The sequence below is a fragment of the Canis lupus genome, chromosome 35 (genome assembly GCF_048164855.1).
Source record: "Canis lupus baileyi chromosome 35, mCanLup2.hap1, whole genome shotgun sequence".
NCBI lineage: Eukaryota > Metazoa > Chordata > Mammalia > Carnivora > Canidae > Canis > Canis lupus.
This window is the reverse complement of record NC_132872.1, coordinates 30,179,461-30,251,549: the sequence shown is the minus strand read 5'-3', so window position 1 is coordinate 30,251,549 and position 72,089 is coordinate 30,179,461. Positions and strand designations below refer to the sequence as shown.

Below are 72,089 nucleotides of genomic sequence, written 5' to 3'. Positions count from 1 at the left end.
GAGCTTTTATTTATTTGAAAAGTAAATTATTCCAAGGTAGAAGGACATTATGCTGCCCTTAAAAAAAAAAAAAAACTCAATGTTTCAAAACATGTGTCTGTGATATAGACTTGCTACCTCATGTACCATGTATTTTTCTTTTATTGTAAGAAAATAATATTTTTAAATGTTCAAAGTTTCAATATTTATAAACATATTCCTTTAAAATCATGAGAGTTATCGAGAGAAATAAGTATGTAAAGTGAGAAAAATTGTATAATAAACTCAATGTTGCAAATGGTAGTAAAATCTATTATTTTGTCCTTCATCATCTGGGGCAACTGTTTTCTCCTGCACCATCCTCATCACTGCTTCAACCTTGTGGTTTAAATAAGAGCTAACATTTTATAAGTCTCAACTCTGACCATCATTAATTAGAAAAAGTTGCATATGTACTCAAAGATGTACTATTTAGCTACCTTCTCCAGAAATTTTGAAATTTAGGAGAGGTAAAATTTTTGGAACTACATATGGTAACAGGTGTTAACTAGACTTACCTTGGTGATCATTTTACAGTGTATATAAATTTTAATTATTATGATATATACCTGAAACAAATACAATGTCACATGTCAATTGTATTTCAAGGAAGGAAGGAAAGAAGAACGAACGAACGAACTAGTTCTTATCAATAGGTGAGGGGTGGCAGATTATGGCTATGGAAGCAATTTGTGGACATGACATCCACAACTTAGAGGAAACACATCTGCACAAAGAGAGATTAAAGTTGACAATGTGAGATGGAGAACCTGAAAATATTCCTTTACTTGTTTACAATTGTCCCTAAAGCCAGCTGCTCATGTGACTCGTGGTGGTATGTTTCTGCGAAAAAATGTACTTCCCTTTTGGCCTAAGTTTGTTCAAGCTGGGTTTCCTTCAGTTCAAAACAAAAGTGTTCTGAGAAATGTTTATTGTCAAAAAATACTGTGTATAATTAACACATCTGAAGAGCAAAGCACAACATAACAAAACTAAATCATCTTTACATCATGTCATTTACATTTGAGAATTTCTGGGTGGAAAGACAACCTTTGGGAAATCGAGAATATTTTTAGAGGACAAAACATTGATCTTCAGAGATATTTGGATCTACCCTTCTTGAGTTGTTAATTTCTCCTTCTAGGAGAAAATATTAGTAAACCCCCCCCCCCCCAAAGAGTACAGTTTGGCTTGATTGAAATTCATCCTTTTAGCCCCAAAGTATTCTTTTTTAGCAGCTGCATAAACAAAGGATTTAGTGCTTTCTATTGAGGATGCAACTCTTACTGGTGTTTGCATTATCCCTGGGTTCATCTGTTGGGTCTTCAATTTGTTAGGAAATGTAAAAAGCCTGCAATATGATAGGATTCTTGGTTTTAACCTTTGGCAGATATTTTAATTTCCTAAGTTTTTTTTTTTTACACTCTTCCATTCCCACTTAAATATTTTAGTTGTTACATATAATCATCTATAGACATTTTCAAAAAATAATTTCCTAATAAATTCAACCCACAGTGTTATTATTTAGAAATTATTTGAACTGACTACCATAAAAAATAAAGCACTGTCACCAAATGAAATCAAAAGTGAATAAGAAAATAGTGCTATTCGAGACTTAAGCAGTATCATAGGATTATCCGCCCGCTATTCTGATACTAAAGAGAAATGAGAGTAGTGATTTCTAAAATAAACATCAGGAAAATTATTTAATTTTGTTATTTATTTGAATGTGGTATTAGCAGATTTACCCAGAGAAGATGTTGCAGTCGTTTCTCTTTTAGTAGGCTATAGAGAGAAAAACAAATCAAAACTTCCTCTTTTTCTTTTTTTTAGCACATGAGGGGCTATAAAAGCAGAGCTTGTTCTGCAAAAATATTGAGACACTTCTCCCAGCTATAAAAGCTGGACTGTATATATACACACTGAACATATTGAACAATGAACACATGCTCTTTGATGGCCCTGAGATCATCTTTTGAGCTGTTCCAGTTTACAATCCTTAATGCTCCAGCACCGATTGCCCTCCCTCCCACCTCCTCTGAACATGAAAACTCTTGTTTCTCCATTCAACCTTTAATTATGTCTCATGTTACTCTTCACCACATGCAGTTTCTGAAGAAATGTCTGTCTTGTATCTCCTGTACTGGCCAAGCAGGAGATAGTAACCCAGAGTTCTGACTGACTGAATGGAAAGAGAACTGAAGATGCCTTAATAAATAACATACTGAGAAAATATCTCCTTGATACAATCTAGTAAGCGGTGCTGTTTCTCTTGTTTTATCAATCAGTCACCAGAACACCTCTGTCGAATACGACTCACCTCGCTGGGATATCCAGCTATGACCACATCAGGAAAGATACTAAGCTGGGTGTTTATGAAGAAAAGAAAAACAAAAATGTAAGTTTACTTAAAATGACTAAATTCACACTCTGGGAATGAGAATAGTATATATTTTATTCTAAGTTTAACGTGTACCCTTTAGTAGATAACGAACACTAATGAGATAGTGGATTCTGACATAGTTTTATAGCCTATATAGAAAAAGCTTCTTGGGGATCCCTGGGTGGCGTAGTGGTTTGGCACCTGCCTTTGGCCCAGGGCGGGATCCTGGAGACCCAGGATCGAATCCCACATCGGGCTCCCGGTGCATGGAGCCTGCTTCTCCCTCTGCCTATGTCTCTGCCTCTCTCTCTCTCTCTCTCTCTCTCTCTCTGTGACTATCATAAAAAAAAAAAAAAAAAAGCTTCTTGGTATTGACATGGCCCGATTGTTCCATACACATTAATCTACACATAATTGTGTAAAGCTCTGAAAGAAGAATCTAGATGGAGAGAGAAAGAAATCGTCATTTGTGTACCGGCTGAGAGAATCGCCTTTGTATTTGTCCTTGCATTTTCTCAATTCTAGAGATACTGTTGCTCTTCTTCTAGGTTTATCTACCATGAGCAACCACTTCTATCTAATTAGCGTCCTACTACTCTTTGCAAGATATGACTTGATTTGTTAAGAAGACATCACTCCATGTGCTGAGTCTACTATCTGCATTTTCTTAAGTGTTCGTTCAAGAATGGTTTCTCTCCCTCTCCTTCATGATCTTGAGGTGCTCGGCCTCTTGTGCACTACCTATTGATATGAGGCATCCTCTACAAATTCATGGGATAAATGTTTAAAGCATTTTTTGTCATATAAATAGCAACTTTTAGATGAAGATCCTGTATGAACAGAACTAACTCCCTCCTCAGTCGGATGGTAATAGAGATTGTACGACTTCCTGCGTGCCTTCCATAAGAAAGCTTCAGAGGAGCATAGCTCAGTGGCCTAGACGTTAGACAATATTACCATAGCTACATCAGAAATAAAAGCATCTGCACTTTGAAATGCTTTTAAAAATTCACTTCCCATGATGGTTAAAAGTAAATTAGTATATATAAAATATTATGTAAACAGTAAATGACTAACAAATAGTAAGAGCATCATTATTCATCATTAGATGAAGTCCAGTCCCGTGTTATTCGGGGTTGGGAAGTGACTTCTAGCTCTGGTTGTTGAAGTCAAGTTTTGCAATCCACTGCTTTCCCTCCTCACTTCCAATGGATCTAAAACAAAATAACTAGTGAATGAGGGTATGCTCGTGATTATCTTGAGGATAAAAGCTGAACTCTTCAGGATATTTGCAGGCTGTTTAATGATACCTGCATTTTCCTTAAACTGATTTGTTGGCATGGTTTGCAACTAATTACTTTACATGATGTACAGTACAGTACTTTTTAATGCAATATTATACAAGGAGATTGATTTGGACAGTGACAGAGTCCCATCTGCAATCACTTATTTTCAGACTACACATTTTTCACTTTTTGCAGAGATATCCTCCAAATATTATATAATTTCATGATTGTTTTTTTTAAATAACTTCTCTCTAAAAAAACAAAGGAGGAAATGAGGTATGATTGACTTCTTTTTGATTCTCTATCCAAAACTTCATATGTTATTGGGGGAAAAAAAGGCTACTCATAACTTTTGCAATTGTTTTGCCATCCTCTGGGTTGAATATGGTTTATAATGACACAAACTGAATTCTGAGGCATGTTTTGAAATAATGATGTGGAGCAAAATATTCCTTTTACTTCTTAAAACTTCTAGGTTTGATTGTCTTTCTCTCTTCTTGCTTCTGTAACTAGGAAAGTTTGGTTAATTTAGTAATTATTGGAAATTGCATTTGGTGGACAGTGTGAGAGGAGAGGATTACAATCAGAAGAGCATTGTCCAATATTTCAAAAAATTGACCAGCTATTGGCTTCGGAAACATGAGTATGGAGACACTGTATGGTTACAGGAGTGAACCATCTGGTCCAGATGCAAGTGGATTCCTTGGCATTATAGACTCACCTGGGTAGGAAGCATGCAAATGAGCAGAGGCCTCATGAGAAGTCAGTTGGTGGGAAGAAACAGCAGAGTAAGGCCACTTAGAACAGACACAATAATATTAAAAGGCAAGTATTTTTAACTTTTGAACACACATTTGAGGTTTCATCGGCAAGAGGGTCGGTCACAGCAAGAGACAAAAAAATGATGAGAAACATATACGTTAACCTCTCTGAATAGTAATGCCATATGTAGGAGTTTCCCAGCCATCAGCTCTGTCCCTGAAGACCATTTATACTTCACGGCATTAATATTCATTAGGTGTAATGCCATATGTTGCACAGCAAGACACATTGCCAGCAGACTGTTTGTCATAAAGCCAGATTTAATAAAGCATTGTAAAACAAACATTATGATGATAAATACAAAATGACAGGCTAATTAAGAGAATCTTAATTGCCATTTTTCCATAATAACATTTGTTTAGTTATATCTGTCTCGGTGCTCGCATCCTTCTTGTTCAGTTTGCATTCCATGCATCTCCCTCACCACTCTGCCCAGGGGAAAATGATGCCACATATGATTTACAGCACTTAATGCCTCCTTTTCCCCTCCCCAAATCGATTATAAAGTAATGAATAGCTGCGTGCCATTGATGTTCACAAACATTGACCTTTAATCCTAAAGTCATGGAGAGCATCTCTAATGGAGGTGTGTGCTCACATAGCAGGTGAAATAATAAGTTGCACAAATCAATAAAAACTTGAAATCGTTCACGAAATGTTTGGAGTTCACTTTTTTCAGCCTGAAAAAAGCCATCCTAGATTTCAAAAGTCACTATTACCTTTTCAAAAGGAAATTGAAACCCATCAAATTTTGCTGAACAGCTCTTTGGCCAAGCAAGGAGAGGTGATTTACCTGCCTTCATCATGTTGGTGAATCGAGGGTCTCTAATTTTCACTCAAGACATCTGTGTCATATGTCACAAGCTCCCTAACTGGCATCGTCCATAGAAGATGAGATACCATATTTAGTCATTTGGATAATAAGTATCTTATATACTTCTCCCCTTCCTCTATAGAATATCATTTAAAATGTGTATATTCTTGTTGTCATTTAAAAATAGAGGCTTACCAAAAAAAAAAAATCAGAATATTACCTAGGGAAAGGATAAGAACCGACTCTCAAGTGTCTTTTCTGGAGGGGCACCTGGGGGGCTCAGTCAGTTAAGTATCTTACTCTTGATTTCAGCTCAGGTCACGATATCAGGGCTGGGAAACTGAACCCCATGTTGGGTTCCGCGTGGGGCATGGGGCCTGCTTAAGATTCTCTCTCCTTCCTCTCAAAAAAAAAAAAGTCTTTACTGTATTTCCTCGGTTATTTTACTAGACTGCAGGTTCTGGTCTTCTGCTTTGCTGTATTGTGGAATGATTGGACTGAAGGACATTCAAAGTCAGGTGTGTGCTGGTAAATATTTAATAACGGGTTCTTAGATGAAGAGACAAAAAAAAAGCCCCTCTGATTTGTAGGATTTGCAGATCTCAATCTACCAATGAGTGTCACTCAGCAGGAAGTTAAAAAAAATGCACATGATTGGCTATCATGAGTGCTGATGTAACATATAAATGTACAATGAACTAATTATCAGTAGAGAGCCATCGCATCTGAGTTATCCTTTTTGAAGGACAAAGGGAAAACATTCTGAATTTTTTTTTTTTGTATTCATGGTTTATTGAAAATCTCTGAGCTCAGGGACTAGAAACATCAGCTATGTATTTACATAATCTAAATAATAAATAACAAGAATTCTATTGACAAATCTTTGCCAAAGAATTATGATTTTAAAAGTAGTTAAATTGGTACAAATATCAACTCCAACCAGAATTCTAATAATGTTAAATGAGGCAGAAAAAAAAGTCACAACAGCTTCTGAAACACACTGTTAAGTTTTTCTCAAATATATCTAGAAAATGCGTGAATACAAATATTTTTTTAAAAGATTTTATGTATTTATTTGAGAGAGAAAGAGACAGCAAGAGAGAGCACAGGCAGGGAGAAGAGGGAGCAGCAGGCTTGCCGCTGAGCTGGGAGTGGAGATGGCTCCATCCCAGGACCCTGGGATCACGACCTTAGTCCAAGGCACACTGAGCCAACTGAGCCACCCAGGTGCCCCCGAACACAAGTATTTGAAATGGCTCTTCCAAAAATACTTTTTGAAAAAAGTTGATAACATCTTTTGGTATTATCTGTCTTATAAAAATTATTTTTCTTAAAAAATCAAATAACTATTAAATTAAATAATAATTCTTATTTATTTTCTTCTAATGGTTTGTACAGTTATAAAGTTCAATTCTGTGAGGAGAATTGAATTAAGAATTGAATTAAGAGTAAGGCTGAACACATCCTCTGTTAAGATGTATGAAAAATCAAATGAGAACCATTAGTTTTATTTTGTTTTTTGTGATTTTTTGAAGACCATTAATTTTAACAAAACAATCGATTTCTTAATGCTTCCACACCACCCACTAATTCTGCAGTTGTTATAGTGAATTCGAACATGAGTTTTTCTATTTCATCTAATCTTATTAGATGTTTCTCTGATCAATTATTTTGTGTCATTATAGTTAAATATGTTTGTAAAGTTCAAGCATGTAATGATTTACTTAATTTTTTCATAACCATCATAATTAAGCTTGGCTTTAAATCCATGGCTTTGAAACCATTTGCCAAGTCTTTGACTTTTGAAAAAACCTAACTTTTCTTCTCTCTTTTTTTTAAAGATTTATTTATTTATTTATGAGAGAGAGAAAGAGAGAAAGAGAGAGAGGCAGAGACAGGCAGAGGCAGAAGCAGGCTCAGTGTCAGGAGCCCAACACAGGACTTGATCCTGGGACTCCAGGATCGCGCCCTGGGCCAAAGGCAGGCGCCAAACTGCCAAGACACCCAGGGATCCCCAAAAACTTAACTTTTCTGAAGATAATTTCATTATTGATAAAATAAAATGGAACTATATATATTGAGTATGCAAAACATTTAGTGAAGTAGCTGATTTTAAAAAGCCCTTATTATTCTTATGTGCCCGGTGTAAATCTCCGCACGTCCTTTGGCCAGTGAAGAGTAGGAATAGAACATTTCACTTTGTTCCTAGACCTTATTTAATGGAATCATCTTTTAATTTGCACTAGCAAGTTTTCAGATTGAATTGCATCCATTATAATGTGTATTTACATCTTTACGGTTCTATTTATTGCTCTATGACTGGTTCAGCAAAGACTTGATATTATTTAGATCAGAACTTGTTCAGAGTACATTTCTAATAATGTTGTGGCTAATAGTATAATCTAATACCAAATTATTTGTTGTAGTCTATTGCTATAGACTGTATCCTGTATATAGGCCAACAAACATAAAAATGATAATTGGTGGACTAAAGAAGTGATTTGAATTTGTGTAATCCTACTATTCCTGCCGAAGAAACTACTTGATGAGTTTGTCCTTCTCACAAATCAAATCACATTTTGAAAAGGTAATATTATTTCTAGGTTTAACAACTTTGATCAAAATGGGGATGTAGTCATATTACAACAGAAATTCTAATGACTATAATTATTTACACATCCTATATAGTTTTGTTTAGTTTTGTTTTCCTAATTCCTGTTCACGTTTTACAAAGCTCACATGTTTGTCATATTCCTATTTTTCTTGAGAATAATGAAGATGTTTGAACAAACAATACTCACTTTCATTATTTCAATCTTTATTCTTAGAGGGATGAGTAAGCATCCAAAGTATATTTGAAAATGTGTATTGAAGTGGCAAAAAGTAAAGAGACATAAATTCTCAAAATTAGGGGCACCTGGGTGGCTCAGTTTGTTGTGTCTGCCTTTCGTTCATGTCATAATCTCAGGGTCCTAGGTTTAAGGCCTGCACTGGGCTCCCTCTCAATGGGAGTCTGCTTCTCCTTTGCCTTCTGCCCCTCCACCTGGGGCTCTCTTACTCATGCTCCCTTCTTTCAGATAAATAAATAAAATCTTGGGAAAAAGAATCTCAAAATCAATAAGTACTAAATCTTGTTATTTCTTTTTAAGTAGAGTAATGCTCATAATGTCAACAAAAGTTAAAAGAGCCTGTGAGAGCATTTTATAATGAAAGCAACAAATAAAATCTGAAGGGAGAATTCTACGTGGATTATATTTTTGTTGCTCTAATTTCAGGGTTTCTAAACACACCTCTGAAACTAAGAAAAGTGCACAAGCAATTTTGCAATGCAGTCAGCATGTTCATATGTCTTTTTCACTTTTCAAATCATGAAAACCACAAAGTAAAAATAAAAATATGAACTTTATTAGGATGAAAGGAGAACATCCCAAAACAAAGTTTTTAATTTCTATTGTTCTAACGATCAAAGTTATAACCTTCTTTTACTGAATAAATTTTATTAATGTTTGTCTCCTCTGACCTCTATACTTCTGTGATTTAAGTCAGAAATTTATTTTTATTTTTAACTTAAACTCAATATATATCACACATTCATGAAACTATAGGTTTAAATAATTTAAATGCAATAGTATCATTGTCATGAACATAATTACAGAAAACAGTTGTATAACTGGTTCACAGTTAAATAAAAGGCAAATATTTAAACTTCAGTATAAGGAGAAAAAGAATCATTAAGCAAAATGGTCCTGAAAATTAAGAAATAAACCTATTTGGCAGAGTATTCCTATCCTGGAATTTTATTGCCCTAATCTAATTATCATCTTTATGAAAACTCTAAACTTTACCCACAGGTAGTAGGGGGTACTATTAATTTGATTGTTTTAGCAGAATTTTTTAATTGGTTAAATTCACAGGGAAGCATCCAGTTACCTTGCCTTTATGCTAAAGATCAAGAATTGCTTTACGTTTTTTTAGGGTTTTCCAGATGTTTGGGTATAAAAATCAATTGCTTTTTGTGTAAAAAACTGTGAATCCATTATCTGGGCCTTAGGTTTAGTCAGAGAGTAAACATGGGATTTCTATTTTTTAAAAGCTTATATCATCAGTCTAATCCCAGGAACATCCACCTGAAATTGATTTCAATAAAATGGACCTTACATTTTGAGACAGAGGGGAGAAGTTTAGTTTGGTACAAAACAAGCCAGTCCCCTAATTTCTTGGCAGTTTTTACTGCTAGATGGGCCGTGAGCTCATCTTTAACAAGAAGGCAGGGCCGTCTCTGGGCTTGGCATTGACTCCGTGGAGTGTCAGGTTTCCAGGCTGCCTCATCTTCCATCTGGATACTTGTCCTACTGTTGAAATGGGCTAAACTCAGTAACTCAGTGAACCCAGAGCACTTAAGCAATTCCTTAGTAATACGTAAAATAGTAGTAAGTCTGTGGATTCTCTGAGATGCAGCTTGCCAGAATGATAGATTATTAAATGGCACTTGCTTGAAAAGAAACATGGGTATGAGTCTCTACATATTTCCTACATTTGGGCAAGAGATTTAGCACTTTTACATTATATTTTATATCCACTCTATTGTTTTTGTTATTGCAGCTCTTATAATGTGATTGCATGTATGTTTTAGATCATGAACAAAGAAGCCTAAATTAGGAAATACTATTTTATATTAATTATATGCAGATTCTGCATAGAATGGACACTTCTTTCTACATAGAAAGGACACTTAAAGTAGATATTTAGAAAACCTAAGCTAATATTTAAAAGTCACAAAAGAGGAGCAGATATTAAACAAATGTTAGAGCAGTAATAGTTTAAATAGCATGGGATTTCTGCAAATACAAAAAGATCGATGAAAGAGAATAGGTGTCTCTTAAATGAAATGTATATATACAAGTGTTCTATAAAAAAGAAGTGTCATAAGACAATGTAAAATGAATATATGTCCAATAAATTATGCTGACAAATTGGCCAAGGGAAAAGAAAAATCATGTAACTTCCTCACTTCCTATGTGTCATGACAAATCTGACTACCGTAGCCATTCCTCATGTTTGTTACGTCTCACAGACCTGAAGTAACATACATCACTGTCCTGCGATGCTTGTGACTCCCCAGTAGAGGATACATATGTATTAGCTACTCCTGAAAACCCAGAAGTACACTTCCGTGGGCAGGTCCCACGTGTTATGTAAAGTTGGTAATTCCAAGGAACTAAGATAGCCCTCAGCCCACAAATTATTGTCAACAAATATCTGCCTCACTGATTATTATGCATTGGGACTCTCTATCCAAACCATCTAATAGCCAACGCAAAACAAAAAGTTTCTCGCTACAGATACAAGAGTTGGGGATGATAAAACCTGTAGACTACCTGTGAAGACACATAAGGAACCTACTATTCCTCAGACGACCATCGAACAGTCTTTGCAAGAAGACAGTAAGAAAACAATAATCATCAGCCTCTTCTGCAGTTTTTTGATGATTCATTTTGTTTCAGATTCTGTTAATTTTTCTTTTTTTAAAAAATCTTTTTGTGGTTGTGTTCAGGATGCATCGATAATCTATGTAGCATGTGGCTTTTCATAAGACTTTTTTGTGTCAATCTCTGTAACGTAGTTCAAATGATATATCAAAAAGTTTTTGTTTTTGAATTTGCGCCTTGTAGGTCTTTATAGTTACGTTATACTGACTTTTCTATATCTCAATGCATGTGCCTTTTAAGTTATCATGAATGTACATATGAGTCCTTAGAATGAATACGTTAACCAGAGTAGTAATATATGTGGGAAGGGAAAGAGACAAGAAGCCCAGTTTATAAAGGCAACAAACAATAAAAACATCAGGTGTAACGCATTGCAATTCAGATTGTAGAACAATATGACTTTACTTTGCTAGAACTAGTTCTACTTACTTTGAGCACTAATCCTGCTGAACTTCTAAGAAACTTTTACCTTGTCTCCTCTGTAAAATTTTTGGTAGATATGTGTAAGATAAAGGAAGAGGAAAAGGCTTTCTGCAGCAGGAGGGCATCTTTCTCAGATGGTCCGACACCCAGCTCTCCCCCAAGATGTCTCTCTTTTCTGTTTCCCGCCCACTCTCTGCCCGTCTTGGGGGTCCGAGCGTCCCCTTGGTATTTCATAGTGTGACAGAGGGCCCGGAAGTCTGTGAGAAGTGAGATGCTGTCTGTCTGTCTGTCGTCAGAATCACAACAGAATCTGTTAGAAGAATCACAACGCCATTGCCTCTCTGAGATGTTTCCACCTTCTCAGTACACACAGTCCTGTTGGGGGGGACCTCTAGACTCTACTTTTCACTGTCTCCCGTCTGTCTCCACACAAATCTCAGACTCTTCTAAGCTGGATAAAGTAGGAAAAAAATTTCCCCTATAAAAATTTTCCAAGTTATTTCTCCACTCATGTCTGTTTCTCCAAAACCAAAACTAATGTGGCAATGGGGGGGGGATCAACCCCAAATATCTTCATTGTTTAACATATAAATTATTTTCTTACACAGCTTTATTAAAAGAGGAAAAACTTAAAATACTTTAAAATCTGGATTTCTAACATCTCTTACAAATTTTAAAAACTGAGGTTTATGAGGTCCTACTCTGCATCACAGAAAATAGTGGTGACCTAGTGCTGCTCACTAAAGAAGAAACTTGTGTTCTCTATTTCATGATCAGAACTACCCAAAACTGAGGATAGTTTTAGTTGCCACTTATCAGTGATATTTTACTGCTGTTTCTCTTACACCTGGTCATTTTTTCTCTCTCATAGGGCCTGCCTTGGCCCCTTTTTGCACAAGGGTCAAAGGGCTTAAGCTTTTGGAAACCAAATACAAAAATCCTGGAAGGCTTTTTATTTTCTATCTTGTCATACCCCCTCCTGGGAGCAAACAACACAGACCAATCAGTTGTTTCTGAAGGACAAAGGAGAAGAAAGCATACTGGAGAAATAAAGGACATAGTTTGGTATCTTAAAAGTATTGTTTCATTACTGACTTGTCAAATTACTTTATACATTATTCTAACCATAACATAAACCAATACCGTTACATCTGCATATAGCCCACCAAAATGTAACACTAGTTTATCAAACCCATACCCATAGTGCTTTAGATTTATGGATGATTTTAAAGAGGCATCCATGAAAATCAACACCTTTAGAAATGTAACTTTAATAAAAAGCCAAATATAATTAATTCAAAATAAAACCAAATGACTCAAAAACTGCATAAAAAATTTGAAATGGACAACCCACCAGAAAGGCTTTAGCAAGAGATGGCTAACATAGAGTTCCAGCTATTATGTCATGCTAGTTAAAGCTGTATTAAAACGGAACCAGAAGTGTTTGTCTTTCAAAGGACCAGATCTAGTCTGTAAAAAATCGATTTCCTTGCAGGTGGATACCATAAACATACTGAGGTTGTGCTAATGCCTCACAGAGTGTTACATGCATAGTAGGGCCTTGATATAATCGGGGGGAAAAATGACCACATGCTGAACGAAGGGGAAAAAAACAGGAACACATTAAAAGCGTTCCATTTTTTTACAGTAAGTAGAATATGTCACATGTATTAAATAAAAGAATGTGCTTTACAGATTAATTATCTGTGGGAGTAGATTCATATTATCCAGACGTAAAATAAAAATTCTTAGACTTATAAAAAGGTTTATATACTTTTAATAGGAAGAGATGAATTTCTAAACATGTTTCCAGACGGACTCATGGCTTCTAAGCTGTCTCTGCATGACATAGCCTACGTATTTCTTATTTCATTTCTTTCTTCTCGATGAGAATATTCCAGTTGTACACATGAGGAAATTAAGTCCGAGTGATTGACAACAGGACCCCGAACCAGGACTAAGTAACAGAGTTAAGAACTGAGCTAGTGTTTGTTCACAGGAGTGTACTGTGTGTTTGGAAAGTCATGCAATTTGAATTTACAGTACCGTATTTCTGACCTGTGCATGTTTTGTGTCTCACCTGCTCTTCATACACACATATCAGAAATGAAATGGTTTCTTCTTCAAATCCTTTTCCTTTATTTCCTCAATCTTAGAGAAAAAGCAGTCTCTTCTCAGATAATATAAAGACAGAGATTTTCAACACATGCACACACATGCACACACACACTCACAGGCACACACACTCATCATCTATCAAAATTATGCTAAGAAAGAGGTAAGCAGACTAGTCTCTGACCTAGCTTACCTCCCTCATTTAATAAATGAGGAAACTAAGTCCCAGAGAGAGTGTGTGTTAATTCAATTAACTTTATTATTGTTTGCTTATAGCTCTTTCAAAAATTCTTTTAGGCAGTTCATAGAAAGGGCAAATATGGCAATATACATAATATACAGAGAAAAATTAGAAACTGGTATTGGATAAATAAATAAATCAATAAAGCACATGGCTAAAGTGTTGTCTTTAGCATCCCACTGTATCCACGGAAATGCAGATACATGGTTGATTATAATGGTTATGATAAATGCAATAAAAATATCTACCAGTAAGGCGGTAGACATCAAGAAATGTTTAATTCTGTACAAAGAAGTCAGGAAGGCTCCACAAGGGAAGTTTACATGAAGGGGAATTAGAATGTCATACTGTGATTCTCCCATGAGGCTCATATGTAGAGAATAAACAGGTGTCAAAACTTTGTTCCAGTTATTAATTAATAAAAAAAGCCAGTAAAAAGGTCAAGCTTCCTCCAAAGAGACTTAAGAAATAGGATTTTATATAGGCAATCATGAATGACATTTTTATTTATTTTATTTTATTATTTATTTTAAATACTAGAATAAGCTTATGAGCATAGATACAAAGTTAGAGATCTACTTCAGGAATGTTGATGTGAGGATTTCTGAGGACCCATTCAAGACTCTAGCAAAACAACCACAGCTTGTGAAAATCTTTTTTTTAAGCAAATAGCCATTTGAAGTTTCTGAAGTTGTTCTAAGGGCATACAGGCACATAGCATATGAATAACCATTTGTTTAAGAAAATCTACTAAATTTCAGTAAGAACTGTGAGAATCTTAGGCCTTGAGTCATGACATACTTGTTTTCTACTCCCATACCCACAGCTCAATGGGATGGAAGCTCCATTCTGGGTAGGTAACCTTGAAACAATGGGGCTTCTTGTACCCCCATCTCCCAGTTAGAGGCTATAATATCTCCATAAAGGCGCAAGCTGCCAGGATTTCCATAAAGGCGCAAGCTGCCAGGATTTCTCATAACCCAACCCCCAGTTTGAGGTAGCAGAAGATAGATTCTGTATGAATATGATACAGGAGGGCTAGGGGCTTGTCTCACGGAGTCGAAGAATGAATCTCGGGGATACAGGAGAGTGAGTAAAGGCACAGAAGTTTATTAAGTAAAGATACAGAGAAAGCTCTCAGGAGTGAGAAGGGTCTGGAGAGGGTTGCTACTGAAGGCTTGTAGGGCTGGTCTTTTATTGAGAGCCTAATCAGGGAACCTAAATCCTTCTAAGGTTATCTATTGACCTTGCCTTTGAGTAAGTAGTAGTGATAACATCTTTAATGGCTTACTTCTTCTTTGGGCTCTGGTTATTCTTTGTTGGTCACTGATGACTGTCATAAAAAGACACCCTCTCTGCTCACCTGGGGCAGCATGGTCTGGCTTGTTCCTCTATCTCTGGTTTCCTTACACCTCAGCATTTTTGGGATTTTTGTGAGCCTGCTTCTGTAGCCTGCTAGCCTGGCCTAGCCCTGTTTGTCCCTGACTCAAATACAGCTGAGAGATTGGAGTCTCCTTTCATCCACTCAGCTCTCACTTGCATATGGATGCTTGAGGCCAGGAATAATAGAGAATACTGGATAATGAACTTCATTCCAGAAAATTCATGGTGCAGAGGTTCCATGCTGAAGAGGCAAGCCAAGAAGACCAGAGCCTACCATCTCTGTCCAGCAACTTGCTCTAAGTCAGGGGTGTCATTGCAATAGTAGATGGCCTCTGTTCTTGCTCCCAGCTTCAGAACCATGGCTCAGAGACCTTTCACAAGAGAAAAGGTAGGTCATAGGAACAGAGAGATTCAAGGTCTTCCCGAAGGAAACGATTTTATTTAGAAGAGTATTGGAAAAGTTTGCAACTAAAGGCCCCTGTGGAATCAATGGAAATTCTGGTGGTATGTTAATAAAGAGAAGCTGGTAGCTTCATGAAATCAATAAGCTAAATCCTAAATTTGGTAGCTTATGAAAGAACTGAGGAAACAGACAATTAAGAATATTGGGAGATCAAAACAACCTCAAAAACTGGCCTCAAAAATTTCCCTACAAAGGAACACCTATTTAATTGGACCTATTTTTGCTCTAGTTTATTGTCAAAGACAATAGAGCAATCAGCTGGCAATTAGTGGAGCCTAACATCTGTGATACCAATAGAGGCAGATAGCTGAACAAAGAAACCAGGAAAGAGACAGTAAAAAAAGTCCTGCTAACACCACTGACCTATCCGTATGCCCAAGGCAGTGCCCTCTTGAGAGAAACATCAGAGACTTGACACAGAGGGAGAAATAGACTTCACTAAATTAGTCTAGCCAAATCATTAAATAAACGAGCAAATAACACTCTTGGAGAGGAGAGGCAGTCTATTCAGAGTTGCTACAATATATGATCCAAAATACGGAGTGTTTGACAACAACAACAATACATGAGACATACAAAGAAACAAGAGCTTCGTGGACTTAAAAATAGGGAAAGGAAAAGCAGAGAGAAGGCTCAAATACTGAACTCAGTAAAAATCTTCAAAGCACTTGTTGCAAACAACATGTTTCAGGAACTAAAAGAAACCAGGTTTAAAAAAAAAGGCACAGAAAGATATAAAGAAAATGTCTTCTATAGAGAATATCAATAGATACCAAGTTAATGTTTCTCGTGACAATGAAGTATAGCCTTTGGGTTACATTTCTACCAGAAAAAGATTATTTGCATATTTACTAGGTGCAAATAAAGTGAAAAACTAACTTGCACATGCAAGTTAGCATGAAACTTTGCAAAGTCCAAGTCGTTGATTGTCAGGGAACAGCACAGTCCAACAATGGCAGGGCTTCTAGAAGAAAAAAATCTCAATACCTCTTAGGTGGTTCTAACAAACAATTCTTCAGTATGACAATGAAAGCAGCTACATGCCTTCCTTTAAAATTTTAGATAATTTACCTTAAGAAATATGTCCCCCCATGTGGACTAAGAAGAAAAAGATATTCCATGCAGAGGCAACAACATATACAGAGACAAAGTGAAAATAGCTGGTGCATGGAGAGCGACCAGTAATTCACTAATGACTGTATATACGTTATTAGATTCAGAAGAGGAGGCTGGAGAGCTACTATCAAAAGTCTACTCGTGTGTCTGGCTAGGTAAGAAGTTTGCACTTACGTAGCTATTAACTTGCACCCTTTACAGATTTTAAGTAACGATGGATACCATTTTAAAGATAATGGCGAGAAAGGCAGAATTGAAGGCCAATAGACTGCAAAGACTACTCTTGCACAGTCGTCTAGATCCCTGCTTTACGTATAATGTATGCACATATCACTGGGGAACCTGTCGAAATTCAGCTTCACATTTGGTGGTTCTGGGAAGCAGCCTGAGATTTCCATCTCTGAAGAGCTCCCAGGGAATGCTAATGCCCCTGGTCTATAGACAACGCACTGAGTAGCAGGAAACAAGATTAGCACTGCCTAATATAAAAGTAATGCAACCCATCTACGTAATTTTATTTTTTTTTTAGTAGCTGCATTCAAAAACAGTGACAAGAAACCATTGAAATTAATCTTAAAAATACATTTTATCTAACTTAATATATCCAAGATCTTGTCATTTCAACATGCTTGCCAAGAGAAAGAAGATGGCTAACCAGATATTGTTTGTTCTTTTGTTCATTCTGTGTCAGATATCCAGTTTGTCTTTTACACTTACCACACCCCTCAGTTCAGATTCTAAGTTTTCATTGGGAATACTTATGTTTAGATTTCATAAAACTTAACATTGAAAAGGATTTACTTACCAAGGTTGTTCCAAACATTCTCAAAATTTTTGCAATAACAGTGTCAAATTTCATTTTTACAATTCGAATTCAAATTAATTGAAATTGGAGTACCCGGGCGGCTCAGTGGTTGAGCGTCTGCCTTGGCTCAGGGCATGATCCCAGGGTCCCAGGATGGAGTCCCACATCGGACTCCCAGCAAGGAGCCTGCTTCTCCCTCTACCTGTGTTTCCGCCTTTCTGTGTCTCTCATGAATAAATAAATAAGATCTTTTTAAAAATTAATTTAATTAATTAAAATTAAACAAAATGAAGTATTCAGTTTCTCACCAGCCACATTTCAATGCTACCATATTGGAGAGCACAGGTCTCCATGCTATGTTGTGGCACATGAAGGATCCATGAAAGGAAAGAAGTATAAGAAGTAAAACAAACAAACAAAACCCCAAAGAGTTATTGAAAAAAACAGGAAACAGTATCGATTTATTCTTTTGGCTGAAGCTGATCGTATGCATCTCTTCCCAATTCTTCATATAGTGATGTCACATTGGTCCCTGTGAATTTGGCTATGCTGAGCATATCATCAGAGATGGAAACAGTTAATGCTTCCCTTCCTCCCCAAAAGCCAGTTGTTAAACATTTACCAGCACATCGCTAGTTAAAATATTTTAAGAATCAGATCAATTTATTCCCATTTTCCAATAGTTTTCCATCCAAATGAAATCTTAGATCATTAAATTCACTATGCATTCTGGCTTTAGTTAATTTCTCCAAAATCAGTTACATTTTGATATTAGATTACTCTGCTTTTCCTTCAACCTGCCAAACTTTTTTCAAGTTAGCATTTTCTTTGCTTGCTGAACATTTTCCCCACAGATCTGTGAATTTCATCCTTTTACATATTTGCTCAAAGGTTTATTTCTCAGAACAGCCTTCAGGAATCAGTTCCTCCTTAACTTTGGTGATGACCTATCTGCATCCTTACTTTGTTTTTCTTACTAGAATTAAATATAAGCTGAAATCATATCTTTTTAAATTTCTTTTTTATGTTTTTTTTTCTTCCTCTGGAAATAAAAAATAAGCTCCTTGAGGACATTGTTGGTTTTGCTCTAGTGCCTCAAGCTCCTAGAGCACTACATGGTGCATGGTGGCATGCAATAATAATTTGAGGCCTGTAAGAATAATCAGGTGAGTAAATGTAAATGGGCCTATGATACAAGGATTTGGTAAATGATTTGGTGTAGATGATAAAAAATAAAATAAAAAAGCCAAGAAGTCCTCCAGTGTCCAGGCTTAGATGATCAGGAAGGTATTCACGAGGTAGGTTAATAAACATAAAAGGAAGGACAAAGGTGGAGATGAGTATTACAAGTTCAACTGGTCAACTGTCTCCTCCCCACCATCAATTCCAGTGCTTCTCAGTCCCTTAAACCTGAGTTCTGAGTGCTGAGAAGGAGAAGCCAAAGTAGTGAAGTAAGAGGGTTGGGATCCCCAGTATCTGCTGCACGATCCTCCTCTACACTAGTGGAGTATCCAGGCTTTCAGAGGAGGACCCTACAAAACACCATTGTCAAAACAATGTAGGCCCTTGAGGAATAACCGTGACTGCAGGAGAAAGCAAGATGCAAGATGACTCCCCAAAGACACCAAAGTCCAAACATGGCCACACTAAGAGCTCTTAGATTAGGCACACCAAGGGTCACTGCAGCAGGGTATAAAGGGGGTTGAAGGCCTCAGGAGCCCAGTAGAAACACATCAGAGCCATGACAAGTAGGGTCCTATGACGTTGGATCCACAGAGCATTTCTCATCCTGGGAAACATTAAGGCCCTGCAAGTGGATTCTGAGCTCAAGTGGGTTCTGGGTTCAAGTCATCTATGTATCTCATAACCAGCTCAAGATGTTAAATGATTTTCCCAGATCTGTACATTTTATGGGAGTTCAAGTAGTTATTGCAGTTATATCACAATATTTTCAGTTCTGGAAATATTTTTAAAAATAAAAGTTTTCTCATATCTATCATAAATAATTACTCTAAGGATAGAATCTTATCTATTCACTAGCAGATACCCTTCTCTGCATGGTGTTATCTATTTGTTGGCTCCATAATAATGTCATGACTCTTCCATGCTATTCATATATGTTATTCTTATATATTTTGCCTTATTAATTTTCGTAAATTCAATATCTAAAAATAATGGGTGCTTACTATTCTGTCTCTGATTTATTTTAAAAAACAAAACAGGGATCCCTGGGTGGCGCAGCAGTTTGGCGCCTGCCTTTGGCCCAGGGCGCGATCCTGGAGACTCGGGATCGAATCCCACATCGGGCTCCCGGTGCATGGAGCCTGCTTCTCCCTCTGCCTGTGTCTCTGCCTCTCTCTCTGTGTGCCTATCATAAATTAAAATAAATAAATAAATAAATAAATAAATAAATAAATAAAAAACAAAACAACTTTTGCTCTCTTCTACTTGTGGGAAGTAGCCATAGTGGCATCCCATTGAGAGATTAACTGGGGCCATATGCAGAAGCACCCCACTAAACAGTGAGGAGAGAGATGATACAAATTCGAACCTGAAATTTTATTACTTGATTGAAAATTAGAGCAAATGAAATTATAAATAATTCAGAATAACTGAATTCTGACTTTAACTTGAATCGCTAAGCTGATTTTTACTTAGCGATTCCACATGTGTGCATTCACTAGGGGGTATCCTGGTTATTATTTAAAAAAAAAAACAAACAAAAAAAAACCTGTCAGCTAAAGTAGAGATCAAAATACAAATTGTAACACAGAGGAACATTATATGAATTTGTGTCACTCCCTGGAGAACTTTAGGTTTATAAAAAGCAATGAATGGATTATATGAAGACATAAATATGCTTCTGCATTTTAGTCTGTGACAGATATACTCATATTGTAATGTAGTCTTAGAGCTACCCCACCTCAGGCTATGAGCTCATCAGCGCTCTCAAGCTCAACAGGGTCAAATCTGGCTAACGTCTGAAAGGGTGACCTCCCAGGAAAATCCAGGTGCAGGACGATATAATGTTAACAATTCAATAGATGACATGGTTCTCTTTAACTCACTAATAAGCAACTTCCTTTCAAGATCACTATGCTACCGGATGTTTCTTTGTAAAGATTCAATACATAAGGACATTTAAGATCTCGTGAATTTTTTTTTTTACTAACTTCTTTATTATCATTTATAATCATTCTGTGTTGAAAAATATTGGGGAAACCTAGTATTTTTATTGCAGTAAAATATATATCACACGAAATTGACCATCTTAACCCTTTTTAAGTGTACAAGTCAGTGATGGTAAGTATATTTGTTTTGTGCAAAAAATCGCCAACACACATCTTTAGAAGTCTTTTCATCTCAAAAAACTAAAACTCTATGCCAGTTAAACAGTAACTCCCCCTTCTCCCTCTTATCTGTCCTTGGCATCCATCACTCCACTTTCTGTCTCAATGATTTTGACCTCTCTGGGTACCTCATGTAAGTGGAATCATATAGTATTCATTTTTTTGTGGTTGGCTGATTTCCTGTAGCATAATGTGCTCAGATATAGCATCTATAATATAATAATATCTTTTTTAAAGATTTTATTTATTTATTCATAAGATACACACACAGAGAGGCAGAGACACAGGCAGAGGGAGAAGCAGGCTCCATGCAGGGAGCCCAATGTGGGACTGGATCCTGGGACTCGGGGATCATGCCCTGAGCTGAAGGCAGATGCTCAACCACTGAGCCACTCAGGCATCCCTATAATTTAATAATATCTATATACTGCAGCATACGTCAGAATTCCTTTACTTTTTAAGAGTGAATAATAAATATTCCGTGGTAGGTATAGGCCACAGTTTACTCACCCATTCATCTGTTAGTGGACATGTGAGTTTCACTGTTAACATCTTAACAATATTAAGTCTTTCAACTGAGGAACGTTGGAGATCTTTCCATGTATTTCTTCTTTAATGTATTTCAACAATAGTTTGTATTTTTCACTATACAAGTCTTGCACCCCTTTGGTTAGGTTAATTCCTAAGCATTTTGTTTTTTTTGGTGCTATTTCAAATATAACAGTTTTCTTAATTTCCATTTTACCAATTCATTGTTAGTCTGTAGAAATACAATTGATTTTGTCTGTAAACTTTCTATCCTGCTACATTGTTGAATTTATTAGTTCTAACTTCTTTATTTTTGGTGGATTCTTTTAGAGTTTTCTAAATATAACATCATATGATCTGCAAATAGATATAATTTTACTTCTTTAATTCTTTTCTAATTTGGATGCCTGTTTTTTTTTTTTTTTTCTTGTCTAATTGCTCTGGTAAGACTTCCAGTACTATATTAAATAAAAATGATGAAAGCAGCATTGCTTTGTTGTTAATCTTAGAGAAAAAGTCTTAAGCTTTCACCATTGTGTACAAAGTTCACTATGGGATTTTCATATATGGTTTTTATTGTGTTAAGGTAGTTTCCTTTTATTCCTAGATTGCTGAGTGTTTTTACAATGAGAATTGAATTTTTTCAATATTTTTTCTTGCATCAATTGAGATAATTTTATATTGTTGTTTCCTTTCATTTTATTAAATTGGTGTATTGTATTGATAAATGTATAGATGTTGAACCATAATTCTATTTCAAAAATAAATCCCACTTGATTATTGTGTACAATCCTTTTGAATTTGGCTTGTTAGTATTTTATTGAGAATTCTTGCATTGATGTTCATAAGGAATATTAGCGTCTCATTTTCCTTTCTTTTACTGAAATGTAGTTGATATACCATGTTACATTAGTTTCAAGTGGTTTTCTCTTCTTGTAGTATCTTTCACTGGCTTTAGAATCATTGTAATGCTCACCTAATAGAATGAGTTAGGAAGTGTCTTCTATTTTTCAGTTTTTTGGGAGAAAAATTTAAAAAGAATTAGTATTGACTATTTTAAAAATATTTGGTACAATTCACCAGTGAAGACATCACGTCCAGGTCTTTTCTTTGTCAATTTGTTTTCCTTTTTTTTTTTTTTTTAATTACTAATTCAATCTTTCAGTTATTCTGTATTTTTTCATGGTTTAGTCCTGGTAGGTTTTATGTTTCTAAGAATTTTTCTAGGAATTTAGGATACTTCCACTGTATCTGAAGTATATAATTTGCATGCAATTCTCATAGTTCTCTTATTAAATTCTTTTTATTTCTGTAGAATTAGAGGTGATGTTCATTTTCATTTCTGATTTTAGTAATTTCAGTCTTCAATACTTTCTTCCTTAGTCCATCTAATTAAAGCTTTGTTAATTTTGTTGACCTTTCCAAAGCAACTGACTTAGTGGGACTGAATGAAGAAGACAGATTACTTGTCATGGCTAATTTTATATGCCAGTGTACTTGGACTAAGTGATATCTAGTTATTTGATTAAACAAATTCTAGGTGTATCCGTGAGGGTGTTTCTGGGTGAGATTAATATTTCAAACAGTGGACTGAGTAAAGCAGAAGGCCCGACTAGAACAAAAAAGATTGAGCAAGGGATATTTTGTTCTCCCTGCCTGCCTATCTCTCTGACTTTGGAGACATATATATTCTGTTTATGTGGGGGACCCTGGCTAATACACATACTATATCTAGTCTAGCATGCCCAGTTCTATGGGTTCTTTGATCCCTCTTTATACTCTCTGCCTCAGGAGTTTGACATTTCTACCTTATTTAATGTGAGCCATTAATTTCTCCAAGTTTCCAAAAGTCATCTTATTAGCACGTTGTCAGTCTACCACAGTCCTTGCCAGAGAGCCAAATACTATATTCCAGGATAATAATAAGATAAATGTTCCCTTATCAAATCTTATCCTCTACCCCATCAATCCTGCAACTTTAGAATCCAGTCTCATACTTACTTCTTGTTTTTGTCTATTCATCATAGCTAGGTCCAAAAGTCCTTTGGGGTATAATCCCTTTCTCTTTAAGTAGGTTCAGCACCTTCTTAGCCTATTTATACTATGACTTGATCTAGTTATTGATCTTGTGGCAGGAAAGTAATGTAAGTCTAAAAGTACCTTAAGAGGGTTACATGTTGCATATTTATTTCAAGTGAGCAGCACACTAGTTTTTAATAAAGAGGACAAGGTCATATCCATAGAGTGTAAGGGAATATGGATTCCCCTGCCCCCTTTTTTTTTGGAATATGGAATTTTTTAAAAAGGTTTTTTGTTTGTTTGTTGCTTTTGCCTGTTTGACTTGGATATTCCCTGGGTATTTGTTGGCTCTTAACTTTTTCAACCAAAGCCCTGACCTTGGCAAAGCAGACCTGAGAAACTGAGAATTCAAATCTCTCTGTATGTATCTCTATTATTTTTGTATTAATTTCTAAGCCTGGATCTTGATGTTTTTTTCTCTCTTCTAGGTTCATGTAAGAGACAAGACTTTTTAAACTGCTGCTAAAGAAGACCTCTGACAGTCACACTTCACTTTCATCCAGTGATCATGCACCCTCAGTTTCTCATTCATTGTATTTCTCCAATGGGACAATGGTATTCAGCAAAACTCACCAGATTCCATTGTTGTTATAATTAATAATTTCCCCCAAACCCTCACTTTCCTAAAATATTGCACCTGCCTTCAATCTTTTTATAGTGGCAGTTCGTTCTAATTGACCATCAGCAAAATATTAAAAATTACACTTTAGCCTACCAGGTCCATCCACTACCAGTGAAGAGGTCCTCATGACTAGTCTACAAGTGAGTGACCCAAATTCAAAGCCTTAGATTAGAATCTGCTTCCTTGGACCAGTCCAGCACAGATTGCCTTAGGTCAGGTTTCTTGGAAAATAACTTTTAAAACAGAGATTTGTATGCAAGAGCTTTACTGGGAGTTTCATTGGTACAACAATGCTAGCGAAGTAAAGGAAGAAACCAGCAAACAGTCACAAAAAAGGCCTCAACCAATCTTATGGATGTCCCCTCAGAGTTGTGTTCTTAGAGTCAAATAGGTCAGGCCCGCATATCCTTATATCAACCAGTCCCAGAACCAGCAAACTTTTTCTTTAAGGACCAAGTACTAAATATTTTAGGCTTTGTGGGTCAAATTAAATTTCTGTCACATATTCTTTTTCTCCCCCTTCTCCTTTATCTTCTTCTCTTTTCCCTGTTCTTCTTCTTTCTCTTTTTATTCATTTTCCTATGAACTTTATTTTCTGTGCCCTATAAAAACAGACTATAGGCCATATTTGGTTTTAGGCCATATGTTGCTGATCTCTGAAGTCAACACGTGTGTTTTTTTTTGTTGTTGTTTTTTGTTGTTTTTTTGGGGGCATGAAGGGGATGTGACCTTGGACTAAGTGGTTCTCTTGAACCTGGAGAAACTCTGAGAAAAAACATCTTGGTGTGGCCAACTTTCAACACTTGTAGAAACAGAGGATAGTGAGTGACTCAATCCTGAGTGGAGAATCTGGGTGGCACTACATATACTATTAGTGGAAATTGTATTCTAGCAGGTGACAGCAAAGCATAAACATAATAAGTAAATAAGTAAGTGAACAAATAAAGAGGATATTATAAAGTCATAAGTGTTCTGAAAAAAATTAAAAGTACAGTAAGAGAGGGGGATCAAAGGTGGAGATAGGTTTCACTTAAAATACTTGTATTAAACTCATTAGGATGTTTAAGTATGTCTTTTATGGATATAAAATAAAACTAACATTTCATATCCATAGTTTGATATGTTTTAGCAAATGCATACAGCTGTATAAATATCGTCACGATTAAGATATAGAGCATATCCATTACCCCCAAAATTCCTTTATGTCTCTTTGTAATCTTTCTTTCATCCTAAGCTCTTAGCAAATACTGTCCTGTTTTCTATCCCTACGGTTTTGTCTTTCTAGAATGTCATATAAATGGAATCATGTGGTATTTATGTTTTATCTTCTATTTAACATATGCTTTTGATATTCATCTATGCTGTTGCATGCATTAACAATCTATTTTTTAATAGCTGAATAATATCCTATTAAATGGATATACCAGAGTTTGTTTATTCATTCACCAGTTGATGGATATTTGGGTTTTATCTAGTTTTCTCTTTCTCTTTTTTTTTTTCTGCCATAAAGACTAAACTTATGAGTATTTGAATCCAAGTTTTTGTGTCAACAGATATCACCACTTGTCTTGGATAAAATATATAGGCATGAAATGGAAGGGTTATAAAATAAGTGTTTACCTTTAAAAGAAACTGCCACACTGTTTCCTAAAGTGACTCTATAATTTTGCATTCCCAGCAGCAGTGTATGTGATTTCTAGTTGCTCCACATTCTGAGCACCATAAGGTATTGTCAGTTTTATTATAGTCATTCTGGTAATTACATAGTGATATCTCAATTATGGCTTTTATTTGTATTTTTCTGATGACTAAAGGTGTTAAGCATATTTTTACATGCTCTTTCACTATTCAATTGTCTTTCTTGGTAAAGTATTTGTTCAAATATTTTGCCCAATTTGTACTGTTTTTTTGTGTTCTTATTGAGTTGTAATTATGAATTTCAGGTACAAATCTAGCATCATCTATATGTTTTGCAAAAAAAAAGATTTTTTAACATTGATGAAGACTAATTTATATATATTTCCTTTCACAGTTTATGATTTTTTTGTCCTATGTAAGAAATTGTTGCCTAACGCAAGATCACAAAGATTTTAATCCACTTTTTTTCCTTTAGAAATTTTATAGATATAGCTCTTCTTTTTTTTTTTAAGGATTTTATTTATCCATTCATAGTGACAGAGAGAGAGATAGAGAGAGGCAGAGACACAGGCAGAGGGAGAAGCAGGCTCCACAAAGGGAGCCCGACGGGGACTTGATCCCAGGATCACACCCTGGGCTGAAGGCAGTGCTAAACCTCTGAGCCACCAGGACTGCCCCAGATATAGCTCTTCTTATTTGGGTACCTAGTCAATATCAAGTTAGTTTTTGTATATGAACATCTAATTTTTCCGGTGTCATTTTTCAAAATGATCAGCTTTTCATCACTGAATTATTTTGGAGGCTTTATAATACATGTTTGGTTCTACCACTATTTTTCTACTTCATTTATATGTCTTTATGTCTTGATCACTATCTCTTTTAACCATGTGAGTTCAGAGCATTTGTATGTATGGGGTTGGGAGAATGGTGTGGATATGAATAAGAAGATATAATATTTTATATTAAATCAATGTGATAAGATTGATTTCTTGTGAGATAATCATCTACTGAAAATAAAATAATGAAATATATTCATAAAGATTCCAGGCACATCCATAATATGTCATATTTTGAAATAAAAATTAAGTAGGAAGATAGATGAAATATTCAAATGATTTCAAAACAAAAGATTTTAAAAAGTTACCCTTTTATTATCCACAAACTTGTTTTGCTTGAATCAGATGAAAACATTGCATATCAATGTATTCTTATGTTCATTCCTCAAGTATTTATTGAAATCCAGACAGTCACTGCATTGTCTTTGAAGATGGAACTCAGAAGATTGTCCTCAGGGTTTTCAAGGTGGTAAGAAAAATCTATGCACATAATTAAAAACTTCTGTAGTAAAAAAAAAAAAAAAATAAAAAAAAAAAAACAAAAACAAAAAACAAACTTCTGTAGTAAGTGCTATGAGCATGTAATCTTGTGGAATTCAAGAGAACTTCCCAGAAAAAGATAGTAGCCCTAACTTTTGGAGATAGAGTAGAATTTACCTGATAAATCACCAGTTAGAATTCTACTGGGTGAAAATGAAGGATTTGTATGAGTTTTGTTTTATTTTGTTTTATTTTTTCTGATGCCCTGAAAATTTATTTTTACTCCTGCCACTCTCAAAATACATATTGAGGACAATGATCAGTCAAATACTTTTCTTGATAATTTCCTAAAAAATACAGTGTTCTTTGCCTTTAAATGAATGAAGTGTGACTAAGCAATTATTTATCTTCATTTGACAGATGAGAACTAGAAGATTGATAGCTACTCAATAATATTGTGCCTAATAAATATTCAAACCAGGTTCTATCTGGTTAATTATTTTATCAGAGGGTATTTCAGAAGCTCAAAAATGTGAATGCATTTTCCAGTGTGGCTAACTGTCTCTTGAGCAGTAATTTATGCTTTGGTAGGTTCTGAATGCCTTTGGATGACAATGATGATGATATAGTGCAAGGAAGCTATGATTTATCACAAATGATACACACAATGAACTACTGGGGAAGTACAGAGTAAGATGTAAAGCATCTTGGGATCTCTCTCTCATTATACTGATTCTTAAATATTGTTTCTATTTCCCTCCCAGTCTATCACTGCCACTTGATAAATTATTTAAAATGGAAGGAATTTGACATAGTATTCAAAATCCATTCCATTAGATTATTGAATTAAATGAACTATAAATTCATTTTAACCATAAAAGCATTTTCACAAAATAACTATTGGCTTGACTGTGGGACTAAAGGCAATTAGGTTGAGATGCCTGGGTGGCTCAGTGGTTGAGCGTCTGTCTTTGGCTCAGGCCATGATCCCAGGATCCGGGATTGAGTCCCATATGGGTCTCCCTGTGAGGAGACTGATTTTCCCTCTGCCTATGTCTCTGCCTCTCTTCTCTGTGTGTCTCTCATCATAAATAAATAAATCTTAAAAAAAATAAAGGCAATTTGGTTATGTTTATTTTTTGCAAAAGTTTTTGTTAAATATAAAATTTAAAAAGTCATTTGTTATCACTATGTTAAAAAATCAATACAGAACTACTAAAAATAATTTTTTAAAGATTTTATTTATTTATTCATGAGAGACACAGAGAGAGAGAGAGAGAGAGGCAGAGACACAGGCAGAGGGAGAAGCAGGCTCCATGCAGGGAGCCCGACGTGGGACTCGATCCCAGGTCTCCAGGATCAGACCCTGGGCTGAAGGTGGCGCTAAACTCTGAGCCACCCGGGCTGCCCTAAGAATAATTTTTAATATTTAACAAACATTTTAAAAGCCAGCATTCATTCAACTTAAAGCTGCACATTTCTAAATCATCTTATTTCCATATATTTGACCAGAATTATTTATATTTAAATTAACAACTGATGTTCTTTATTAGAAATTTTGGTTTATGGGGCACCTCGTTGGCTCAGTCAGGTAAGTGTCTGCTTTGGGCTCAGGTCATGATCTCAGGGTCCTGGGATCCAGCCCCATATCAAGCTCCCTCCTCAGTGGGGAGCCTGCTTCTACCCCTCCCACCCCCAACCCCCGCCCCTGCTTGTGCTCTCTCACTCATTTTCTTTCAAAATTATTTTATTTAAAAATAAAATTTTTTAAAAAGTTTTAGTTTGCAATTATAATTACTTAAAATGGTAAAATGAGTAATTATTTGTTTAATAGATTCAAGACATTATTAGGGAGACAAACAACAAAGAAATTCCTTGGGGATTACAGTTTGGAAATCCCTGACATGAAGTATTATATTAACTGGAACAGAAATATGTGGATAACTAAAATATTGTATAATATCTAGTTCCTTATATTTTGAATTAAATCTTAAAAAATAATGTGTAATAATATTCATGTATTGTTGAAACTTTCATGTCTGCCTCCCAAAGAAAATTAAAATCTCCATGAGAATTAAAAGATTTAACAAACTTTATGATATAATTGTTTTTCAACTAAAAGATTTTTATTTTGAAGCTCAAGTGTATTCTCATGGTGCAGGATTCTAGAAGTGATATAAAAAGGAAAACCTAGAAGCCTTTGAAGATTTATCCATCTAGTAGCTAAATTACATCAAACTCTATACATCATACAGACCTCTCAATAACCTTAGGGCCAGACATCAAATCCCTCCCTAAAGAAGGTAAAGAACTTGGAGATTCAGTCACTTGTCTAGATTATTACTGGTATTAGCAGAGTCAAGATTCAGACCTACATACTTATAAACCAAAATCCTGTGTTCTTTCCCTATAATGTGAATACTCATGAGGATCTAAAAATATACCAACTCCATTTCTGTATAGCATATACAAGAGCATAGAAGCCCTAAAAGGTGAATCAACTTCCAAAAGTATATAAATAATGGAATTTTACTCCCTAAAAAACAACTATAGGAATAGTTTGCACTTCTTCCTATAGTCCCTCTAAGTACAGCTAAAATCCTGTACATTATATACTAAAAACACATAAGGAGGCTCTGAAAGAAAGAGGGAAGGAAGCAGACCATCTAGGGATTTTAGGACTCAAGGAAAGACATGCAAGTTAGTTCCCTAGGTTTTCATTTTCTTTTATCACAAACTGAGTGCTGAAGAAATTGGCATCTACGAGCACAACAAAGCTCCAACAACAAAGCCATATTGTTCTCTATAGCCCAACAGCAAGGAAAAGGGCAGCAACACAATATAGAAGATGTTTAGACAGGAATCATATGTAAGTGATGAATCCTTAATCCTAAACCTGAAACTAATATTACATTGCATGCTGACCGGAATTTAAATAAAAACTTGGGAGAAAAAGAAAAAAACAAAAAACAAGCAATTGCTCTACTCCTTGTAGATGGAAAAAACAGTGGCTCCACCTCTAGCCCAATGAGTAAATTTGAGTAGGAAGCCCAGACTCCCAACCTTACCTCACTGTGACAAAGTATTCTGTTCCTCCCACAGAGGGGTGATGTCACAGAAGGCTTATTGAGAATCCTGGATTTCCATGGTCACCCAGCTTTAATGAGCACCCCTGCCCCTCTCAGCTGGGTGATGTGAGAGGGTCAGTAGGAAGAAACTGAATTTCACTGTATTCTAGTAGTAACAAGGCATCTTTGTCGAATAAGAGGCAATAACAAGGTGCTCCTCACCCTTGTAGCCAGAGTGGATGCCTAGTGAGTATTCCGAACTCTCATCCACATCCAGTAGTTATGAGGCACGTTTCCCCCCCATCCCTGAGTAACAGCAGAACTTAAACGGGGAAACAACTTTCATGTCTACCTGGCAGTAAAAGAAGCTTTCTTGGGCCGCCTGGGTGGTTTGGTGGTTGAGCATCTGCCTTTGACTTAGGTCGTGATCTCAGGGTCCTGGGATCGAGTCCCACATCGGGCTCCCCACGGGGAGACTGCCTTTCCCTCTGCCTGTGTCTCTGCCTCTGTGTGTGTGTTTCTCATGAATAAATAAATCAAATCTTTAAAAAAAACAAAAAACAAAAAACCTCTCTTCTCTGAAACCTTCATGATTCCAGAGGAGACTTGATAAAATAGAAGATTTTTAAAAGATCCAGTGTGTTGTAAAATGAATATAAAATGTCATGGATAATAAAAAAATCAATAAAAAATCAATAAAAAAAAAGAAGTATAACTGGCATACAACATTGTTTCAGGTGAAACATACATCATGAAATGATCACCATAATGTCTAGTTACCATTTGTCACCATTTATAATATTATTGCATAAATTCCCTATACTCTACTTTATATCCATGTGACTTTATAACTAGAGGTTTGTACCTCTTAATCCTCTCCATCTAACATGTTCGCAATTTCTTGTTGATATGTTTTTATAACAGCTACTTTGAAAACATTGCTAAATAATTCCAACATCAGCATCAGATCAATGTTAATATCTACTACTTGTCTTTTGTGATTCAATCTGAGATTTTTCTGACTCCTGGTGTGATGGGTTTCTTTCATTTCCCAGGTCTCCAGGATCAGGCCCTGGACTGAAGGCAGCGCTAAACCGCTGAGGCACCCGGGCTGCCCCCAGTTATACTTCAATAAAAAAAAGAAATTACAAACAAATGAAAACAAAATAGAAAGTCTTAACCAAGAAACATAAAATATAAAAAGAACTGAATAAAAATTTTAGAAATAAACATAAAATAACTGAAATAAAAACTCAATGTACGTGCTCGACAATAGAAGAGAAAGAACAGAAGAAAGAATCAGTGAAGTTAAAGATTGAACAATAGAAATAACCCAGACTGAACAGCAGAAAGAAACAGAAAATAAACAGATCCTCAGAGACCCATGGGACGGTAACAAAAGATCTAAAGTACCTGCCATCAAAGTCTCAGAAGAAGAAAAAAAAAAAAAGTAAGTGGTGCTGGACAAGTTTTTAAATAAACAATAGCTAAAAGCCCCAAATTTGGGAAGCAAACAAAATACCCATAAGACTACAGATAAAAGAAGCAGAGGAACCCAAAACAGGATAAACCAAAGATATCCATGCTAAGACCATCTCAAAACTAAAGACAAGAAAACAGAGCCTTGAAGGGAGCGTGAGAAAAACTATACCTTACTATGAGGAACTATTAACGAAACAGTGGATTTCTAATCAGAAATCAAAGAGGTTTCATATTGTTTTTCAGGTAATTAAACAAACAAACAAAATTGCTATCCTAGAATCCTATCTCCTCCCAAAGTATAATTTAATAATGATAATTAAGGCATTATCAGACAATGAAAAACTAAAAATGGTTTGTCACAAGCAGAACTACCCTGAGAGTGGCTTAAGAAAACTCCCAAAACAAAGAAAATGATGAAAGAAGGAAACAGAATATTAGAAATGAAGAAAGAACAATAGAAAGAGTAAAAAAAAAAAAAAAAAGAGTAAACATAATGGACTTTTATATCTTGAGTTTTCTCAATTATCTTTGAGAATTAAAGAAGAAATTATAATATTATTCTGATGTGCTTCTCAAGGTATAGAAGTACTGAACATTACTGAACGTTTATATTATAAATGGGTGAAAAGATTTTAAATGAAGGTGAGTTTTCTATACTTCACTTCAACTGGTTAAGTGTCTATGTTAGCACATGATGATAAATTATGTACTTAAGTGTAATACCTAGAATAACTACTAAAAATCAATATGAAGAAATCCATTCAGAAACACTAAAGATTGATCAAAGGGAATTCTAATAAAGTATTTAAGTGACTCTTGATACATACAACAACTTGGGTAGATTTCATGAACAATCTGTAGAGAGAAAAAAAATCTCAGAATGTGGCAGATTTGATTTGATTTGATTTATGTAACCTTTCTGAAATGGCATAATTACACAGTTAGATAACAGATTAGTATTTGGGGGGGAATAGGAATTTTCGGGCATTAAAGGGTAGCAGAGTGATGTTTGTGGTGACGGAATAACTCCCTATTGATTGCAGTGGCAGTTACATGATTCTTTGTGATAACATGACAACAATAAACACACATGGTACCAATATCACTTTTGTTATTTTGATATTACACTATAGTCACACAAGATAAACGTTTTGAGGAGAATTGGTGAGGGGTCCCCAATATCTGTTTGTAACGTGATTGCAATTTCTTAGGAATCTATTTTTCAATAAACATTAACAAATACATACATAATAGCAGAATTTGAGCATAGGTTAAAACAATTCCCTGATAATAGCAATAAAATGCAGAAGCTGGGAGTCTGAGTATTGGGAAACAAGGTGAGCCATATTTTTTTTGAGATCCGTCCGCAATTCAATAAACATATCTCTGGTTGGAAACATAGATAACAACAATAACCATAAAACTTCATTATCAACCATCAAGGAAGGAACTCTATATAGGGATACAAGCCAGTCGATGCCTGAGAAAGCATCTATTGTATGGCACATATTTGTGAGAAAGTTGCAGACTCTTTTCTCATTCTTGAAAAATAAGCATCGGGCAGCCCCAGTGGCTCGGTGGTTGAGTGCCACCTTCCTCCCAGGGCATGATCCTGGAGACCCCGAATTGAGTCCCATGTCGGGCTCCTCTGCCTGTCTCTCTCTCTCTCTCTCTCTCTCTCTCTGTCTCTCGTGAATAAATAAATATTTTTTAAAAAGAAAGAAAAATAAGCATCAATTCTTATTTTATAGTCTTTTCAACAGAAATACTTGGTAAAATGACATTTAGAAAATCTGTGGCCTGGGCGCCTGGGTGGCTCAGTGGGTTAAGTATCTGGCTTCAGCTCAGGTCATGATTTCAGGACCCTCCGGCTCAGTGGGGAGTCCATTTCTCCGCATCCCTCTGCCCCTCTCCCAGCTTGTGCTCGCACTCTCAAATAAATAAAATCTTTAAAAAATTTCCGTGGCCTTTGATGCATCATCTCCTTCAGGGGGTATAACCCATCTCAAAAGGACTACATTGGACAATCTCCAGGCTCTTACTGTCATGCCATTACATCTAACAATTCACATGATTTCATCTTCAAAGGGGGTTGTTTGGGAGCTGAGTCTTTCACATATTCCCTTTTAAAAATATAAAGAATGCTGTTATTTTGGAATAAGGCTCTAGAATGTACTTTAAACTCTTTAAAAATAATTTTTGCTTTTCAAGTGTGACTAAGTCGGTGATTCTAATGGTCTCTGAAATGAAAAGAGGAAAGAAAAAAAAACATGAGTTAATACAACTATTATTTTTTAGTATCTATATGGCTACCTAATTGATTTTATATAACAATGTCAAAATCTTGCTAAGTTTTTAGAACCAACTGTTTTTTTACAAGCTATCCTTGACATTTTATAAATGCTAATATTTTTACATTTGTTTGATGCAGACTACAACTTTTTGTATCAAATGGACACATATTATTACTTTTGCATTTTGTTTTACTTTAGTGTGTACAAGAGCAGTGATTCTTTACTACTACATAAAAATAAAATAAATAAATTTAAAAAATGGAGATATACTCCAATTATTTTGATCAGTGATTATCTTTAGTTTTATATATTCTGATTGCCAATAAACATTATTACTTGAAAGTTTTATAGCTTACTTCTCCTTTTTCATAAAATTATTCTCTCAAGTTATTTTTATGTGATAGATCTTTATTTATATATTAATTTGGGAATTTTTTGAATGAATAATATAAACCCAACTTAATATATTGATCTGAATACTTACTAATACTTACTCATAAAATTTATTAATAGAAGGCTTTTAGTTTTATTGAGACCATATAATTCTATAAAATAAAAATATTGACCCAAGCTATATTAATCTTTGCAAAGCACATAGCTGGAATATAGCAGCTACCTAATATATATTCATGAATAAATATGTCTTCATGAGAAAAATAAACAAGAAGAGTAAAAAATAACTTCAAAAATGAAATAAAACAACTTGTAGCCGTGTAACCATGCTGTAATTTCTAAGCAAAATACACATTGTCTACATGTTTGTGTATGCATGCGTGTATCTGCAATATCTGACAAAGTATTACTGTTTAGTGAGCCATCATATTTTGGTAAAATCACCTTCCAGAAGAAACTGAGTACATCCATAAACTCCCCAAAGATCAAAGAAAAATAACCATAATGGGAAATATCCAGTAAGTTAAAAACAGACCTACTATATAATATTTCTTATTTTTGTGTGTAATTATCGAACAGATTTCACTTTTTCTTTATATTAGCAATATAAAAGATAAGTGTATCAACATATACAAGGAAATAATAAAATATTCTTACTAAAATTACTATTGTTTAAGAATAAAAAACTAGCACACTCATTGGCTATATATTAAAAAAAAAACTATATTCCAACTAATGCCAAATTCTAGAAATTCTGCACCATTCTCTCTGAGTCTATTATAGAGCCACTTCATGGAATGGCAAATACTTATTACATTCCTCAAAATTCCCAACACACCCAAACAAGACAAACATTTTGAACCACAAAACTTTCTTTGAAACTTAATCACGGCCTCAAAATTCTTGTTAATGCACTCTAGGAAACTATTGACATTGGAATACATAAGGATGATAGTCATAGTGGAGATCAACTTGTCCTTTTTTTTTGTTTGTTTGTTCATTTTTTAAGTCAGCATTCTAAACATATCCTCTAACATCTAATCCTTACTGGTTAGTGCATCTGAAATGGTTATAAGAATTTTACACTATTGTAACATACAGTGCAATTTATATCTAAATATGAAGGAACTTCTCTAGCTTTCTTATGACACTGAAATAGAAGGCATGCATCCCATATGACACAGCACTTCTATTCTAGTTGTTCCACTCTAGTGAACTTCACACAGGTGTCTACTAAACACATATGTAAGACAATTATGGGAATATTTATTAATGAAAATAGAACCAATTAACATGAGTGAATAAGAAAATGGATAAATTTTAGTATATTCATAAAATGGAATCCAAGCAGTTAAAATCAATGGCCTTGTACTTTCTATATTCATTCTTTATTCATTCAACTAATATTTTTTCACCTTTTGCCTCACTCGTTTCACCCTGAGTCAGATGCTTTCCATAGTCTCTTTCCATCAAGCTGGCATGTCAGTATTTTTTTCTTGCTGTTATGCCTGCAATTCAAATAGTTGTTACCAGTGAAAAGTTGTTACCTATTACTTCTCTTGCAAAATAAAGACATGGATAAGCATTTTATCTGTCAATATATTTTTCCTTCTGATTAAGAGGCCAGAACAACAAAGACAAATACAATTAATTTCCTTTACTTAGAATCAAATAAGGGAAGAGCTAACTCTTTATGCATACCTTGTCTACTATTTTTCTCAACATGAAAAACTCATTTGCCATTTTCTTTCTCTAGTGGGAATCAAAAATCACATCCCATACAATCTTCTCATGTGTAACAAGTTAAATTTTGTAAAATCTAAGCAAATATATTTTTAATATCTTAATATCCTAAATTATGCTTAGAAGAAACAAAATTTCCCTTTAGAAATATTAAGTGCTATTAGGTTATCTGTCAAAATAGTATAAGTGCAAGTGAAAGTGAAAGAGTTGTTATTTCTAGAGGCGATTTTCATTTTTTGCTTTATTCATTGAATACGGAAATGATACATTTAGTGTTGCCCTCTTTTTGCTTCTTCCCCTGTTTCTCATGATAATCTGTCATAGTCATCTGTGGAGGAAAGTCATAATATTGTCATCAATGCCAGCTTGAATGACAGCTTATCCTAATAGCTTGTCTTTACTGCTTCCTGATTTCCTGTTAGGCTTTCAGCTCTGAGTTTGCTCTTAAACTTGTGTTTGCATTCACTCTATCAACTGACATTGTTTGAAGTGTAATTTTCTTCAACTAATTTCTTTTATATACTCTTTACAGTTACTGGATAGAACATTCTTGAAAGTAGAGGCTTTGCTTTATTTAATTCTGTAAACTGCCAGGGAAATTGGCATGGAATCTGACATCCGGAAAGTAATTACTAATTATTTTTCAAAGAAATGAGTAAATAGATAATGTTCACACCTTCTGAGCTCATTTGGCTGTCTTTGCCTAACAATATTATATTTCTTTTGTAAATTTAGCAGATTTTATTATTGGACTATGAGAGATGTCTGTTCTGGTTGCATTCTTTTATTTTTCATTAATCATAACGTCCTTAAATTAATATTTTAATTTCTCTGAACTTTTTAAACCAACAGGATTTAAAACATGGGAATAGTTATTTTAAATAAAGAGCAGAATAGATTATATTTTGAGTTACTAAATAACATGGAACTGTGTCCCAATAATTTAAATATGACTTTCATCTATTTGTATATATTTCTTATTTATTTGCTGTTTTACTTAATATGTGTGATTTTTAGTGTGTGATTTATATACATGATAACATTTTACTTAGGGTAAGTTTCTTAGCAGTTCCATTCTTTAAGGCACATTTCCATGGGCTGCAACTAACAACATTTGCATGATGGATCACATAACCAACTTTCTAACTGTACCAGGTTAAAGAAACACAGTTGTAAAACTATTTTCAGAATTATTTAAACATTACTCCAGACAAAATAATATTTTATCTTTTATTCAGCTCTATAGAGATTTAATTGACACATAACATTGTGTAAGTTCATGTTGTACAATGTGAAGATTTGACACACCCACATATTGCAAAATGATTACCACAATAGGGTTAGTTAACACCTCCATCATCTCCCATAATTGCCCTACTCCTTTAGAAACTTTCAATAAAAATATATTTATGTTATAATGTAACATGTTATTTATTTAATAATGTTAAATATATACATATATTATTTAATAATGTTAAATATACATATACACATATAATAATATGCATGATACTGTATATAATATAGTATAATTAACTATAGTCACCATGCTGTACATTAGATCCCTAGAATTTATTCATCTTATAAATAGAAGTTTGTATTCTATGACCAACATCTCGGCATTTCCCCCACACTCAACCTCGGACAGTCATCATTCTACTCTGGGTTGTATGAGTTCATCATTTTATATTCCACTTATAAGGTATATCAAATAGTATTTGTCTCTCTGTCTAACTTCACTGTTTAGCATAATGCCCTCCAGGTCCATTCAGGTTGTCATGAATGGCCAGATTTCCTTCCTTCTCAGGGTTGAATAATAGTCCGTTGTACTAATATTTACATCTTTTTAATTGATTCATCTGTGGATGGACACTTAGGTTGTTTCCATGTTTTGGCCATTGCATATACTGTTGCAATGAATTTGGAAGTTAAGATACCTACTGGATCACCTGATTTCATTTCCTTTAGATATATACCCAGAAGTGAATGGCTGGATCACATGGTAGTCCTGTTTTTAATTTTTTTTTTGAAACTCCATTCTGTTTTCATAAAGCTGAACCAATTTATATTCCCGCCAAGAGTGCACAAGGGTTTTCTTTTCTCCACATTCTTGCCAACTGTTATTATCTTTTGTCTTTTGATAATGGCTGTTCTGACAAGTGTGAGATGATATGTTATGGTGGTTTTGATTTACATTTCCCTGATGACTGAGGAAGTTAACTTTTCCTGTACCTGTTGACCTTTTGGATGCCTTCTTTGAAGAAACATCTATTCGGTTCCTCTGCCATTGTTTAATCAGATTATTTGGGGATTTTGGCTATTGAATTGCATAAGTTCTTCATGTATATTGGATATTAACCTCTTGTCAGTTGGTTTGCAATTACTGTCTCCCATTCCATAGGATGCCTTCTTCATTTTGTTGCATTTTTGTTAGTTTGTTTGTTTGTGGCTCTGCAGAATCTTTTTAATTTAATGTAGTCCCACTTGTTGATTGTTACTTTTGCTACTTGTGTTTTTTATTTCCATACCCCAAAAATTGTTGCTAAAACTAATGTCAAGATGCTATTTCCCTTCTAGATGTTTTATGGTTTCAGATCTTCTGTTTGAGTCTTAATTTGTTTCTAACTAATTTTTGTGAGTGGTTAAGACGAAGGTCCAGTTTCATTTTTCTGCATGTCATTATCCAGTTTTCCCAACACCATTTACTAAAGAGACTATCCTCTCCCTATTGGATATTCTTGGCTCTATGGGGTTATTTTTACACCAGCACCATACTGTTTTTTTCACTATAGTTCTGCAACATACTTTGCAATTGGCTAGTGTACCGTGTCCAAATTGGCTAGTGTACTGTGTCCAACTCTGTTCTTCTTTATCAGGATTAGTTTGGATTCTGGGGGTGTGTGGTTCCATATAAATTTTAGGTTTGTTCTATTTCTATGAAAAAAATCATTGGAATTTTGATAAGGTTTGAATCTATAGATGGGTTTGGATGGTATAGACATTTTAACAATATCAGTTCTTCCAATCAATAAACATAGAATATCTTCCTTTATTTGTGTCTTCTTCAATTTCTTTCATCAGTCTTATACTTTTTAGTGTACAGATATTTCATCTCTTTAAATTTATTCCAGAATATTTCGTTGTTTTTCGCACTATTGTGAATAAGATTGTCTTCTTTTTCAGCTATTTCAATGTTAATCTATGAAAATGTAACTGATTTTTGCATGTTGATTTTATATCCTGCAACTTTACTTAATTGGCTCATTAGTTTTAATAGTTTTTTTGGCAATCCCTTTAGAATCTTCATTTATAAAATCATATCATCTGCAAACAGACTATGTTACTTCTTCCTTACTAATCTGTACGTTTTTTATTTCTTTTTCTTGCCTGCTTTCTCTAGTGAGGACTTCCAGGACTATGCTAAATAGAAGCAGTCAAAGAGGGAACCCTTGTCATGTTTCTGATTTTAGAGGGAAAGTTTTCAATTTCTCATATGATATCAGCTGGAAGCTCATCATGGATGACCTTTATTATGTTGAATACATTACTTCTATACCTAATTTCTTGAGAGTTTTTATCAAGAAAGGATGTTCTATTTTTTCAAATACTTTTCTCCAATCATTGATATTATCATGATTTTTATCTTTTACTTCACAATTGTACTATAACACATTTATTGATTTGTGTATGTCAAACCATCCATGAATCACAGAGGTTAAGTCCCACTTGATTATCCTGTATGTTCCTTGTAATATGATGTTGAATTTGTCTTCCTAATATTTTGTTGACAATTTTTCTGTGTATATATCTATATTCATCAAGGGTATTGGCCTATAGTTTTCTTTTCTTGTACAGTCCTTATTTGACTTTGGTATCATTGTAAAGCTGGCTTTGTAAGTGAGTTTGAGAGTGTCCTCTCCTCTTCAACCTTTTTTGTAAGACTTTGGGAAAGATTAGTATTCATTCTTTAAACGTTTGGTAGAATTGAATAGGAAAATCAATTTAATTACTGATCTAGTCTCCCTACTTTTTATTAATTCATGCAGATTTTCTATTTCTTCATGATTCAATCTTGGTACATTCTATGTTTCTAGGAATTTATCCATGTCTTCTAGGGGACCCTGGATTCCTGAGCTTCCCCAAGGCCTCTCTCTGGTCTCTAAGTGATTGTCCAAGACTGTATCCTCCTGGAGCTTTCAGCATGTGGCCAAGAGAAGCTGGAGCCGGTTCACAGGTCTCCAGAGGGTCCTCTGCTGGGATAAAGGTCTATATGTTTATTCTTTGATGTGCAGATGGGTGAGACTCCTCCCAGGCCACTTGGCATTTAGTGTTGAATCCCACCAGCTCCTACAAAGGCATTTTGTTTGTGGATGAACAACAAAATTGTTATTGAGAAGGAATGTCTTATTAGGCCATCTTGCTTATATCCTGCCAAATATTATTTTTAAATAATCTATTCATTAATTTACAAACTTAATAATTTCACTAAGCAAAGGTTGTTAACCCTTCAGGCTTCCTAAACCTAGGTTAAACCAAGTATTAAGTGATTTTCTATATATTGTTTAAGATGAGTTATGTAATAATTAGGTGAATTAGATGATAATATCCAATTTTACATAAGAGAAAACAGTGGCTTTCAGAGACGTTAACTAACTTGTTTCAAGAAGTGGAAATTCAAAAAATGAAAGCACAAGGACAAGAAAATAAAGACCTCGATACCTGTAACCAACGAAGAAAAATACATATATTATTTAAATATCCCAAATAATGTGTTCACGCCGTCTTCTATATCATATGGCCTTGATGATAATATACCAAAGATTTTAAACTTTTTTATTTTTTTCTGAGTAGGTAAAATATATTCAAGTGGTGAAATAAACTCTAGAAAGCATCTAAGCTCAATTTATTCAAAAAATAATTAAAAGATTATCAGAACATTTATTTCCCTCAGGTTGGCATGATTTCATCTATGCTTTTTATTTCTATTCTCATCCTGATTATCAATCATGTTCTGCACAGCAGCCTGTCAAAATGTGCTATATTAGCAAATCTGAAATGCTTTGCTCATCTTTTCCTCAAAGCCCACACATTTTAATAGGACAAGTGAACTCAAATTGATATTTGGAAAGAAATAAAAGCAGAGACTAAATTAAGATCATCTTGCTTTGATAGTCTTTATGATTTTTTCTATTGGTTAAGAAGTGTTTGGTAATCATGGTAAATGCTTTGTTCAATCAGAATTTTTTACCATTCTGTATGGAAACACATACTACTATTTTAACCAAAATGGGGGGAAATGTGCATTTTTTTATTTTTATTTTTTTAAAGATTTTATTTATTTATTCATGAGATTTCAGAGAGAGATTGAGAGAGAGAGAGAAAGAGAGAGAGAGAGGCACAGGCAAAGGGAGAAGCAGGCTCCATGCAGGGAGCCCAAGGTGGGACTCAATTGCGGGTCTCCAGGATCACGCCCTGGGTTAAAGGTGGTGCTAAACCGCTGAGCTACCCAGGGATCCCCTATTTTTTTTATTTTTTATTTTTTATCTACTCTCTTAGCAACCTTCAAATATGCAATATAGTACTATTAACTATAGTCACTATGCTATACATTACATTATCATGACTTACTTATTCTATAACTGGAAGTTTCTACCTTTTGACTCCCTTCACTCATTCCCTACCCTCTACCTCGAGAATCCACTAATCTGTTCTCTATAAGTTTGATTTTTATTGTTGTTGTTATTATAATTCCACATATAAGTGAGATAATATAATACTTGTATCTTAGGCTATTTATAGCAATTATGTTGCATTATGCTACAAGTAATAAGATACCTAACCAAATATAGCTCAAAAGTGAGATTTATTCTTTCATAGAATAAGATCTGTTAGTTCATATCACAGAATTTCTGGAGAAAGTGTGGCTTCAGAATGACTGATTTAGAAACTCAATGTACTAATTTAGAAATTCTATGTGTTTTCCTTCAAAGTCATAAGATGGCTGCAGAAATTCTAGGCATCATCATTTTACTTTACATACAAGGGCCCAAAATTTATTCCTTTTTTAAGATTGAGAAAACTTTCCAAGGAAATGCCTCAACAGATGTCTCTTAATTTGTATCCACCAGGTCTGCACCACATGCTCATACCTAAGTCAATCAATGTCAAGGGGAATGGATCTTTTATGAGTGGCTCACATTTTTTTGTTCACAATCAAATCAATGCCAAAATGTGAGTTAAATCTATTTTCTTTTATTGTAAAATAGGGAAAATGGATGCAGGATGGCTTTCAATAGACAATTAATGATTGTCAATACCTTGTGATGTTAAAATAGCTAACACATTTTCTTGTTTATAATATGTATATTATCAAAATACAAATGGGAATGTATTGGTTCTGCTAATTTTACAAAGGCAATTAATTTGTCCCTTTGGGTATTATTCTGTTATGTGATATCATATATAAATATATATGAACATGTATAGAAAAAAGCTTAAAATTTCAATGTATATATATATATATATATATATATATATATATATATATAGCAACTTGTTAAAATGTGGATTTTATTTTTTTTAGGTGAATAAAACAGTCTGTATAAAACAAAGAAAGACAATATAGTAATGGCACTATCACAAAAGAGAGATTAATAGGGGTTTGGACTATAGGGGAAGGCTTTGCAGATGTGGACATTGAACCCAGTAGTGAAGATTAGGTAGCAGAAAAACTAAAGAAGTAAAGTGTTAGGAACAATAGAAAGAGAAAGAACAGATACATGGAAACAGGGATGAACTAAATAGCTGGAATCTGGTTTGTCAATAGTGGAGAGTTGGGGGCTTATAGATCCTGTTTGATAAGCCTGAGTTCAAGACAAGTTTTTTAAAGCTCACCCTTTCATACTGCTGTTTCTGCAATTCAGACAAAAGGTACCTCTGGAAAGGGGACTGTGAGAGACAAAAAAGAGCTCTTAATTTTGTTCCAGTTACAGTCATTGCTTTATTTACTCATGTTGACTTTGAGTAAGCTACTTAACTCGTTTGTAAAATGGGGATAATTTTCAGTCCTATTGTTTAGAATTGTGATAATGCAATAAGCATAAGTATCTCAAAACATCTTGCATAAATCTCTAGCTATTAATAGGTGATTAATATATACTAGTGTATGTTAGTAATAATACTACCAGTTATTTCCTGTGATATTTATATAGATAGATCGATAGTTACAAAGATGTGATCTTACCAGTAGCTCTAGGTAAACACTTGAATATTTCTTAGCACATGGAGTCAATGTATTAACAATACTGAGACACAAAGGAGTTAACTATCTCAAACTGAAAATTAAATTACAAATTGAATGGAAATCTTTCCAATAAGAGATTTCTTTGTGTTATTGTGATTTGTAAGAGTGACCATTCTGGGATAACTTGAGCGTTTTCATCAAATCCTAATGTATCTGTTGTGAAAAGGTGTGGACTAACACCATGTTTTGATTTGTAGTATTAGTACAAAAATAATATTTTGTAAACTCACCATTGTGAGTGTTTGAAGTGGAAAAACTATTTATTATTGTAATGAATTTAATCCTCATGAGTTCTTTGGGAAGTATTCTCTGTTAAAATTTCATTTAAAGGATTAAGTCAAGAATGGTTGAAAATAAAGAACAGATGACTCATTTGCAAAGAATCCACCAAGAGATCAATGTGTGCCGTAACACTTTATGTCTGAACTTAATAGCACTGCACAGTCTTAAAAATAGCTGAATTGAGGGTGATCTTTACATGACTGCATGTTATTAACTTATACCTGATAATAAACAAGCAGCTCCATCTGTTGTGTGCTAGTGTGTTCTCTCCAGACCCCACAGACTCATGTTTTACATGTCAGTGTTCAAGTGTAAATCAGAGAAGGCCACCCAAATACTTTGGAAATGGAAGAGTTGTTTAAACTAAATAAAAGCGTGTCCAACATGACAATCTGTGTGAATTACTTTTAAGTTTATAGCGTTGTATGGCATTACCTCACAAGATAAAACTTTGCATTGTTCTAGTTTCAGGTTGCATATTTAAATTCAGGTGTTTTCTCCCCCTCCATACTTCACGTATTTCAATTTTATTGACACATGTGTTAAGCAACTTAAAAACTCTATTTTATGGACACCTCATTATTTAAATCTCTCTTCTCAACTAAAATGCGAATTGACTGTCAAATATCTATGGAGTTTGCCTGAGAACAACTACAAAAGCATTTTCTTTCTTAATTTTTCATTCTTTTATTTTTCTACAATGTAATCAAAATGATTTTCAAGGTGGAAACAGTGACTTTTTATTATTTATAATAAAAACAAAAGTTAACCCTTATTCTTACCAGAAAAATAGTCAAAAGCCCAAATCATCACATTGTTCATTTCCCTAAACAGATTTCTGTTAGTCTATAGAGCAGACCTTATTATTTATACTCAAGTACTTTTATGTGTCTATTGTGGCATGTTTAAAACAAAAATTGTTTTTAATTTTTTTCTTTAATAGTGAAGTATTTACTGGGAATTTACTAAGTATTAGGCAAGCTAAGGTGTAGACATACAATGAATCCCAAATAATAAACACTCCCTCTATTTATAGAGGGAATAGATTACTTAGTTGGGGAAACAAACAAATAACATTAGTTGGGCATCTATTGATTTGTGAAAAGAAAAAGTATATTCAGGGAAACTGTAATATATATGCATATTAAATCTTTATTTCTTTTTCTTTTTTTTTTAGCCCAGTATTTATCAGTGTTTGTCAAAAAGGGAACTACTGGGTGAAAGTCTTAAGACAACACGATAGTTCATGAAGGGCAAAGAGGAAAAAGTTGTAAGAAACAAATTTAATTGAAGGAAATGTCTCCTAAGACAGACTTCTTGGCAATAAAAAGTCTACATATTGGTCCTGATTCCAATATGAAATTGCTCCAAAATGTCTGGGTTTTTTCCCCTTATTGTGTTAGTCATGAGGTCCACTAAATATAGTAATTTGGATGAATAAATATCTTGTTTTAAATCAGAAATACTCCTGGGATAATTATTAATCCCATTAGGGGAAAAAATAACTACAGTACATTGCTTTCTTACTGCAACTTGACTTAAGCAGCATCAAAAAATGGAACATGGTGGTGGGAAAGGAGAGGCAGATAATTGAGGAATAGTGTAAATTTTGCCAAGAATGGGTCATACCAGAGTTGTAGTTCTTCAGGGTGGTTTAGAGCTTATGAGGTCTCATGAGAAAGCAGAGGAAAAGCAGAGCTGGAAAGGGGAAAAGGCTATCGCCAGTGGAATCAAAACAAACTGGCCTGAAAAGGAAGAGGCCATTTTCTCCTCAAATATTTTCTCCAGAGACTGAGGAGTAATAGGCACATACTGGGAGCCAAATAATGGGTTAAAGCAGCTATTTGTGGGCTTGCTTGGGAAACACTAACATTTAACCTAGTTTATACATAAAAATATGTCCTTAGTCCTAAACAACTGACTCATAACTGCACTTTTGGAATACAATCCATTCATAAATTGTGGTCTCCTCCTATAATTACATTCAGACAAAAATCCTGTGACTCATAAACAAATTAAACAAATAATTTCCTTCCCAAACATCTGTTAGTTTGAATTGCAATCTTGTACACCAGCCACAAGATGCCTTATAATAACATGTGTGGTACAACCTTAGCATATGAACAACATGAAGTCATGAGTTCTTATGGACCTGGTTAGTCATGATTAACCATTTATTCATACTCTTTTTCCCAAAAATTTTAGTCCTGACTTCTGAGGGCAGTAGATGGTAACTTCATTTTTTTCTTGGACAATCTGGAGGAAACATTATTTTGGAAGATAATAAACTCTGGGACTATTACTAATGACCTTGTCTTTCTTTTTATAATATTCCTCCAAATTCCATTTACTTTTTTATAGTTTAAATTAATTAAACCCATTTGACATCAGTGGAAGTAGTGACTAACTGCAGAGAATAAATCCAATAATTACTTATTGCCACAGACTTAGGATGTAGTAGGTTCCAGATAACATAAACAAAGGATGTCATTGGCCTGAATCCTTAACTAAATTAATTAACAAGGATCCAGCTTTCTAGAATTATTTGCCAAAGCTAACATTTTAATGTGATAATGAGAAAAAAAAGGGATATTATATCATATGATATCATATCATATGATAATAATGCTTGTTAATATTCAGTGCTTATAATATTCAAGATCTGTTCTATGGCTATATGGAAATATACCACTTAATTCTAAGAAAAATCTATAAGATAGTTACCTGATTTATGACACTCTTAAAGTGAAGGAAATGAAGGAGAAAAAGATTAAACATCTTATTCAAGGTTATATAGCTAAGTGGCTCAAGTTTATACAGCTAAGTGATAGAGTGAGTATATGTACACCAATAATGTCAGTAAAAGAAATATTTTGTGCAATTGTTAAAAACGTAGATGCTACATCAAAGCACACGTTAGTCAGCTTAGAAGCTTTTTGAATTTTGGATTTTATTTTGTTACTTTACATCCAGGATCCTAACTTCAAAGACTATATTATAGAGATTATTTTTCTACATTTTTATCTTTAAAAGACCCTTTGTTATGTCAAATAAAAACTTATTTGGGTCTCTTCAGTAAAATGCACTTTCACAGATTCTGTAGGAAGGAAGGAAGGAAGGGAGAACTGGTGAAAGAAAATTAATTTGAGTTATGTCATGATAGACATGTCTTCTCAATGCCACACCGACTCAGGAAATTAACAAATGTCTGTAATACAGGGTAATAGATAATAATTGTCACAAGAATATATGTAAAGTGAGCGACCAAAGGCAGTGAAAGTACATGCACAAATCAGTCCAAAGGAAAAAGGCCTTGAAAGATGTTTAGTAGTTACACAGATATGCTAACCTACAAATGGCATTTAGTGTGCAGAACTTTCCTTAGCTTATCCAGTGTAAATATTAAAACGTACAGAGGAAAAGTAAAGAGTAAGATTTTCAAAAAGGTATTTGGGGTCTCTACAGGTATCAATGACCTCAGAAAGTACTGACAATCAGCCACGAATTCTGTTTCATGAATCGTGGTTGGCAATCTGGGTTTGGCTGGGCAGCCCTGCTGCTCAAGGGAGGGTTGCTCGTCTACTGCAGTAGTTTGGAGATCTGACCAGAGTGGGTAGCCTCACGCAAACATCTGATGGTGGGTGGCAGCTATTGGCTGGGCTGCCCCTGCTCTCCTCTGTGTGCTGCTCTCCTCCACCACTAGCTAAATTGGACTTCTTTAAATGATGGAGAGGTTTCCAAGATGGTGAAAGCAGAAGCTGCAGCCCCCTTAAAGCTGAGGTATAAGGTATATGGTGCCAATTCTGTAGTATTCTATGGATCAAAGTAAGTCACGAGGTCAACTCAGATAAAACATTCAGGAATTTGATTCCACCTCTTTATAGGAGCAAAATCACATCACCAAGAGGCCTGGAAACAGAGATGGATAAACGCATGATCATGTCTACTACAGGGCCATTAAGTGTTTGGGATAATTACTGTATTTTTCCATCAGCATATAAACATGTTGCTAAATTCTTCTGTCTTTCAAAAGAAAAAAAAAAAACTTTTTCTTAACCCCACTTCTCACTGAGATAGCTCATCATCTCTATTGTTTTCCTTTGTAACAAATTTTCAAAGAGGAGTCTGTTTTCACAATCTAATTTCTTTCCTCCCATTCACTGTTAAACCCAATCCAGTCAGGCTTCACTCCACCACAACCATTGTGGTCAAATCCGCCAACAAACTCCAGGCCATCAAATCCAGTTGTTAGTTTTTAGCCTTTCTCTTCTTCAACCTCTCATCAGCATTTCACATAATTCAGCACTTTTTCCTTCCTGTTCTTCACTTGCTTCTTAGGGTACCGTACTGGTGCTCATGCTGACATCTGCTATGCGTAGCATAATTGAGGAACTCCCTGCCCTGGTACTCTTGGATCCACTCTTGTTTTTGTGTATTGAGTTCATGCTTCCAATTGGTTGCTCCCAGGCAATGGTTGAGCACAGAATCAGCACTACCATATCATCCAGGAGATACAAAACTTCTCCAATGGGGCTTCAGCTAGGAATTGCAGAAACATTCTCAGAACTGCACTACCATCTGAAACTCCTCTCCTTCTTCCTCCTTCCTCCTCCTCTTTTATCACAGTGCTAGACTTCCATCAGGATAAGAAAGTTCTCTTCACTTCCTGTGGCTGCCTGCCTCTATTTTTCCTTCATTTTTTTTTCCTACTAAAAGTCTCTTAGATATTTAATCTTAATTTGGTATCTGCTTCTCTGTGGACCCGAATTAACACACACTGTGTTGGTTTTGCACATACCTCACCGATTAATCCTCAGCATACTTTCATGATACGACTTCTTTTGTACTATATTCTATATGTTGAAATATCCAGGACTCAGTTTTTGGTCCTGTGCTCTTCATAATCTATACTCATCCTTAAGTTATATCATTTACACCCATGACTTTCAACAACATCTCTGCATCAATGACTATCAAATGTATATCCCCAGTCCAGAACTCACACAAAATCTATACATCTGCTACCTGCCTACTTGAGATTTCTTCTTGGGCTTATGATAAATATTTCATTCTCAACATATCCAAGGATGAAGTCCTGACCAACTTTATCATGAAACAAACAAAAAACAAAACTGACTTCCCTCATATCCTTTCTCATCAGTTCAATACTCAGACCCAAAAGCTTGAAGTTACTCTCTTCTGCTTTTTTTTTCTCTGTTTCATAGCCCATATCCAATCCATTACTAAGTTCTACTGCCTATATTTTCAAAACATTTTATTTTATTTATGATAGTCACAGAGAGAGAGAGAGAGAGAGAGAGAGAGAGAGAGAGAGGCAGAGACACAGGCAGAGGGAGAAGCAGGCTCCATGCACCGGGAGCCCGACGTGGGATTCAATCCTGGGTCTCCAGGATCGCGCCCTGGGCCAAAGGCAGGCGCTAAACCGCTGCGCCACCCAGGGATCCTCAAAACATTTTAAAAGCCTTTCATAGTTTCAGCTCTCCATGGGTGCCATCCTGGACAGAAGCAGACAGTCTTGGTTAGATGATGTCTTGGTTAGATTACTACCGTAGCCACCTAGCTTATCATCTTGACTCTAGAGTTGTTTAATGATAGTCTTTTCATTACAGTAGCATTTAAAAACTGAAGTCAGATGATGCCACTCCTCAAAAACCTGCATTGGCTTCCTGTTTCATTGTTACTCTGTTACTCAGAGTAACAGAGTCCTTAGAACTGTCTTCTAGTCCCACATATTCTAGGACTTTCTTACCTCTCTGAACTTGTTCCCTCCTCTCACTCGCAGTTTTAATAGTCCAGCTTTACTGACATTACTCTTTTTGGAACACACCAATCCTTCTCTACCTTAAATTCTTTGCATCGGCCATTATACCTGCCTGAAACGATCTCCAATGACCCAGGAGAATGGAATGCCCGATTATCTGGGTTGCTAACTCTCTTCAAGACTTTGCTCCAACTCCATCTTCTCACAAGTATTGACCTGACTACCATATTTAACATTGAAATTTACCTCTAATAACTGCTCAGCAACAGGTTGTCTCCTATTTCCTTTAACTTGCTGACTTTGAGTTTTTTCATAACCTTAATCATTTTCATACATATTGCATATAGAATAATTTATTAATTCTTATGTCTTTAGTTACCTGTCTCCTTCCTTCAAAAATACAGGTTCTCTGCATAGAATTTCATCTATTTTGTTTACTGATGTATACCAAGCATATGAGCATTGCCTAGCACATAGTAAGTAGTTTACTAAATATTGAACAATAAATTTTTATTTATTATATAAATAATACATAGTTATGTATGATGTATATGGTAGCTCATTACTGCTAAAACAAAACTTTCAAGAACACTTTGTCAAAGATGCTTTTCTCTGCTGAACACTGTATCTTTCTCAAATAATCACTTTAAATGCCAATACCGATATTATGCAGTGTTAACTAATTAGAGCCTAATACGAACTATTATGTTAGCAATTTCCTCAATAATGCTAGAACTTTAAAACTCTTCAACTTCTTCTTTATGTCCTTCCTGCTTCTTTTTAGTTTTTTTGTGATTAGATCAGCCATGTTCAGTTACTCTGCACTTAACTATTTACAAACATGTTTATCCCTTCTTTTCAATACCTTTATTCTTCCCTAATATAGTCATGTGATGGAATATAATGTAACAATGAGAATGAACAAACTATAGGTGCTTTTGTCAACGTGAATGAATCTCACAAACAAAATGTTGATCAAAAGAGAATCTACTGTATGCTTCCATTTACATAAAGTTAAAGGGCAAAGAGTGGTTACCCTGTGCATAGATGGGAGCAGTTTTTACTGAAACAGAATACAGGGAGCTTTTGAGTTTGTGTATAACTAGCTGAGTTCATTTTAAAACATTTATCAAACTCTATATTTGTGATTTTATAACCTTTCTCTAAGTAGACCTCAATAAAAAGTTCCTATTAAAAGAAATCAGATGAAATCATAAGTCCCAACATTCCTACCTATCAAGTCTTATTCCCATAGGGCACAGATGCTAATATGGCCTTACAAAATTATTGTGAAGAACTATTGAGGCAATGCATATAAAACACTTTAAAAATGATGAAGATTATTATTATAAAGTAGTTTTATATACAACAACAAGCTAATATATAACTAGGAAAAAATAAATTTTTAGTTTGCTTTAATATGCTGAATTCTCTAAGAAAGTTTCAAATATTAAAATGTATTATATTCTACATTTATGAATAGAATCATAAAATAAAACAAGGGGAAAAATTAAAGATAGTATAACCTTCAAATACATTAAAAATACTGCACAATACATAATGCTTACACAGTTAGGAATTGACTATATTCTCAAAGTTTCTACTTGCAAATGAGAGATAGAATGCTTACTCACAGGTAAAGAAATTAACTGACTATAAGTATAAAAAGTTTAAAAAGTAGATTAAGTGTATACTTGTTAAAATTTTCACATTGTGTGGTTCTTTTTAAAGACATGTTTATTTGAGAGAGAGAGAGAGAGTATGAGCAGGGGGAGGAGCAGAAGGAAAGAGAGAATTTCAAGCAGACTCTCCACTGAACAGGGAGCCTGGTGTGGGGCTCAGTATCATGATCCTGAGATCAAGACCTGAGTCAAAATCAAGAGACCGACACTTAACCACCTGAGCCACCCAAACACCCCTCACATTGTGTTTTTATGAAAATATTGGCTTGAAGTTGAGGATTTTGTGTCATTTGCTTAAAACCATCTTAAATGTCTCAATAGTTATTTAGTGGTTATTCACTTAGGTTTATGATAGAGACGACCAGATTTACTTTGAATTAAAAAAAATGAACCACTCAATCCATATTACCTGTGTTCCAATTATGTTACGCTATGATTAAGATTTTAGTAACATGTTACATGAGAAATTTAGACAGACCCTATGGTGGTAATGATAACATTGCAATTACTGACTTAACATGTCAAATTAGAAAAACTAAAAAAACTAAAATTAGAAAATTAGAAAAACTAAACATCCAAAACCAGTTTAGTAATATTTAATCCCCTTGCCCACAACTAGAATATCAGGGCTGGAGGTGCAAGGTAGGATTTAGGAGGGTGTCGTTTGTGTTCTGGAAGTATCACCTCTCCTTCCAGAGGTAAAGAATAAGGGGGCCTTTTCCTCCCCTCCTCCTAATGAGAGGAGTTTTAACAGGGTCTCCAGAGAGTGCAGTGTGTGCTGCAGTGGTGTGGAACTCCTGCTGGAAAAATCCAAAGCAGCTTCATGCTCGTATTTTACAAGTCCAGGAGAGAGGATTTTAACAATGTGTATGTGTGTGCGTGTTTGTATTTATACATTTTATTTATATGTGCAATCTTAAATAATGGATATGCTTTTTTTTTTCACTGAGATAGTTAAAAACTGGTATTTACAGGGGAGCAAATGGGAGAGGTGGATGAAAGATGGGAAGGGGGAGATTATAATTAGTGTTTTACTAATGAATAGTGAATGAAAAGAAAAGAGTGAATTAAGAAGATAAAGCAAACAAACCTTGAAATCCACAGAGAGAGACAAAAATCATACTGAGGATACACTTTAGCAAAAGAAATTATTTTCCCCAGAATCCTTCATTTGGAATTCTAATGCTGTGATTGAAAGAAGCAGAAAGTAGTGGGGTCTGTAAAAGCCAACAGTGCTATGGGAAATAATCCACTATGATCGACCTGTAGAAGACAGAAGGACAGGGGCTGGGGAAACCTTCCTTTTATTTAGTCCCATGCTTAGAAAAACCCACGGGAAGAACTTTTGGGTGCTTGATGTTGAATGTTAGCTAGAAAAAATATCCTAACACAACAGAAGGGGCTTGTGACAAGTGATGAGTTAACTTCAAATATTTAAAGATTTTTGTTTTCTCAAGAATAGTTTCATCTGAATTTCTCTATTGTAGAAATGTCATATTATTAGATACATTATTCTTTTTCTTTTCCATTACAGATACTTTTTAAAAAAAATTAGAGATACCTTCTCGAACAAATTCTGGCCTGCTGCTGGTAACATTGAGCACAATAGTTTTCTTAAAATGAATGAATACAGGAGACCTGGGTGGGGGAGCTCTGTTAAGCTTAGGACTCTTGATTTCAGCTCAGGTCATGACCTCAGCATCCTGAGATCCCAGCCCCCTGGTGAGCCTGCCAAAGGCTCTGTGTTCTAAGGGGATTTTGCTTGAGATCCCCTCCCCCAGCCTGTCCCTCTGCCTCTCCCTATGTGCATACACATGGGGGAGCTCTTCACTGTCTCTCTCAAAAAAGTAAATCTTGAAAAAAAAAAAAAGAATAAATACATACATGCTAATTATAAAAAAATAACACATATTAAGTAAGATTTTAAGATTTTTCAAAACAGAAGGGCTAAACAGCAACAACAATACTTAGGCTATTTTACACACACAATTATTTTAATCATATATTTTGCACAATTTTCCATGCTGAGATTGGACTTAAGACTCTCAGAATGTTTGATCAGGAGAGGATCAGACATTTCAGTTGGGAGAAGTAACTAGTTGCGGTTGATGTCTACTGTCAAACAGTAAATGGTAAGAAAAACTTATATTGTGTCTGAGATACTTCTGTCTCCTTTGAGTGCAGGGACTACAAAGAGAGAGAGAACACTGGTACCAACCTAGGAGAAAATGAGATTTCACTGGAATAGTTCTAAGGATATCTGCCTACCCTGGGAAGTTAAGCCCCTTGTGTGAGAAGGTTAGCTCAGGAGAAGAAGTGTGCTATGCATCTGCAAGAAGGTACAATGCTTCCCTAGGGGCAAAAATCAACCCAGTTAGGATTGACAGGTAAGACAAAAAACATAGCTACAATTTAATTTCAGATCAACAACATTTTCCTCTCTTAGTTGCACTATGTCTCATGAAATATTTGGAACGTACACTAAAAAGATTATTTGCTTTTTATCTGAAATCAAAATGTAACTGGGGTTTTTTTTTTTTTTTTTTTTTTTTATTTTCATTCAGTAAATCTAGCAACCATGTATTAAGGGCATTTCCCAGAGAGCAGGCATGTAGTTGAGTCCAAGCACAGAAGCAGACACCAGTGTCTCTAAAAGCTCCCTAGGAAAGGCGATGTCATCAACGATCGGGTGGATATGAAAGGATTTTTAAGACTATAGTGACTCAAAAATTATCTATGCCAATATCTACAAAATTTAAAAAATATTCTTAATTGAACTCTGGAGTAAGAATATATTTATGCTGTTTTCCAGATATTGCTCAAGAATTCTGGGGGAAAAAAGAATATGCCAATATAGCAATTCTATATTAAAATTATTATCTGCAGAATAATAATTATAAGACAATGATGTGGGCATTCCAAAAAAAATAAAAAAGTCGTGGTCTTTCAATTTAAGATTAAGTACTCTAGGGACGCCTGGGTGGCTCAGTGGTTGAGCATCTGCCTTCAGCTCAGGGTGTGACCCCGGGGTCTCTGGATTGAGTCCCACACTGGGCTCCCCACAAGGAGCCTGCTTTTCCCTCTGCCTCTGTCTCTGCCTCTGTCTCTGACTCTGTGTGTGTGTCTCATGAATAAATAAATAAAATCTTAAAAAAATAATAAGATTAAGTACTCTCACCACCATAATAAATGCCTGGTTAGATTAATGTAACAGATTTTAAATCAGTAATTTGTAGAGGAACTTCAATTCTTACATTTTTAAGCATGGAGATTATAATTTTTGTTTTGTTGACTTTGTTGGGTTCTTCATAGAGAACATGAAATAGATCATTACATTGAAGTAGTCTCAAAACAATGATTTCTACGATTGTTATGCAGATTTAAGCCTTTGCCTTCTCCAGTGATAAAAGTTTCTAGAGATTTCCTTGTCCTCTTCTTCCTGACACAGAGAGGAAGAAACTCTCATAAATGGAGATTTATCTTATAAATGTAAGGGTAACTTCTACTAGTTTTTTTTTTTTTAAGATAGATTTATTTATTTATTTATTTATTTATTTATTTATTTATTTATTATGATAGACACGGGGGGGCGGGGAGGGCAGAGACACAGGCAGAGGGAGAACAGGCTCCCTGCAGGGAGCCGATGTGGGACTCAATCTCAGGACCCCCAGGTCATACCCTGAGCTGAAGGCAGACGCTGAATGACTGAGCCACCCAGATGCGCCTCTCCTAGGTTTTCATAGCTTCTCCTGTGTCTGACATTTCTTAAAAATAACCAGCTCAAAAATAATCCTTATGCCAAAATGTCATATTCTAGGGTTGCAGTTTATGCTCCCTTTCAAGTCAAACTGGAATCTCTCTACATTTTGATTTTAACTGCAAAGGGATTATCAGCCCTGCACCTGTCCTTCAAAAATATTCAACATGACACATCTGATATGTGTTGAACTGTGTCCCACAAAATATGTTGATGTCCTAACTCCTTGTACCTCTGAACGAGATTTGGAAATAGAATTATTGTAGATGTAATCAAGGTAAGATACTCAGTAAGGGTGAGCCATCATCCACTGTGATTGGTATCCTTATCAGACGGAGCAAACACCTGAAGACAGAGAGGGAGACCACCATGTGACAACAGAGACCAACTTTGGAATGATCCATCTCAAGCCATGAAACTCTAGAGGTTGACGGTTACCACCCATCAAGTGAAGGAGAGGGTAGCGAAGTAGAGCTAGCAGAGCACCATGACCATGCTTACACCTTAATTTTGAACTTCTAGGCCCTAGAACTGAGTCCATAAATGTCCATTGGTGCAAACCACCTGGCTCATGGTAGTTAGTTGTGACAGCCCTAGGAAGCTAATATATACCAAGAGGTCCATAAATTTGCCCCCAAACTGTTTATAAAAAGAATATTAATTATAGAAAAAATTAAGAAGAAAAATAATATTTGATTCTTAAGATCTATAGTAAAGATCTATAGTAAAGCAAATCCTCTAAAATATGGTTGTTAAGAAAAAATTTCTAGGGGACCCCTGCGTGACTCAGCAGTTTAGTGCCTGCCTTTGGCCCAGGGCATGATCCTGGAGTCCTGGGATCGAGTCTCGCATCAGGCTCCCTGCATGGAGCCTGCTTCTCCCTCTGCCTGTGTCTCTGCCTCTCTCTGTCTCTGTCTCTGTCTCTCTCTCTCTCTGTCTCTCATGAATAAATAAATGAAATCTTTTAAAAAAAGAAAATATTTTGAGCATAATTAACACATGCCTTTTCCATGTAAGGAAAAAGGCAAAATAGAAGCTATAGCATTCATAATAGTCCATCTTCTATGACACTCTGTTCAGCTGGGTTCACATTTTGTCTAACAATAGAAATCACGGGACAAATAATTCCTTAAAAAAACTGAAATCATTTATTGTTTATGAGATGCTAGTTTTTTAATCAAGATCTTTAACTGAATATTTTCTCCTCCCACACACACACAAAATTATGCATCTGTAACAATAAAATCACAGCAGTTTGTTATATTATGAAAATGTGTTTGTTAATCAAAGAAAACATCAAGTTAATGCATTGTGTTGTGTTAATGTTTAGCTAATGGATACATTTTGTATTATGTGAGCATCTGCTCTGAGGTTTTTGTTAAGGAACTTTCTCAAAGAATTGCTGATTAAAATGAAAGCTACTGGATTTCAGTAGTTTCATGCAAATCTCTTAAAGGAAAAGGTATACTCGCTGAAATCTAAATCCTTTCTTTGGTTAGTCAGTAAAACGAATGACTTTCTGACAAAGCTTTGAGTCGTACACATTTTGACAGACGTGTTTAAGTGCACATAAAAACTGGTTTTTAAGACATGGTTACAATACATGACCTGATTCATTTCATAAATAATAATCAGAGTAAATGCTAGACTTTTGATGGTAGAAAATGCCCCCTGATAATCCCTTATATTTGCATGTGGCTTAACAGATCACCAAATGCTTTTGTGTAAATTACCTCAACTTTGTCGCTGATAAGCGAGTCCGTGGATGCCGGGTTTCTATGGCTGGTGAGACTGCAGTAGAAGAGTAATGCGACTTTTTCAAGATATTTAAACTCGTGAAAGGCAGAGACTTTCCATTCCGTTCCTAGTGCTCTTTTCATTTCTCCATAGATGGTGATCAACCTCAGATCATCTTACCCCGGGTCTTGATTTACACACAAATTGTTGTGCAGAGGAGGCCTCTGATTCAGGAATTGGAGTCTGACAATAGTCCGTGATCACGGCCACATAGCCAGTGGTAGTTCCGGGTGATCCCAGGAATATGGGAGTTCAAATTAGTGGCGAGGTCCAAGGGTACTAGTGCCCTGCTAGCTGGTCGTCCTGAACACAGCCCTGCCCTAACCCAGCCACGGAGGCAGCCAGGAGCTTATCATTCAGGACCACACTCCCATTTTCATGAAGGTACTAAAATGCTAATCATGATGCAAACAAAACACAGATTGTAAAAATTTTGTGGAAATGAGGTTACGGCCGTGGATCGGAATAAACCTATGAGCAGGCTCAACCCTGACATATAGGATGTTAAACTGACAGTATTGTGACAAATTTCAAGCATCATAGGGCAGAATATTTGAACCTACTCTAAACTGCCAATGTTGGTCAGGATTAGCTGAGGCTGCCAAAGCAGGGTCTGTAAAACAGAGGCCTACGATGGTCCTGGGCTCACTTAAAATCCCTCTTTCTTTGGGCAAGGTTTACATTTTGGGGGAGGGGACTGTAACTTATTATGCCTAATATGATGTGATGAGTACACAACAGGAAAAATAAAATACGTGAAGATTAAGGTAGACACAGCATATTTAATTCCCCTAGAATGTCTATTTTGATTATATTACTGCCTGGAACTTAGAATTCATACATAAATATGTGTTGAATTGAAGGTACTATATATCCACTTCAATACTTATCTGAAAACTATTTTGAGCATATATGCAAAGATATTAACCAAAACTGTAAAAAAAAAAAGATATTTGAGTAGTTACAAATGAAACTTCATCATATCAAACATAATCTCAAGTTACATTAAAAAACCAGTATTAACTGGAAAAGAATTTAATGCATATGGCAGACAAATAACACTATTAGTCTTTTATGAGAACACACGAATCTTTAAGATGAAAATATATGTCCCTACAGAAAAATGTGCAAAAGGCATTAAAAGAAAATTCACAAAAGAATAAATGCAAATGATCCGTGAACATATGAATGTTTTTAGCCTCATTAGCAATAAAAAAAATAGAATAATATGAAAAAAAATTTTTTGCATCTAAAACTAATGGTGTCCTAAGGTGGCTACAGTTAGGGTTATTTCACTCTCTGCCTCAGTGGTGTAAATTTATATAACTTTCTAGAATTTCTTTTGACAAAATGATCAAGAGGCTTAAATATGTTCATAATATTTGACTCAGCAATTGTGCTTATGATATTGTAACCTAGTTACGTATTTTTAGAAACAGCATTGTTATTTGCAATAAGGGAAATCTGTAATAGGGAAATCCAGGACTTTTGGAAATTTTTTAAATAGAGTAAAATTTTTCTAATTCTGGCATTCTGTATAGTCATTAAATAGCATGCCTTTAATAATAGCCAATAACAATGTGTAATACTAATAGCTAATAACAATTTTTAAATTGGACAGGATCTGTTATAGAAAAAGGCAAAGTTATAAAACCATATACAGTATAGTAACTTCTTTAAAAATAATTTACAAGCATACAAAAGAACACAAAGGTAAACTGTGAATGATAATTAAACATTTAGATGGTAAGAATATTGTGTTTTTTTCATGCAGTTTTCTACCTTCCATTATATAATGAATTTTTCTACTGCAGGAAAATAAAATATGTGATAAAGATTTTTTAAAAAATGGGCCTCAAAGAACGGAGAAAAGAAACAAACATCATGTTGTCCTATGACACTTCCATTGTCACCAATAGGAAAAAAAGAAAAAAATCCTATCAAGCTGCCACTACAGGCCATTATTGCTGACTCAGTACCTAATTTTTTTTTAACAAAAAGATTACTCTGAAAAATCTCAAGAAATTCAAAACACTACTCCTAAGTCATGCTGTCTTATTTTCTGTGTGGAAAACCTGAGGAATGATATAAGATTTCAGGAAAATCTCAGTAACAATTCTCTAGATTTTTAATTGTCAGTTCTGTTCTTCTCAAATATTCAGGATTCACAGATTGGGTAAAGGATATGAATTAGATTTTGGACAGTATATGAAGCATTTTTTTTTCTATAAAGTCATACTCTGAATTACTGCTAGTGGCCTTCTATCAACAACATACCCACTGAATGATGCAGCCAATACAGAATCAAAACACTTAGGACAAGTTTAGGGGATTCATATGCAAAATCACTTTCTAAACAGAACGGTAAGTTTGCATTACCCTCCCTGTGAGAACTGTCAAGGTCATTATTTTTCTTTTGAAAAAAAGACAGCTATTACTTTAGACACAGGCAGAGGGAGAAGCAGGCTCCATGCAGGGAGCCCAATGTCGGACTTGATCCTAGGACCCGGGGATCACGACCTGAGCTGAAGGCAGAGGCTCAACCACTGAGGCACCCTGGTGCACCCAAACACAGTGATTTTTAGATTTTATATTATCTGATATCATTAGTCCAACATTTAATCAATCTAAATATTTGGATAAATACACATATATATTTATCTGATATTTATTTATTTATTTATTTATTTATTTATTTATTTAAAACCTAAACAGTTTACCAAAGTAAACTCAACAACTCAAAATAATATCTCCATAATTTTTGTACTTTAAAATGTTGTGAAAAGGTTGTAAACATCTGTGAAATTGATTTTACTCCATTGTATATTTAATTTGGTTTAGATTAATGTATAAGAATCCATGCTATAAATTAGAGAACACAGTAATCTAAGCATATTTTCTCCACAAAAGACTTCTCAATAAAGCTGTTTAAGGAAATATCAATGACCTTAGCACTTTTACAAATATGAAACTTAAATATGATCCCATTTACAAAAATATATATATATTTGTGTGAATTTTCTCGGTTGTGTGTTAAATTGAGTATATACGTAGTACTACTCAAGCATCTCTGCTACAAATTTATCCTTTTTGAAATGTGACCAAATTAATCTTCCTAAAGCATAGCCCTAAATAATCACTTTATGCCTTAAATTCCTTTACTGGTTTTCCATTACTGCTACATTGTATACCAAGAATACCCTTGGGATATTCATCATGTTCAAACAGGCCTCCTTAACATTTCCAGTCTTCTTTCCCAAGGCTTCTTTATTTTCCTTTTTCCCCTCCCACTACAATAGGCTACTCATTTTACCCAGAACATATCCCAAATTCCCTTACCTTTTATTGCTATGCCTATGTTTTTCTTTCTATTTTTATATCATAATTTTCCCCCACTTTTGTCGCTGATGTATTTTTGATCCTTCAAAAGTTCAAAGGCTTTCCACATTCTTTAAACTTCATTTTATTTTTTTCTCTATGAATTGCCTTGCTTACTCTGTCATGTCACTGGCACATTCTACAGTTTGCTTTGGTTATATAGATATTTGTATTAGTCTAATTTTTCCATAACCTGCAGAACTAGCAGAGTACTTTGCTCAATAAATATTTGTTGAATTGAGGAGCAAGGATACATTAAATGAATAGTGTAAGGAAGGAATGACAGATATAAATAATACAGCATATATATCACTGAATGAAATGAGGAGAACATACAATTGGACTACAGAGGATGTGACCATTATGTAAGCCAGTAAAATCACATTCAGTTTTGAATACATTCGTAGTTTTTTTATTTCACAAGTATAAGTTCTATTGGGTAGGGAAGGATAATGTTTTACCCATCTTTGATACATTTTCTAGCAGTGTTACCAAATCACTACTCTTTATAGTCATGGTGTACTCACCTTGAGCTTCCCCAATATATTCAGGAATACACTAAGAATTCATTGGCTTTTAATGGAATTTAGAAGTCATGATTTTAATATTCAAGGCCATATAATCTATATTATTTTGAGAACTAAATTGTTTTTTGTTTTTTTTTTTTTAATTTAGAGCACTTTTAGGTTCACAACATCAGTGGAAGATACAAAGATTTCTCATATACCCCAGATCCCACATCTACACAGCCTCCCACATTATCAATATCCTCCACCAGAGCAGTACATTTGTCACAATCAACAAACCTACATTGACACACCATAATCGCCCCAAATCCAGAGTTTACATTACAGTTCATATTATGTTGCACATTTTATGAGTTTAGCTGAATGTATAATGACATGTATACACTATGTAGTATCATACAAAGTAGTTTCACTGCCTCAAACATCCTTAGGTTCCACCCATTTATCCCTCTCTCTCCTCTAACCCCTGGCAACCACTAATCTTTTTACTGTTTCCATAGTTTCACCTTTCCTAAAATGCTATATAGTTGAAATCATACATTATGTAGCCTTTGCAGATTGGCTTCTTACAATTAATAATTGTATTTAAGGCCCCTCCATGTTTTCTTCAAGCCTTGATGTTCTTTATGAAATATGTCTTTTGAGATTTTTTTTCCTAATCTGTGGTTTGTCTCTTTATCCTCTTGACATTATTTATTGCAGAACAGAAATTTTTAATTTTAATGAAGTATAGCTAGTCAATTCTTTGTTATGGATCATGGTATCTTAAAAGCCTAGTATCTAAACAGTCATTGCTATGTTGAAAGTCATCTAAATTTTCCCTTTTGGTTTCTTCTAGGAATTTTTTACTTTTATATCTTATATGTAGTTCTATGTCTACTTTGAGTTAATATTTGTGACAGATGTGAGGCTAGTGTCTAGGTTCATCTTTTTGCATGTGTGTGTCATTTTTCTAGTATCATTTGTTAAAAAAGACTGTCTTTGCTTCATTGTCTTGTCTTTGCCCCACTCACTGTCAAGATCGGTTGACTGTATTTATATGGGGCCTTACATCCTTAATTTTTTTTTTTTTGAGTATAGTTGACAAGCAATGTTACATTAGTTTCAGGTGTACAACATGGAGAGAAGATGAATTCTCTCTATGTTATGCTATGCTCACTCCAAGTGTAGCTGCTATCAGTCATAATACGATTCTATTAATATATCGTCAACTATATTTTCTATCCTGTGCCTTTTATTCATATGGGACCTTATATTAAACCAACAAACAAAAATAAAAACAAACAAAAAGAAACTTCCTGTAGTTGTCCTACCCAAAGCATGTAATCACAACATTGACTTATCACATTCAAAACTTTAATTTAAACTTTGAAATTTTAAATCTTTAAGAGATAATATTTTTGAGCTATTTTATATAAAATGACACATTTATTGAAGACATATTATAAAATGTAGATTGAAGATTAAGGAAAAATGTTATAATGCCATCACCCAGGGATAATTGTGGCATATGTTGGTACATATCTCTGACCATTTTTCATCTATTTGTATCATCTTTTTTAAAAAAATTAGGAGCTAACCTTATACCATATTTTTCACTAATATTCATATTAGAATATCTTTCCACACAAATAAATATACTTCTGCAAAATGTTATTTGATGCCAGAATGCATTTGGTTTATTTTGATATTTTACTTCTTTAAATAATTGTAGGGCTAAGTCTTTTTATCAGTGGTTGATTATTTGATTTGATTATTCTTAACATAAGATCTTCAAAATGAGCACTGAGGGGGGCACTTGGTGGGATGAGCACTGGGTATTATGCTAAATGTTGGCAAACTGAACTCCAATAAAATAAATAAATAAATAAATAAATAAATAAATAAATAAATATCTTCAAAATGAAATGCCAGCTCAAATGCCCCTCTCTTTCTATGCTTCTACACTTTAGAGTTTAGTTTTATCTATCTAGGTTTCTTTCCTGAATCTGCAGATCTAGATCATTACAGAACGGAAAGCCTTTGGTGCCGTGCTGGCAAATAAGAAAACCACAACGAGACCTCTGCAAATTACTGTATCAGGTCACTTCCCTATGATACTGAAACACACTTCTTAAATAATTACCAATGGTCTTTCCTTCTTTTCTACCGAATTTGGGCCAATATTAAAACTAAGCTTCTCAGGATTTAAAGAAAAACAAATGTACTCTGTTTGCCTGTTTGCTAGTACCAACAAAGTACCATAGACTGGGAATTCACTTCCTTGTGTTCTAAAGGCTAGAATTCCAAGATCAAAGTGCCAGCACGGTTGGTTTCTTCAGGGAGACTCTCTCCTCCTTGTGGATGGCTGTCTTCTTCCAGTGTCTTCACATGGTTTCCCTTCAGTGTCTATTTCCAGATTCCCTTTTCTTTTAAGGTCACCAGTCATACTGGATTAGAGTCCTCTCTAATGTTCTCATATAACTTCACCTCACTGGAGACTCAGGCTTCAAAAACAGTGACATTCTCAGGTAGTGAGGGTCAGAACTACAACACATGAATTGTGATGGAATACAATCCAGCCCATAATATTTATATATTTTTATATCTTTTCTTCTGGGAAGAAAATAGCAATCTTTTTTTTTTTTCTATTCTTCTCAAGTATAATGGCAAGGATTTAAGATAGGAACATTGTGTCCATCAGTAAACAAATCCTTCCTCATTTAATCATTAAGATTCATGAGAGGTGGTACTGGCTGTGTCTTGTTCATCTTTATCCTCATTGGCTAGTCCATTATCTAAAATGGAGCAGGTACATAGTAAAAATTTGTGGATTAGATGAATAAATGAGAGAAATATCCATTTACTTAAGAAACTGTGATAATTGGTGCTAGGGAAAATCAAAACAGTACTATGTGGCTTTCAAAGATGCGTTATATCAAGGGAAGGATTATAACATTTGAAGTCTGATAATAGAGCCATATTGTAAACTCCAATGCTCTCAAGTGTTAGGGAAGTAATTTAAATGTGTGAAGCAGCTACAAATAGGAAAATAGCAATGATAGGGCCTTTTAAAGATCAGAAAATCAATGCTAAACCTAATACAAGGATACTTTCTTAGAACAACCACAACTATACTGTGCTACCAAACAAAATATGCCTGAGGGTTTATTTAGGACCATGGATATCAGTTTTTGATTCTTGTTTAGGATATGCAGTTCCATTAGTTTTATAGACTTATGAAAAAGTAATTAAAATTAAACAGCCAATGAATAGCATAGATCCTTCAATATATATGGTAGGCACTCTCAAATTTAAGAAAGCACTTGTAGGTCTGATAATTCAATTTTATACATCAAACCACTGCCAGACAGTAATATGATCTAGGCAGTCTCTAAATGGCTCCTCTGGTTTAAAATATGTAATTCCATGTAGAAATTTCACCAATTCATAGTGTATATCAAGTAATAATAATAAACTTAATTTTATTTCCAATTATAATAATCGATGTGTCCTTGAATATATATGATTAGCTAATTGTATTTAGATTTTACTGAGACCCGTTTCTGTTTCTGTTGCTCTGCTGCAGCTTACAGATTATTTACAGAGATTCAAATCTCTTTGGATCCATTCCCATGAACTAATGTTATGTCTTTGTTTTTTTTCACAGCCACTATCAATTCCTTCTCTGTTGAGCTTTTCACATGTCTTAAATAAAGGAGTATATTTATCAGATGTTGAATGAATTCCTTTACCAAAACATATTCTCTCATAAAAGAGAAAGTCAATGATGAGTATTTTATATTCTACATTAAGCCCAGCACTTGATTTAACCTAGGGCTATATGTACATATAAATTTTCATAGACACAGTTAATATGTTTCCATTTTTATGGGCCTCTCAAACTTTTCAGAGAGAGGTGAAGGGCTGTTTAATCCCTTCTCTTTGATTTATGAATAGAATATATGCTTACAGAGCTTGACTTGCTGGACTGTTGGCTTTTTTAAAAAAAATCAGATATGAATTTGGGAAGACATTTTCAGATTTTCAATAAATATTACATGTTGCTGTTTAACACGGGAGGGATTTTCCCTCTCTCAATGAATTTAAAAGTCCTGAAAGCTTTCTGTGGAGCATTCTTTAGATGCAAGATTACAAGATGCAGCCAGAAGCAATGGAAACTTCTCTAAGAGGCCCAGCTGAGGACCCTGCTGAGCTAAAATGTCTCCACACGTTTTCCTGCTCATATTTAGAAGAACTGTAAATCGCTGGAAACAGCTACTTCATTTCTGTTCTTGGGCCAGGGCTTGAATCCTGCAGACATTCCAGGGGATATGGGTTTGAGAGGCGCAGCACATCCTGGGGGGAACTCCCTCCACAAACCCCAGCTGAGGGGGCCGCCCTTGGAAAGGACAGGTTTCCCCCGCCAGGAAGACTGCATTATCTCTTCTCCCCAGGGAGAAAAATCTCTTTTGATCAAGTTTCCAGTTGCTTCAAGGTCAGAAAGGAGCACCTTGCACTAGTCTTGCTGGCTTTTTCCCAGCCTCCGAGTGGAGCCCACCTGCCTCCCTGCCAGCACGTGTTTAAACCCCAGCAGCAGCATCAACAAGAGAGGGCTCAGGAGAGAGATGAGACCTAAAGAAGTCCGGGTAGGAACTGGTGCCCAGATGTTTCGGTCAGAGGAGCAAGCCCACAGTCCAGCTTGTGTTGCAGAACTGCACCGACTCGCGGCACCCCGATTCTGGGTGCTCTCTCGGATTTAGGGTTCATTAGCACCCCACCCCTCCTCCCCCTTTAGACGTGCATCTGCAGGACCAGAGGTGAAGGAAGAAGGTTTCTGGTCTGATCAGGGTACTTTTCTTCCAGAAAAACTCCACCCAGGTATTAAAGCAAATTTTAAACTGACCCTTGTATTCAATTATCTTTAAAAGGAAAGAAAATGGGATCCCTGGGTGGCTCAGCAGTTTGGCGCTTGCCCTCGGCCTGATCCTGGAGTCCCGAGATGGAGTCCCGTGTGGGGCTCCCAGCATGAGCCTGCTTCTCCCTCTGCCTGTGTCTCTGCCTCTCTATCTCTCTATGTCTATCATGAATAAATAAATTAATTAATTAATTAATTAATTAATCTTTAAAAAAATAAAAAAATAAAAATAAATAAAAGGAAAGAAAAAAGCTATTTTATTGCATAAATATTTTTCTAATAGTATGAAATCATAATCTATGAAGCACTTACTTTACCTATAGAAATGTGTTACATGTACCTGTCTGAAGGTTTAATAAATCACCTCCTACACAGTATCACAGCTGATTAGCCAAAGAGTAGGTGATTAACTTTTAATGAGCAACAGAACTCCAAAGCATTTGCAAATACGGAGCTCATCACCTTTTTTTTTGAGATTTTTTTTCTGTTGGTGAGTACCGGAGAGTTTCTCTAGATTTCAAAACGAGATGTAGACATTACCGATGTTTGAAGGTCTCCTGGGGGGAATCATTGCTGATGGTGGCACCGAGGTTGGTGGAGTGAGATTTAGGGAAGGTGATTCTTGTAATCTGTCCCTAACGGAAGGGTAAGCACCCAGGGCCGCGTGGCCTGGCGCTAAATCACTGAGGTGACCTCTTGCCTTCATCTGTGCTCAGAGGGAACCTCGCTTCTCCCAGCTCGGCCTACGGACCCGTAACCTCCAAACCACCACAGAGCTTTTAGAAATGCAAGCTCAGAGTCCTGGTAAGAGCAGCCCGGGTTCAGAATCTGCATGTTAACAGGCCTCCCTGTGACTCATACACACATTAGAGCTGAAGGAGGCACCGCGTAAATTAACTTCAGTGATCCCCTCGCCCATAATCCACAATTACACAGAATAAAAATCCCAAATGGTGTTGATACTTCAGCAAGTGTTCCCAGCTTAGCTCAAAGGAAGATTCATGTCCTTGCTCTTTGCAGAGCTGGAAAACAGTTGATCGCTGTGGACACTTGTTCCCTCTTGTGAGCGTATGTGCATGCTGTTTTTGTGTGTTAGGCCGGGTTGAAGGAAAGCCAAAGTGACCAGGGGAAAGCAAAGACAATCGAGGGGCTGAAATGATATTTGTCCTCCATCTGTCCTCATGAGCTAGTTTTGAGATTCTAATGAAGAAGGCATATGGTCAGAAGTTGAGTAACATCATCATAACTCACGGTGCTTTGACCTTTACAAGTCAGAGCAGCACTGAGGGGGGCACTTGACAGGATGAGCCCTGGGTGTTATGCTAGATGTTGGCAAATTGAACTCCAATTAAAAAAAAAAACAACCACAAAACAAGTCAGAGCAGAAGCACCCTTCCCAGCTACCCAGGAAGAGCCAGGGCAGCATCCCTGGGTGCTGGAGAACAGAAGTGACTGAGGTCCCCAGGAGACTATTCAGGAGTCAACATGATTAGGGAGAGCATAGCACTGGCCGTGAGCCTTCCTTCGATTGCCTTTAATTATCTTACGGACGTTACAGAACAGAGAAAGATGCAGAGACGGCTTTGGAATCCTATGGACACACTAGGGATGCCTAGAAATAACCGCCCTGTAGTCAAGATCTAAGAGTGAATCCATCTTTCCCTTTACGCCCGCACATGTTTTCATGGATTATCCTCTCATCCAACCAATGGCTTGAGCCAGGAACTGGGAATAATCTTTGACTTTCCTTCTCCATTATTCCCACCTCAGTTGATGAGCGAGGCTGATCAATTAAAAGTCTTACAGATTCCTTATCTCACTCGCTTCCCTCTAGTTCTCACTGCCATCCTTCCCCATGCAGGGTAACGTCGCATCCCGGGAACAGCCTTGCAACTAGCCACCTTGAAACTGGCTTGCTTCTCTCCTGATCCATTTGTCGTGGTCTGGAAGTCCATTTCTGATCTCGTCTCTGCAGAGCTAACGAGTTCCATCTCCTTTCAGTCCCCTACCTCTTATATGTTATTCATGTACATGAGTTTTAGTTTTCGGATCTAGTGTACTTTGCCTTCCACCCTTAGTCTTTCCATATGTGTTTCCCCCAGTTTGGTGAGCTTTCCTTTTTCAGTTTAGCTAAAGTATTACTCACCCTGCAAATCCTAACTTAGATTAAATTGAAACTAGGTGGTTAATCTGCATTCCCTAAAACAGAGAGCTTCTCATGGGAGCACGTGACTAGTGGAGGTTGGCTCCTCTCAGAGATCACGGGGAGGTGCCCAGAGTTTTACTGGGTCCTCGTTTTTTAGTAATAAACTAGCTAATGGATTTTAAAATTGACACTGCCCTATCAGGACTTTACTGGGTGGATGATACATTTCTTTCACAGAATGATTCCTCAACAGCATTATCTCAAACCACTTTTGTTCTTTCAGGCAAATAGAACATAAGCTGGGACTAATTATAAGAAAATCTGAGTGACTAAACAGATGGACTGTAATGCTATTTCTGGTTAATCATGTTCCCTGTGTTAATTGTTTATACATGGCTTTGATCGCATCATATCACAAAACAATAATCCAGAATTACAGCAGCCTCGTTCTCCACACTGATCCTCTTTACCACCAGTCACGTAAACAAGTCTAGCGAGTGGATGTGCGGCCTTCTCTCCCCCTGGCATCCTGCACTTCGTTCTCAAAGGGAAGCTTTTAACCCCCAGAATGGAGCTCTGCACAGACCCACAGTTATACCTCATGTGAGCTGCACTTTCCTCTGATGTTTATCACCTTTTGTGCCTGGACTTGTCTCAAGATCCAACAATACTACCAAAATCAAGTAAGTTAATCTGAGATAGCTGGAATTCTGATCTTCCCATTCAATGAAAATTTTTATTTTTTTGTCCTTTTCAGGAACAAAATTATACCATGGAGTACACGGTTAATTTAAAAGAAGAAGAAAAAGACCCGCAGTCCTTCTGCAAACATTGTCTCCCTCAGTGAACTCACAATTTAAATTATTTTAAGAGAGGGAAAAAAATGAAAAAGGCAACACAGAAATTCAGAGTCCTTCATCTGCGTCTTTTGGGGTGGGGATAGGGAGGATGGTCCGTAGTGGCTCCCAGGTGTGTTTTTACCATAAATGGATATCAGTTCCAACTCCTCTAACATGCACACAGTTTTCAATATACGGGGAAATCTGAAGCCAAGTGAGCTTTTCCGCTTTCTTCTGGTGAACATTTCACATGGCTATTGTGAGATGGTGTCTTCAGGAATTCCTCTCTTCGAGATTCCTTTTACTGGACATAATATCCCTCCCAACTTGGAAATGTGAGCAGGCCTATATATTTCCCATTTCTTGACTGTTCTGGCAATTTTCCCTGAAAGGGAGGAAAAGCCCTATAAAATTTCTTTGGGCCCCCAAAGCAGAAACATCTGCTGGACTCATGAGTAGCTTGTTGGCGCTGCTGCTCGGTCCCGGCCTGGAGTTGATTATCTCCCCGTTTCACCAGTGTCCGTGCACTCGGTGAGGAACGCAGAGAAAGGTTTCTGGGAAGACTCATTATAAATAATGAGAACACGGAAGAGAAGAAAGAGGGAAAAGGTTCAAGCTACTCTGGCCTGTGCATTTTGTAAGTCTCCCAAACTAAAATCATTAGACCAGCACACTGCTCAATTAGGACTCGAGACTGAGGAGATCAGGCCATTGCTTTCTGTAAATACAGCTGCTTGGCAAACACAAGTAAAAAGAATGACAGATTCTTTGGTTGATCTCTTTTCCTGCCAAGGGGGGAAAAATAGTTATTTTAAATGACACTCGAGGGAAAGGATTGGTTGCTGACCTGTCTGTAAGTTGCCAACCGCATGCTACCTGACGGTCAAGGGGGGCAGAGAGGGGCATTTTCTGGCTTGAGCGGGCAGGCATTTTTATTCTTTGAAATTGTCTAGCAGGTGCAAGGCACGTCCTGCTAGGAATGCTTACGTATGACAGAGTCCCGAGCTCCTTCCCAAATTAATTCCCTCCTCCCAGTGTACAGTACCACTTGTTGCAAGATTTCAGGTGTGCTGTCAATTCAATCAGATGAAAATAACCCTAGTCCTTTGCATCCTCCAGCAACTGACAATTTTATTATTTTTCTGCCATCAGTTTTGCTAATGTTAACAACTGACGGGGTCAAAATACTCTCTCTCGCCCTGATAGGATTTGAAGGAGGAAAACATATGAATCGATTAGATTTCAAAAGATTCACATTTTCAGGTAGACCTAATGGGTGTACGAGGAAAGCTAAAAATTAGTGAGCCATGCAACAATGTTTGTGGAATCAAGTTCGGTGGTTGTAAGTGCAGGTGACTTTTTCTCTGAGACAGAAGTTCGCTCATTTAACTGCCTCAGAAACCCCTGAAAGGCTTGTTAAAGCACATTTGAGGGGCATCTGGGTGGCTCAGTCTGTGAAGCATTTGCCTTCGGCTCCAGTCATGGTCCTGGGGCCCTGAGATCGAGGCTGCATCAGGCTCCCCACTCAGCAGAGAGCCTGCTTCTCCCTCTGCCTCTGCTGCCCCTCTGCTTGTGCTCTCTCTCTGTCTCTCTCTCTGTCTCTCTCTCTCTGTCAAATCAATACATAAACTCTTAAAAAGAAAATAATAATAAAGCACATATTGCCGAGTCCACTCCATAGTTTCTCACACAATAGGCCTTGGACGGCACCTTTCTTCCAGGTTCCCGGGTGCAGGCCGTGGGCAGGCCCAGGACCTCCCTCTGTAACTAAGGCTCTAAGAGATGTGAGAGGAGCCGAGTCAAAATCCCAGCGCTCATGTCTCCAAGGGTTAGGCTTCCCTGACTTGTGGGGCAATCAACTACTAGTCAGTCTGCAGTTAGATCACAGGCCCCCTTTCCTCTAAGCTTGGGTGCCAAGAGCATCTTCCCCTATAGTCTACCAAGCAAGGGCTCTATTTTCATGCTAGGATCATCGAAGTTATCATTCAACCCAGGCATTGTCCCTGGCACATCTATAGGTCTATATATCTATATTATATATAGAAATATACATATATAATTGTTATATATAATTTTCTTCAATTGTAGCTTTTTGACAATTAATTGTGATGACTCAGTAACTTTTAATTCTTTTCATATTAAAGTCAATTCTACCCCAATATCCACCCCCTCATCCCCCTGTAAATACTTAGGGTCATAAACACCATAGGCAAGTCTCTCCTTCCCAATGAATTTGATTTCCCATCTCACGCCACCATCAACCTCTCACCTGTACCCACCTGGAGGGAAAGGTCGGCCTCCCTTTACGGTTTTGGCTGAGACTCTCATCCTAGAGGAGTGTCTTCTGTCCTCTCTCAACCAGTACCCACCTGCCTCTGAACCTTCCCTCACTGACTCCTCATGTTTCCACTTCTTTAATAACCCCCCACCAACAGCTCTGCTCAGTGGGCACGCACACATGCCTCATTTGCCTACAGGCTTTGCTCATGTAGTTGTGTTCATTTTTCACTGAAGACTACCTTTTAAAACAATTTTCATGTCTAGGCTGTTCTAATAGAAAGGAGGAGGGGAGAGGCTTCAAACATGCCTGAAATACTAATTCTCACACTTTAGACTGTGGAAATTATCTTTATATTAATTGAGAACAATCAGTGTGGAGTGGATTTTATTCCTGGAGCTTTGAATTCAGTTTTACCCAGTCACTTTTGACACAACAAAAGATATCGGTGTTCAGTATAAAAGCTCTATATTGATCTTGCTTTGTTTTGAAGTTATAGATAATTACTATATCTAATGATTTGGCTATGTAAGATACTAACATGAGGGGAAGTGGTAGACACAAGGAGAATTTATACTATTGTGCGACTTTCTTGCAGGTCTAAAATTAGTTCAAAATAAAATGTTAAAAATTAAAAGATGCAAGTATTCAAAAATCACTCTCAGCCTAGAGCCATTTGGTTCATATCATCTTAAAAATCTTGAGGTCCTTATGGTCTTTATAATAAGCCATAGGAATACAGTAAGTTGCCGAAACATAGGTGTATCAAGATGAAACAGAGCTATCAAATATGCTTTCAGTTAAACTTCTATATTAGCAGAAACATTATCATATAAATAAACATTTGTGGTAGGGAATGCCTGGGTGGCTCAGCAGTTGAGCCTTTGGCTCAGGGCATGATCCCAGGTCCTGGGATCGAGTCCCATATCAGGCTCCCTGCGTGGAGCCTGCTTCTCCCTCTGCCTGTGTCTTAGCCTCTCTCTCTGTGTCTCTCATGAATAAATAAATAAAACATTTAAACAAAAAATGTTGTGGTATTAAAAGAACGTTATCATCCCACACAGCCTGAGAGGCCCTGTGATGCCCATTGCCCATGCCTGACAGATCCACTGAGGACAAAGCTCAAGCTTTGCAAGGGCAACGCATGGGCACAGAGGTCTGTGTGGAGGCTGGGGGTACCAGCCTATCCAGACTCCTCCAGGTATCTTGCAGCCATGGCTCTGTAAACTCCCGTCACCTCTCACCTGGGTGCCACCAGAAGGTGCCGCCCTGATCAGGGCAGGAGCTGCTAAACTCCAGTGTCCTTACCACATGGAGGGATCTTCCCTTCCACCAAGTCCCATCACTCTCTCCTCTCCTTCTCCAATTATCCCATTATCTTCTCCTTTTCACAAAACATCTCCCATCTTAAAGAATCAGTGAAAGCTTCCCGTTTCAATAAACCAAAACATGATGCTATTCTCCAACTTTCTGGGTGTGGTTGGAGAATGAGGTGCTAACCTCAATACATCTCCCTCATAACATACTCTGTAATACATACATCTTCAAAG

General features: G+C 35.8%; 1 long non-coding RNA gene across 10 annotated transcripts; it reads left to right on the top strand.

Annotated features, from left to right (window-relative positions):
* Nucleotides 1-30,026: 30,026 nt before the first annotated feature.
* On the top strand, nt 30,027-64,088 carry LOC140624708 (uncharacterized). 10 transcript variants are annotated; one of them, XR_012024181.1, is made up of 7 exons: nt 30,027-30,205; nt 31,015-32,083; nt 42,000-42,102; nt 49,643-49,714; nt 52,455-52,510; nt 53,105-53,307; nt 64,029-64,088. It is a non-coding gene; the product is annotated as an uncharacterized lncRNA (long non-coding RNA). The 10 variants fall into 10 exon arrangements; XR_012024179.1 differs by lacking the exons at nt 49,643-49,714; nt 52,455-52,510 and adding an exon at nt 58,637-58,838; XR_012024182.1 differs by lacking the exon at nt 52,455-52,510.
* The last annotated feature ends 8,001 nt before the right edge of the window (nt 64,089-72,089 follow it).